The 72,089-nt window shown below is 41.1% G+C and overlaps 1 protein-coding gene, 2 long non-coding RNA genes and 4 other non-coding genes across 8 annotated transcripts in view; 1 reads left to right on the top strand and 6 right to left on the bottom strand.

Moving 5' to 3' along the window:
• The window catches only part of radil (Ras association and DIL domains), a 62,545-nt gene extending 58,467 nt beyond the window's left edge, over positions 1-4,078 (bottom strand). Inside the window, exons 1-2 of the mRNA XM_042103539.1 lie at positions 3,850-4,078; positions 3,146-3,325 (exon numbers count right to left, since the gene is read on the bottom strand). The gene's annotated coding sequence lies outside the window, so the exon portion shown is untranslated. The remainder of the gene's footprint in view (positions 1-3,145; positions 3,326-3,849) is intronic.
• A 34,029-nt stretch (positions 4,079-38,107) lies between these two features.
• LOC121719817 lies at positions 38,108-44,517 on the bottom strand. Its single transcript, XR_006034381.1, has 6 exons — positions 44,370-44,517; positions 42,854-42,888; positions 41,063-41,126; positions 40,603-40,716; positions 38,565-38,679; positions 38,108-38,300 (listed from the first exon to the last, which is right to left on the bottom strand). It is a non-coding gene; the product is annotated as an uncharacterized LOC121719817 (long non-coding RNA).
• On the bottom strand, positions 38,431-38,511 carry LOC121719875. Its single transcript, XR_006034397.1, has one exon. It is a non-coding gene; the product is annotated as a small nucleolar RNA SNORD60 (small nucleolar RNA).
• LOC121719878 lies at positions 40,481-40,556 on the bottom strand. Its single transcript, XR_006034400.1, has one exon. It is a non-coding gene; the product is annotated as a small nucleolar RNA SNORD60 (small nucleolar RNA).
• LOC121719876 lies at positions 40,848-40,928 on the bottom strand. The gene has a single exon (XR_006034398.1). It is a non-coding gene; the product is annotated as a small nucleolar RNA SNORD60 (small nucleolar RNA).
• Positions 41,963-42,045, bottom strand: LOC121719873. The gene has a single exon (XR_006034395.1). It is a non-coding gene; the product is annotated as a small nucleolar RNA SNORD60 (small nucleolar RNA).
• Positions 44,518-48,388: 3,871 nt separating the features above from the next.
• LOC121719291 lies at positions 48,389-60,810 on the top strand. 2 transcript variants are annotated; one of them, XR_006034225.1, is made up of 3 exons: positions 48,389-48,490; positions 60,172-60,259; positions 60,347-60,810. It is a non-coding gene; the product is annotated as an uncharacterized LOC121719291 (long non-coding RNA). The 2 variants fall into 2 exon arrangements; XR_006034224.1 differs by lacking the exon at positions 48,389-48,490 and adding an exon at positions 59,648-59,723.
• Positions 60,811-72,089: the final 11,279 nt, after the last annotated feature.

Raw genomic sequence — 72,089 nt, 5'->3', positions numbered from 1 at the left:
AGCAGGACACCAAAAACACTGCTGTGCAAACTATCTGTTTAAAAGACGTAGCCTATGAACAGCATGCTAGCTGAAAACACAGTTGTGCAAACTTCCTGTTTAAAAGACGTAGCCTATGAACAGCGGGACACCAAAAACACTGCTGTGCAAACTATCTGTTTAAAAGACGTAGCCTATGAACAGCAGGACACCAAAAACACTGTTGTGCAAACTATCTGTTTAAAAGACGAACAGCGGGACACCAAAAACACTGTTGTGCAAACTATCTGTTTAAAAGACGAACAGCAGGACACCAAAAACACAGCTGTGCAAACTATCTGTTTAAAAGATGAACAGCAGGACACCAAAAACACTGCTGTGCAAACTATCTGTTTAAAAGACGTAGCCTATGAACAGCGGGACACCAAAAACACTGTTGTGCAAACTATCTGTTTAAAAGACGAACAGCAGGACACCAAAAACACAGCTGTGCAAACTATCTGTTTAAAAGACGTAGCCTATGAACAGCAGGACACCAAAAACACAGTTGTGCAAACTATCTGTTTAAAAGATGTAGCCTATGAACAGCATGCTAGCTGAAAACACAGTTGTGCAAACTGTCTGTTCAAAAGACGTAGCCTATGAACAGCAGGACACCAAAAACACAGTTGTGCAAACTATCTGTTGAAAAGACGCAGCCTATGAACAGCAGGACACCAAAAACACAGCTGTGAAAACTATCTGTTTAAAAGACGCAGCCTATGAACAGCAGGACACCAAAAACACAGCTGTGTAAACTATCTGTTTAAAAGACGTAGCCTATGAACAGTGGGATTATATGCATCCATACGTAGCCTATCTTTGTAATTTCTGAGAAGCTAACTTCACACATAATTATAATTAAGAGAAGCTAACTTTAAACGTTGCATAATTATTAGCGTTTGTTTGTCGTTCGTCGACAAAGCTAGCTGGCATTATAATGTGAATTCCTATAAAGTAGCATGCAAGCTGTCTAGGCAGTAAACTTGACAAACATTGCCCATTTCCCCCTAGTTTGCAAACACACATACACACACACACACACACACCCCTACACACACACACACACACACACACCTACACACACACACACACACACACACCCAGGCAGTAAACTTGGCAGACATTGTCCATTTCCCCCCAGTTTGCAGATTTTATCTGATGCTTATTTCTTCACTTGTACCCATACTTGTTGAGTGTGCCTTTGTCATGATTTTCAAGAATCAGAATTACACATTTTAATGCAGGTTTTAGAGGCTTCCCAAACGGATACAGTGTTTGTGGACGCCGATCCGAAAACCCATGTTGAAATGATTGGGTGTAGCGTAGTTGGGGCCTAAAATAGACCATGTGGATCTGAAATAGTCTAACTGGACTGGACTGTGTGGATCTGAAAGAGTCTAACTGGACTGGACTGTGTGGATCTGAAATAGTCTAACTGGACTGGACTGGACTGGACTGTGTGGATCTGAAATAGTCTGACTGGACTGGACTGTGTGGATCTGAAATAGTCTAACTGGACTGGACTGGACTGTGTGGATCTGAAATAGTCTGACTGGACTGGACTGTGTGGATCTGAAATAATCTAACTGTACTGGACTGTGTGGATCTGAAATAGTCTAACTGGACTGGACTGGACTGTGTGGATCTGAAATAGTTTAACTGGACTGGACTGTGTGGATCTGAAATAGTCTGACTGGACTGGACTGTGTGGATCTTAAATACGGATGATGTGTGTGTGTGTGTGTGTGTGTGTGTGTGTGTGAGTGTGTGTATATATGTATGGGGGGGTATTAATTTGCCCCCAGAGTGAACTTGTTCTGCCCCTACAGGCCTGTGTGTGTGTGTGTGTGTGTGTGTGAGTGTGTGTGTGTGTATGAGTGTGTGTGTGAGAGAGAGGGTGTGTGTGTGTGTGTGAGGGAGTGTGTGTGCGTGTGTGTGTGTGTGAGTGTGTGTGTGTGTGTGTGTGTGTGTGTGAGTGAGAGAGAGATATATGGGGAGTGTGTGTGAGAGTGAGGGAGTGTGTGGGATGATGTGTGTGTGTGTGTGTGTGTGTGTGTGTGTGTGTGTGAGGGAGTGTGTGTGTGTGAGGGAGTGTGTGTGTGTGTGTGTGTGAGGGAATGTGTGTGTGTGAGGGAGTGTGTGTGTGTGTGTGTGTGTGAGGGAATGTGTGTGTGTGAGGGAATGTGTGTGTGTGTGTGTGTGTGTGTGTGAGAGAGAGAGGGGGGGGGGTGTCTCTTCAGTTCTCCAGCTCAACAAAGAAAGGAAACATGGAAACAATTACTAATTACAGCAACTAGCAACTGAAATGATTGGACAGGTCCTGTTTTGGACTAATTACAGCAACTAGCAACTGAAATGGTTGGACAGGTCCTGTTTTGGACTTAATACAGCAACTAGCAACTGCAATGGTTGGACAGGTCCTGTTTTAGACTAAATACAGCAACTAGCAACTGAAATAGTTGGACAGGTCCTGTTTTGGACAAAGTGGAAATAGTGACTAATTACAGCAACTGAAATGGTTGGACAGGTCCTGTTTTAGACAAAGTGGAAATAGTGACTAATTACAGCAACTGAAATGGTTGGACATGTCCTGTTTTAGACAAAGTGGAAATAGTGACTAATTACAGCAACTGAAATGGTTGGACAGGTCCTGTTTTGGACAAAGTGGAAATAGTGACTAATTACAGCAACTGAAATGGTTGGACATGTCCTGTTTTAGACAAAGTGGAAATAGTGACTAATTACAGCAACTGAAATGGTTGGACAGGTCCTGTTTTAAAAAAAAAGGTTTAAAGTTATATATTCAATGTTGTTATAAACATACAACTACACTGACTGCACAATACATGAAAAGTTGAACATATTTGTGTATGTTTAAATAGTTTAGAATGGTTGTAATTGTGTAGCCTACTTTGGTATTGATTACAATGTTAGAATGACATACTATCTATCTACCTATACTATCTATCTATCTATCTATCTATCTATCCATCCCAATGCCAATCCAGGCCACACACACTCATATACACACCTCCACTACACACACACTCAACCAGACTTACACACACACACACACACACAGAGAGAGATAGAGATAGATAGATAGATAGATAGAGACACAAACCTTGACTGCGGAGCGTTTCCTGCTAGTTCCTCCTAGCTACCGCAGGAGACGGCGGGCGGGGGGTGAAGTGTGTGTGTGTGTGTGTGTGTGTGTGTCTGTTGAAGATGCACCATCAGCTAAATCCGCTCCTTCTTGGATCGCGGGACCACGCCGTTGAAGCTCGTGCCATCTGTTCCTGCCCTAGTAAACAGAGTCAGACGAAGTCAGACAGTCCTGCCGTGCTGCACGCGCACGGATCCGGATGATAGCTGCTCTTTTTTCAGTGCTCTGACGAAACAAGCCGCTCGCGGTATGTGCTCGCGGTATGCCGGTACGACGTAGTATCAGCCTGCATCAATTTTACACGAGCGCAAGCTATCTCGCTTACTGCGGGTAGCCAGTGGCAACGGCGCAAGCCAACAAAAGCACCTGCTCACGAGTCCCGTTAATCCGCTTCTGGGCTCAAGGCAAGCCCGCGTGTCTTATCCCTCTTACAACCGCTCGTGAGTGTGTGTGTGTATGTGTATTTGGAAGAGAAGGGGGCGAGAGAGAGAGCGAGAGAGAGAGAGAGACTAGGCTACGGTCTTTGAATGTTGATTCATCCCGATCTACATGCCAATTAAAATGCCTGTCGCGGTCAACAGCGGAAAGAACGCCTCACCTGTGTGTGTGTGTGTAACCTAGCCTACTGTGCGTGTGTTTATGTGTGTGAGAGAGACACTCACGTTGTCTGCAGAGCTGTATGTCTCCGGTGAGGCAGGACGGGGAGATGCGCGTGTTTTACTGTTCTCTCCGAGTCTCGCGCTCCTGTCCTCTCATACTCCGGTCCGTTGTCATATCCGACACCGTTACGTTACTCAGCCCGTCTCCGGTTTCTCGCGTGTTTCCACGTATCCCAGACTACGGTCTGTTGCCCGTGAGAGCTGCATTACTGACCAACCTGCGCGTGCTTAGCCTACTGCGCGCGCCCGCTCTGTCTGCAACATTCTCGTGCAGGTTGTCATGTGTGCGCGTCACACCGCGCACCGGTCCAGAGATCCACCTATGACCATAGGCTACGCTACTTTTATAACCTAGCGTGTTTCTAAAAGGGTTCGTGATCTGCACCGCGTTTATAACCTAGCGTGTTTCTAAAAGGGTTCGTGATCTGCACCGCGTTTATAACCTAGTGTATTCATTTCTAAAAGGATCGTGATCTGCTCCACTCTCATCTAGCGTTGTCATTTCTAAATGGATTCATGATATCCGCTACTTTTATAACAGTAGGCTATAGAGCCGATCCGAAGCTCCACTACTTTATAACGTCACGTAGGCCTAGTATTTCTAAAAGGATTTAACCTGGCTGTTGTGTTATGGTTGGGTTTTGTATATAATGATGAAATATTATAGATTTATATACTTATAATATATTAAATATTATTCACATTCAATTCAATTTCAATTTAATTGTACTTATAGAGCGCCAAAACATTACGCATGTCTCATGGCGCTTTACAGAGTATAAGACAATCAGAGAAAAGAAAAGAAAAGAAGGTCCATGGGTAACAGGGGAACAGGGTAACAGGGTAACAGGGGAACAGGGTAACAGGGTAACAGAGGAAAATCTCCCCTAGAATTGGAGATACATATAGCAAGAAACCTCGAGCAGATCCACGACTCAAGGGCCTGACCCATCTGCCTAGGGTCAGTTACAGGACAGTAAGGTCTGTATACATGATAAATGCATAAGTTAGTCAGGTGTAGAGAATAGAACATGGTGTTTAAAGCCACCTGAGGTGAATGTTACAAGAGGTGGGATGGTTACATACTTAAAAACGTTGAACGTGAATTCCTGTTGTCTGTTGTCTGTAGGTCATTTCAAATATACACAGGAGAGATGTTAAATTACTTTCAAATATACACAGGAGAGATGTTCATTTCAAATATACAGTGCACTGTAAACCCCAACAGGTTCAATGAACTCAAAATATTTGATGAAACTGATTACCTCAAAATATTTAGCTATGTTAAAAAATATATTAAGTCATTTCTACTTAAAATGAGACTTTTTTTAATGCTCAAAATCTTTAAGGACAAGGATAAAATTAAAAAGAATAATGTGAGAAATAGATGTTTTAAGTTATTGTTACATTAGTCAGACAAGCTGTTAAGACTCCAAATCTTTGAGAAAATGAACAACATTAAAACAAATAATTTCAACAAACAAACATTTTAAGTAATTACTACTCTAAACTAGAAGTTATTCACACTCATTTTTTTAGGAAGTTGATGAACTGAAACATAATCATTTGGCAAACAAACATTTTAAGTAATCACTACTTAAATCATTGATAAGTTCAATGAACCTGATCATTTTGAAACCATTGTTAAAACCAACAAAATTGACACTGGAAATGGAGTTGATGTTTTTAAGTTATCACTCCTAATAATATATTCATGTTATCACCAAGACTCATTCAGTTTCTCAGACCTAAACATTGTGTCACATCCTTGACTCATTCACTAATCCTAATATCCTAATAATATATTTAAGTTATAACTAATCCTAATAATATATTCATGTTATCACCAAGACTCATTCAGTTTCTCAAACCTAAACATTGTCACTTCAGTCTCTTATATTTTTAAGTTGACTTCACTCTATTGAAACACATTTTTTGACTGTTTAGGTTTACTATTTACCTCAAAATCAAAAATATTTGATTTGTATGATTCAAATAAAAAAAACTACTCAAAAGACAATTTCAATGCAGATTCCATTTATTTAAGAATTCCATTAGAATTCTAACATAACAACATCCCCAGCAATGCGGTTAATACAGAAAATCAAAGAAATAACAACCTTCAACAAAGGTAATAATACTCAAATAACAAAATAATAGGCCAACATAAATAAAAGCGAAAAGCTCCATTGCTTGCTTGAGCATTAACATGCTGGCAGTACCAACCATGAGATTTGGAAAACAGACTGCTTACTCATCCATCATCAGCAATTTATTTTTAAGGCTAAGCAGCAGTCTAGGAGGTAACCGCTTCAGGTCTTCCAAACCCATTATAATTTTTTGAATGAACTTGTAGGACAATTGCTTTGGACAATCGAGATGAAGTGCACAAATTAAGCCAAATAGCAAAATAACGTCTCTGTCAACTATAGAATGGATAGCAGGACCAAACTTCACAAGGGAGTCTGTATCACCCGAGACAGTGAGAATAGCTACAGCTGCATCCGAGAAGTCTGGCAGGTCAATTTCTTCTGCCTGAAGAACATGACAGTAATTAGTTAATGAGTAGAGTAGTCAATGAAAAACACTACATGTGTATTTAATATAATATGAAATACCAGTGAATGAAAAGTTCAGGTAAAATTCCCATATATGTCATTTTTGGTGAATTACTGTAGTATGATTTAATTGCTATTCTGGTGGCTAGAAGATGGTTGTGGTTGTTGTCTTTTGGCTGCAAGGTAGTATCAGAGAGGGCTGAATAGAAATAGAGATATATAGAGAAGACAAAGTAAAAAAAGAAGAAAGAGTGAAAGAGGACACAATTTAATCAAAAACTTACATTCCAAAATCCATCTTCCCACAGGAAGATTGGGAGGGCCTGCAGAGTAATTTTACTTCTGCTGTTGACATTGACATCTTCCTAGAAAGACAGAGGGATTGTGGGGTAATGGGAAGACAAATCAGCAGAATATTAATCCTATGCATATATTAAATAAGACTATAGTACAGGTGACATGAAAATAAGATTCACTCCTTCATGCTCCTGATATGCAACCTCCTGCTCTGTCCTTCTATGAAATCGTGAGAGATGAATGTTCAGTGCATTAATAGACTAATAATGGCAAAGTAACTGAGCCTGTGTCTCGGAAGAGGTGTCACATGACCTGCATAGCCAACACATTTTGAAAATGCCACATAAAATAAGTCTAAGGTGTCATCCCTTCTTTGATACAAAAACATCACTCAACCCTAGCCTTTGTATCCCTGTGGAGAGATGTAAAGGGATAACATTAGGCTAGGCTATTCTCATTGGTAAATAAATGCTTACAAAATATCACTATAACTTATAATAATATAGGCTACACGTTGGCTACATTGTGACACTAGTAAATGGAGGACAAGTAAGTTATCACTTACCATGGTGTGATGGTGGTTCCTTGCACAGAACTGAAAACATGTCACACAGCCATCTGGTCCTGAGGGGACAAATATTATTAACAGTATTATTTCACTTTTTTGCACAAAAGTCAGTCAGACAGTCTCTTCTTCTCTATCTGTATAGGCAGACCTATCGTCAGACGTTGCCATTGATCATGCTTAGGCTATTGTCAGTAAGTTGGGAGATACAACTTGGCTTCCTATCCGTGTTAACAAAACTGGAATTGACGTCAATATAAGACATGCTATTGCTGCAGGGTTATTCTTAAACTACTCTTTGACCTGGTAATTTTCAGAAAATGTAACATCTTTCAGTAAAAAATCTTTTTGCATGGTTTACTCTTTTTACTCTTTCTAATAGTGGCTGTAAAGATTTCACTTGAATAATATATATTTTTGACATTTTATTCCAAAAGTCTAACTGTCATTTCCAGTATAAGTATATACTCTTTTGATCCTGTGAGGGAAATTTGGTCTCTGCATTTTAACCCAATCCGTGAATTAGTGAAACACACTCAGCACACAGTGAGGTGAAGCACACACTAATCCCGATACAGTGAGCTGCCTGCTACAGCGGCGCTCGGGGAGCAGTGAGGGGTTAGGTGCCTTGCTCAAGGGCACATCAGCCGTTCCTACTGGTCGGGGTTCGAACCAGCAATCTTCCGGTTACAAGTCCGAAGCCCTAACCAGTAGGCCACGACTGCCCAATGACACGTTTCCAAAACACAACAAAACATGTGTTTTCAAGCAAAAATAACATCTACTGTTCCAAATGTATTTTATTAAATATTACACATATCAGCCAAAATATTAAATGTATTAATTTTCCAGAAATGCATGTTGTATTATTTTTACATGTTTAACTTAAAATATGTGTTGTGATGGAAATGACAAAGTGTGGTGGAGATGACATGACATACATAGACAAATTTAAGATTTAAAAGCATTAAGATTTAAAACAAAAAAAAAAGCGTCCCTGCCATATGTTATGTAATTATGATGGGGTTTTTTTCTACTAGATTCTTTAGTAGGCCTACTAGAAGCAAATAAACTGTGTTTTAAGGGCAATGTCATTTCCACCATCAAAAAAAAAAAAGTAGTAAATATTTTTTAGTTTTTCTTATTTCTTCCAAGGACAAGGAAAGGATCGTAGTTGAAGAATTACCCTGCAGTGTTACTTTGCATTACATCTAGCAGATAATGCGAACCATATAGCTTATGGCAGCTAGGTAGGCTACTAATAAAATGTTTAAAAGTGCGATGCCTGTTTGTGCGTGTCATGTGTTTGATTTCCAACTTATGAAACGTTGCTTTGGTGTCTAACCTGCGCGGCCAAAGTAGGCCACACCAGAAACGGTTAATAAAGGATCTTTGGTAGGGGAGACCGGGTATGGTTGTAACATGGGGGGAGTTGTAACATCACCAATTCCACCAATCAGGGATAAGATATGAGCCATGTGACAGTTTCTGACTGCTCAGACTTCCTTAACGATCACACATGGACATTTTCAAGTTGTTAGTGCCATTTATCCCGGAGTAAGGAGAAAAATTCAACATCTGAGGTAAGAAAGTAACTTTTTTTTTTTAGATTTATTTTTTTCTAGTGCTTTTACCATTGTAGATACAGTTGTATGAGTTACATCAGGTCAAACTATAGTTTCTCTAGTAAAGAATGGTGTAGCTCTCTCTTGCTAATGTCAAAGCACCATGCTAATACAGCTAGCTAAACAATGGATGACAGTGGTGGGGTAGGTTGTAACACAATTTTTGAATATGCTAAAACCTGTGGAATGGGGCTAGTAGACCCATTTAATGTCTATTTAATTTCATCTTTGTGTGTGTGACTGTTCAGCCCTCTCTCTCTTTCCATGAGAGACACAAATACATACACACACAAAAGTATAAACGCTGTGGTTTTTATATTTAGTTTAAAACGTTAATATGATCTTCATTCTCTATGTGAAGAACGGATTGTATGGTATACAATATGTTGGTGAATCTATTTTCACACCCTGTGTACCCTGTTTATGCAATAAATCAGTATATCAAATGGAATTCCATTGTTTTTCTGCATTTTTTTTTACCTGTTACAATCTACCCCAATAGGTGTTACAATCTACCCCAGTAGTGGGGTAGGTTGTAACAAAGGTACACACTGTATTTGTCATAATCTCACAAATTCTGTAATATAGTTGAAGAGATTTAAATGGTTGCCACTTGTAGTAGACAAATGTGGGTACTTTGCCAAAAAGTTCCAGAACTGTAGCTTTAAAAGAAATGGTAGTTTTAGGTGCTGAAGAAAAATGTGTTACAACCATACCCGGTCTCCCCTAATGCTAAACTATACTGTCTGTCCAGTTTCCAGCTGTGACGGCTCAGACAATAAACTTTAGTTATCTCGCTAAAACATGCAGCTAGCCCGCAAAAGGTCTCTCTTACATAGCCTACACTTTAGCTGAGGTCTACCCGCTGGAAGACGTACACAAATAAATAAACAAAGTAGGCTACACCTTCATTAAGGCGCGTTCTTACCTTTGTGTAGTAGAGGCTATAAGGCTTGCAGTCTGATGATGATTCATGGATCATCTCACTGATTGCTTGCAGCTTGCCTGCCTACATCCGGGGTGCGCAGCAGTCCTTGCAAACAATTAGTCTTAGGCCTACGATGTCAAAGTGTATCAATTTACAACTGCCACAATCGATCGTAGACTAGTTAATTCACCATTCACTGGGATTTCTGATTTTTTTTATTGGTTCATGTTGGTTTGTGTAGGTTATTAGGTTATTTGCCATGTTGATATGAACCTAACCAATGAAGTTGCATGTCTTTATTACGTCAGACGTAATTTCAATCCACTCTTGAAAGAAATGAGTTTGGGGGTCAGTTCTACCAGAGACTTTCTAATGTGGAGACAGCACTCAAAAAATACTCCATAGAAATGCATGGGGCTAGTTTGTCACGCCAATATGGCCGTTGTCTACACATATCCCACCCCTTCCTCGGCAAAACGTTGACATGTGAATACATTGAGCCAATCATGTGGTGTGATGTGAATACATTGAGCCGATCATATGGTGTGTTGTGAAGACATCGTGCCAATCATCTGTTGTGATCTCGCCGCTGGAGCAAGATTGGTGTCGTGAAGACTTGCGCACGCGCATTTCTGCCGAAATGGATGCCCGACGAGTGCCCAAAAAGCGTTGTCAAATGGCCGCCGAGTGGAGGGACTTGCCTAAAAGGACATTGGTTCTACTCATATACTAAGAGCTAATCTGAAGGGGAAATTCAAGAAAAAAACACGGAGCTACCTTGGCATGCTGCCACTGTTGTCGGCGCCGGAACCGCTTGCAATAAAGTTGGTTAAGCTTAATTAATATATTAGTAGTATATAGCTATAAGCGTGGGGCCCCTTATAATAAAGTTGGTTAAGCTTAATTAATATATTAGTAATATATAACTATCAGTATGGGGGACCCTTATAATAAAGTTGGTTAAGCTTTATTAATATATTAGTAATATATAACTAGTCAGACGGTGAAGGGACTGAGACCAAAACTGGCTTATCACATTTATTCCTTTAGGAAAAGTTCAAACAAAACAACAAGTAGTTGAATGGGCTATATTACATGCATCATTCCTACACCATCACTGGCAGCCCTACTAGCAATTGGGGAGACATGCGACATGGAATGTTCAGGTGCACAGAACGACAGTTTATTAATATTCTGGGACTCACTAAACACTCTCAGACGTAGACCATACGGAGGTAATGCATAAACATAATGCTAAACTAAATGTACATTCATTTCCTGCTAGACTGAATTGCACTTTCCATGCACACTAAGCTAAACTACACTGAATGCATGGAAAGTTGCTAGCAGAGTTTACAGCTAGTCACGTTAGACTCAGTGTGTATGAACTCGTGGTCATAATGAAAACATTAATAAACGTTCTCTAAGTTGCTAGAATTGCACCCAAATCTTAACAATACATGTGCCAGGTGGTATGTATCAACTTAATCAACATTTTACAGTTACAAAATTAAAACAAAGTGGGGAGAGCTTTATAGAGTCAACCTACGCAATGCAAAGAATACCGCTTCTGATCGGCTATGGCAACAATACAAGGACAAAACGCAGCAGAGCTGCAGTATAGCGTTTCTCCAAAGGGGGCTCCAAAACACCAATCTCAATAAAGCTGCTTAATTACGGCGAAAATCACATACAAACACTAAACTACATTTCTAACTCTGTTACACCCCCCTCCCCTGAATTTCACCAAATTCAAGCAGCAACCAAATAGTACTTCCAAAGGCAAAGAGTACACTACTTTCAAACACTAGACAGAGAGTCACCAATTACAGGACAGCCAACCACAGAGGTATCCAATAAGGATGAAGTGGAAGAAGAGGAGCGCAAACTCTCACACAACCAACCACTGGCAGTAGGGTGCCTTATACACAAGACAACAACAAGACCATAAGACCATAAAGCCATACACCAATAATTCCATAAATTCCCCACAAAGCTAATCAGAAAAGCTAGATAAATAATAATATGTCATTAACTTTTATATTAGTATATAGTTTGTAAATAAACATTTAACATTTAAATGATGTAAGAAATAACTGTTAATTAGTGCCAAAAATATATTTAGTTAACTATTAACATATATTAATACAATATTAGTTAATAGATTTGTTAAAACATTAACATACAGATTTTATGCAAACAACTAATATTTAATTAATGATGAAAAAATGAACTTGTGCCAAATAGATATTTTAGTAACAATTAACAAATATTAACAAAGGGTTAGGTAATTACTAGTTTGCTATTTATTATGGCACCTTATTATGGAGTGTTACTAATAATTTAATAGCCAGAAATATGCCTGCCCTGCCCTAATAAAGAAATATTTGGTTAACTGTGAGTGAATCCCGTTTGCAGCCGTACAAGAAACGCGGACAAATTAAACATTCTGTTTTTCTCCGAGTGCAACGATGATAGACAGACATCATTTGGACAAAATATAGAGCATATTAACCTCCGTTGCTCAGCCAAATGCCTTCCTGTTACGTCCTGTTATCACGGAGTTACAGGCGATAAACGATTTTTGATGGTCACAAGTTTACTTCATTAGCGGTTTATTTTTTTGATTATTAAAGAGTGTTTTTTCATTTAAAGGTTTGACTTCGTGCTTATTCAGTAGAGCATTTAGTGCTCTTCCCAATCCCAGACGGTCACATTGCATGTTTGTTTGTAATGGGTGCAACCGTGAGATAGGCTACGCGTTTGACGGCAATGCGTTGTTAACAGAACCAAGACATATAGCCCAGCAGCAATCTAGGGACTGTTCGTTATTTATTGAAGGGGCCACCGGAGGAATTTTGAGTGCTTCAGTCAAAAGTTGCATGACCCTCCCTTGCCTGCTAGAAATTGTTCAATGACCCTCCGACAGAATTGTTAAAAAAGACATGACCCTCCCCTGCCAATTGTCGCTGTCTTCCGCCCGCGCTGCTTTACACCACAGCCACACACTGTGATAACGTTCTTAAATTAATCTTTCCCGTGAGCTTGCATGCTACCAGTCCTTCCTTTTCAAATGTGTTGCGCCTGTTTGCACAATTTCACAAATAATCATATGTGATTAATAATATGACAAATAATCCCTGTGCACAGGGACCGAAACAATGCATACCAACTTTTTTGGTGTTTATCACGTATTTTAACTTTCCCCCGCTGTCTTGCCATTTTAATGTTTTCCCGTAGTATATCCCATATTTTAATACTCTCATAACAGCCCTGCATCGGGCCTGTCTCTGTGTTGCCCTGTTGCTACCCCTTGCCCTTCCAACGAAACAGATGTCTTCAAATCATCGTTTTCCTTGCTTGAACTTAGAGTGATGTTAACCTATTTAAGTTTAACGGCGTGATTATCGTGAGAGCACGATTCATTGGCGCTTGCATGTTCGGCCTTATGTCTACGTGCGCACCTGAGGCTACTCAGCTACTAGAGAAAGAATTTCCCCTGTTTGTATGTTCACTCCAAGATGACCTACCATAACTTACCAACTCTGCACTGTAGACCCTAACTGGCTATTTATATTTTTCTGTGAAATAAGCAAATGTATTTGTTCAGCTTTATGAAGCAGAATTACGCACTAGGCTACTTGGAACATAACACATTTGACAAAGGACAGATGTATGTTATAGTGACAAAATATTAACTTTCAGTGTTTTACGATGTCTTTGTCATGGGGAAGTTTTTTTCCCCATGCATTTATTCTAGGCTACTGTCAGTGACTGCCGTGAGAGAAGCGGGTTCTGTGTTTCGTTCATGTCAGGGGGGGGATCCCAAGCAGCTTTCAGCCATAAGGCTACTTTGAGAACATTTCCTAATTCACCCGACACTAATATTCAAAATGTTGAAAACTATTTCGGCATAGTCTATAAAGCAGTTTAATTAAATGGAATGTTAGTTGTAAATAAACGGGCTACTTGGTGAGGCTTGGCCTCACAGACGCGCTCGTGCCTTATATGGCAAGAAAAATCTTCACAATATAGGCCTATTAACTGACCACCCGATTCACGTTAACTGGGGGGCAGGGGGGGCCATCAGACATTTGTGCCCAGTTAATCCGGCCCTGCCCCCAACAAATCACACCTTCCCACCAGCTGTGAAAGCTTAAAAGAAGTCGAGAGGACTCCTAACTTACAGACCTATTCACAAACCGGTTTTGTGGCATTTCGCCTGTTTAAGCATGGGCAGGGTCGGACTGGGAACAAAATTCGGCCCTGGCAATTTTCGCCCCCCCCCCCCTCTCCGGGATTTTTTTAAAATTCTGGTTGCTAATCACACCATTTTAAAGTGATTTGAGAGGGACAGGATTCAGGGATAGGCTACTAAAGACAGACTCATCTTCTGACTGTCTCACGTCATGTTACCCCCATCCATTAAACCACATGTCACTGCTTGACTAAATGAAAAATATAGGCTACTGAACATGGACATCGTCATAGTTGACATAAATTACGTTTTGTGCCAACATGTTGTAAAAAAAACCACAGCCTTTATTTGGTGCAAATCTTCTTCTTTACTTTGGTTATAGTTGATTCACATTAACTGTAGGCTATCACCAAGTGTATAGGCTACTAAACATTTTTGCAGTTTGTGTGCAGTCATCACATCAAAATGACGGCACATTGTGTGCAAAATTAGGCTACCTTCATTACCAGTTGATACTTTTTACTTGCATCGACTCGCGATTGATTGTGCATCTAATGTAACACTCGGTGGAGAGATTTCCACTTTCCGAGTTTCACTTTCACTGTCTTTGTGAGCTAAAAGGCTACTATATGGGAAATACTTTGAAGTTCAAAAAAATGAATGGGTTTTCTTTAACCTGTGCTACACTTTTCCACCAAGTTGTGCGAAAATTGTAGGCTACCCGTTTTTTTTTGTTGACAGAAAAACCGCACTACAGTAGCCTAGCCTACATGGTGCAGTACATGGAAGCTCTTGGTAGCGCGTGCAACTAATGTCTATTGTGTGTGTGTGTGTCAATGGACTCCAGAATAAAGCCTGTGTCCTGTGGCCTCATTTGTTCTGGCCTGACGCTGCTGAGAGCTGGCTGCAGCTGTTCAGATTGCCTTTTCTTTATGCACTACACATAGCCTACACATTGCTGATGCGCATGACACTTTATGTTATCTTTTGTTGCTCTTCACTTACTGACTTATGTACATATTTGTAAATAAATGTATGATTATTATTTAAACGTTATCCGACGGTGTCAGTCTCCCTATGTCCATTCCCTTTTGAGCCAAGGTGTTTGTGACACTATAAAAACAATATATTTATGGAATAAAACTAGACACCTCTGATTGCTGTTTACGGTTAAACTGCGATGATGTGAACACCAGCCAGCGGAGGACACTTATATAGCCTAGGCTACCATGCATGGACTCGTAGGCTATTTCCCATAGACAGTAAAATAAAGATATTTCCCCACAAACCTAGCGGCTGCTTGGACAAATCCACTTGAGGGGTGGGGCAGGGGGACGCGATCGTAACACACACTGAACCTGTCATGAAGAGGCCAAAATGATTGACCTGTCACCCCCCAAGCCAAATGGATACAACTGCATTTATAGGCTAGGCCTAGGCCTACATGACGAGCCGCAAATAGGCTAAATAACTCTTTTTTTTTTAAATCCCGGAGGTCACCGGCCCACCGGTTGTACAGATTACCAGTCCGAGCCTGGGCATGGGAACATGATGAAGTATCCAACTGTCGTGTGTTAAATTATTGTGATTACGAGCCAGTGGTTTTCAAACATTATGCGTGACTCGGACATCTAACGAAATGCAACAGACTCATATCGTCCTCGCATTCGCAAAATGAGGACATACAGACTGCTCAGATAACAGGTGTACCTCCAGTTATGCACGGTTTTAGTCAAGTCATTTAAACATGCTGGTGAAACAGTTGTGTACTCTATTGTTATTTATCCCCTATTCACCCACGCCGTCAATTCCGTGGCGCAGTGCGTTAAGGCCGGCTGATGACAGCCGAGATGTTTGTGTGAATGAAATAAAGCGTATAGGCCATAGTGTGACATGCGTAAACCAATGGTGTAGAGATGACGCCACAGGGTTTTATTTAACAGAGCCTACGTTTGTATGTAGGCAATTTATATTCACAATACTTAAGCCTACTAAAATAAATAGTATTTTATTTGTATTGGTTGTTTAGAGTAAAAAAACGGTCGGTCTTAATGCAAGTTTACAACCGGCAAGTCGGTCGGACTAAAAGGGGGAAAAAAAAATATTTGGGTTAGTTCTAAATTGACAGGGTCGGTCAGGTTACGGCAAACGAAAATATTTTTAAGGATGGCCTGGCAGTGTTTTTTTGCGCGTCTGCAGAAGTCAGCCAAATATGAATGTAATTCTGTGGCATAAAGCAGATGTATTTGTTTATTGTACAGAAAAATAAAAATGACATGTCAAGCAGTCAATTGACTACATTGCAGTCAAGAAGTAGGGCAAATTAATTTACGAAACCAAAAAAGCCTCTATTGCGTAGCCTGTTAAAAACGTCGCCAGATAGTATTAAATCGGCAACAACATTGTTTGCTGCAGAAGCCTACCCAAGGCTACAGATTAATTCTGAACAGTTATTTCTCTACTGGCTCAATTATCACACAAGACACTGTTTTGATTTGCGTAGTTGCGTTACGCCCAACACTGACAATAATGTAGACAGCAAATTTCGATTTCGATTTCCGTTACCACCGTGTAGTCAAGCCTTAAGCCATACCCAAGTAGCCTAAATCGAGGTAATGTTTAATTATGCATGATTTATTTTGTTGTTGAGTTCGTAGGCTGGGATTACTCTCGGTAAAAAGTGTATGCTATGTATGCTAAAGTGTATGCTATGTAAGAGAGACCTTTTGCGGGCTAGCTGCATGTTTTAGCGAGTTAACTAAAGTTTGTTGTCTGAGCTGTCAGCCAACCAGCCAGCCAGCCTGTTGTTGCACTACTAAAGTGGAAACTGGACAGACAAACAGTATGGTTTAGTATTACCAAAGATCCTTTTATCAACTGTTTCTGGTGTGGCCTACTTTGGCCGCGCAGGTTAGACACCAAAGCAACGTTTCTTAAGTTGGAAATCAAATGACACGCACAAACAGGCATCGCACTTTTAAACATTTTATTAGTAGCCTACCTAGCTGCCATAAGCTATATGGTTCGCATTAGCTGCTAGATGTAATGCAAAGTAACACTGCAGGTAATTCTTTAACTATGATACTTTTCTATCTATGATCGTGGTGGAAATGGCATTGCCCTAAAACCACAGTTTATTTGCTTTATAGTAGGCCTACTAAAGAATCTATTTTTCTATTCTATTTTATTTGGATCCCCATTAGCTGATGCAGAAAGCATCAGCTACTCTTCCTGGGGTCCACACACAACATATAACAAACAAGAAACCAACATACAAGACAACAGATATAAAAAAACAGGAGAAGAGTAGATACTTTTCCTGGGGTCCACATACTACATATAACAAACAAAAAATCAACATACAAGACAATGGATATGAAAACAAACAAAAGAAAGACAAGAAAAGAATAAATAACTAAACCATCAACACACAAAAATAGACAACAACAACAACAAAAGAACAAAAATCTAGTAGCTAGTGCTTTTAAATCTTAAATTTGTCTATGTATGTCATGTCATCTCCACCACACTTTGTCCATCACAACACATATTTTAAGTTAAACATGTAAAAATAATACAACATACAACATTTCTGGAAAATTAATAAATTGAATATTTTGGCTGATATGTGTAATATTTAATAAAATACATTTGGAACAGTAGATGTTATTTTTGCTTGAAAATACACGTTTTGTTGTGTTTTGGAAACATGTAATTGGGCAGTCGTGGCCTACTGGTTAGGGCTTCTGACTTGTAACCAGAGGGTTGCTGGTTCGAACCCCGACCAGTAGGAACGGCTGAAGTGCCCTTGAGCAAGGCACCTAACCCCTCACTGCTCCCCGAGCGTGGCTGTAGCAGGCAGCTCACTGCATTGGGATTAGTGTGTGCTTCACCTCACTGTGTACTGAGTATGTGTCACTAATTCAAGAATGACCCTGCAGCAATAGCATATGTCTTATATTAACGTCAATTCCAGTTTTGTTAACACGGATAGGAAGCCAAGTTGTAGCTCCGAACTTACTGACAATAGCCTAAGCATGATCAATGGCAACATCCGACTCTGATAGGCCTGCCTATACAAAGAGATGAAGAGACTGTCTGACTGATTTTTGTTCAAAAAAGTGAAATAATACTGTTCATAATATTTTTCCCCTCAGGACCAGACGGTGTGACATGTTTTCAGTTCTGTGCAAGGAACCACCATCACACCATGGTAAGTGATAAATTACTTGTCCTCCATTTACTAGTGTCACAATGTAGCCAACATGTAACCTATATTATTATAAATTATAGGGATATTTTGTAAGCATTTATTTACCAGTAAGAATAGCCTAGCCTAATGTTATCCCTTTGCATCTCTCCACAGGGATACAAAGGCTAGGGTTGAGTGATGTTTTTGTATCAAAGAAGGGATGACACCTTAGACTTATTTTATGTGGCATTTTCAAAATGTGTTGGCTATGCAGGTCATGTGACACCTCTTCCGAGACACAGGCTCAGTTACTTTGCCATTATTAGTCTATTAATGCACTGAACATTCATCTCTCACGATTTCATAGAAGGACAGAGCAGGAGGTTGCATATCAGGAGCATGAAGGAGTGAATCTTATTTTCATGTCACCTGTACTATAGTCTTATTTAATATATGCATAGGATTAATATTCTGCTGATTTGTCTTCCCATTACCCCACAATCCCTCTGTCTTTCTAGGAAGATGTCAATGTCAACAGCAGAAGTAAAATTACTCTGCAGGCCCTCCCAATCTTCCTGTGGGAAGATGGATTTTGGAATGTAAGTTTTTGATTAAATTGTGTCCTCTTTCACTCTTTCTTCTTTTTTTACTTTGTCTTCTCTATATATCTCTATTTCTATTCAGCCCTCTCTGATACTACCTTGCAGCCAAAAGACAACAACCACAACCATCTTCTAGCCACCAGAATAGCAATTAAATCATACTACAGTAATTCACCAAAAATGACATATATGGGAATTTTACCTGAACTTTTCATTCACTGGTATTTCATATTATATTAAATACACATGTTGTGTTTTTCATTGACTACTCTACTCATTAACTAATTACTGTCATGTTCTTCAGGCAGAAGAAATTGACCTGCCAGACTTCTCGGATGCAGCTGTAGCTATTCTCACTGTCTCGGGTGATACAGACTCCCTTGTGAAGTTTGGTCCTGCTATCCATTCTATAGTTGACAGAGACGTTATTTTGCTATTTGGCTTAATTTGTGCACTTCATCTCGATTGTCCAAAGCAATTGTCCTACAAGTTCATTCAAAAAATTATAATGGGTTTGGAAGACCTGAAGCGGTTACCTCCTAGACTGCTGCTTAGCCTTAAAAATAAATTGCTGGTGATGGATGAGTAAGCAGTCTGTTTTCCAAATCTCATGGTTGGTACTGCCAGCATGTTAATGCTCAAGCAAGCAATGGAGCTTTTCGCTTTTATTTATGTTGGCCTATTATTTTGTTATTTGAGTATTATTACCTTTGTTGAAGTGGTAAAAGGTTGGCTATAGACTAGACGTTTGATGATGTCAAAGCACATCACATATGAAGCTTTGTGCATGAGATGTAATTGCTATAGATTCCAGTTAAATCGTCCAGTTTCATTGGGTGATAGATTTCAATCATTTGCTGGTAGATGAACCAACAAGATAGATAGATAGATAGATAGATACTTTATTGATCCTCAAGGGGAAATTCAAGAACAAGCTGAGGCCAGCACAGGAGTTTGTGTTTGAGGTCGTTTCTTAATAGGATATTTATAAAGGTACGTATACATGTACTTCATTATTCACCACTTTGTGAGTGAGTGAGTAGCCTAAATTGTGAATGGCAAAACATCAGGGACTGAGGGGGACTGATTTCCATTTAGGTTCGTTCTGAGCAAAAAACATTATTTGATATCATTATATTATAATACCTATATAATATTAGGTCTTAAAAATAATAGCCTAACTTAAAGGCACAGAAAATGTCCTTGCTTTAAGCCTTGCATAGCCTAACCTATGTATAGTGCTACCAACTGCATGACAGGCCTATAAATATTTGCCTAGTGTCTCTGGTATCTTATTTCACAAATTGTTACAGTAATTTAGACTACATACTTGGAAAAGGCAGTTAGATAGTGTTGGATATTAATATTCTTTTTTTTATCAACTAGTAGTTCTAGCCAATTATGCAGGGGAGATACCGATTCATAACATCTGACTAAATTCATCTTATAAGGGGTCTGGGGAACACTGTGTGGGCAGGTGACTTTCCAAGCCTATGGAGTTTTGAATAATATTCAAACAAAGGTTAATCGGAATGATAAATACCGTTATTAACCGGTTATCTAAAATTGAAAATGACGTTTTCACTCCGGAACAATTGGTTTTGCTCCCGTTTTCAGTTACGTCCTTCCAAAAACTGTGTTCGTTTCCGGTTTTCATTTTCATTCTTTGAACCGTTTCTAATCCCTGCTAAAGATATTTGGCCTTTAATTGTAGTGGGGGTTGAAGTAAAAACCTTCCAAAGAATTAAATAATTGAATTAGATACCCATATCCAGTACTTAGTTACTGTCCACCAGTGTGTGTGTTTGCATGTTTAGTAGTGAGGTGGTAGATTAATAATTACATTCTTGTTATGTACATTTTAAATTGTTGTATAATAAATCCAAAAAGAATGTTTTGACTAAGAAGGTAAGATAAGATAAGATCCCACAGCTGGGAAATTTACTTGTCACAACAGCCCAGTAGTATTTAAATAGAGAGTAAGAAAGTTGTATTCAGTATGCCCAGCATACAAGCACACCTAAAAAACAAAAAATTACACAGTGATTGCAACACGCCTTAGGGCTTCACCAATACTTTGAGGCAGAAGGAACCAATATATATGGTGAATAAAAAAGCTTCACATCACATGTACAGTGGAAAATGCACATATTAATAATGAAGTTCAGACACTACATTAACATTACAAATTTTCATGACAGTAGTGTTATACATTCTGATGGCAGATGGAATAAAAGACCTGCAAAAGAGCTCCTTCTTACTAGTCAGGGGGCCTATGTGTTTTTTACCTGTTTTAACCCTAGATTTGTGAAATTGTATATTTCACTATAATTAACACCATAAATGTCGCCTAAATCACTGGCTATGTTGAATAAAGTTCACAAAACAGTTATTTTCTTATTTTCAACAGTATAATTGTATGTCAGTATTATGATTGTATGTCAAACAATTAGAGATAAGATCAATAACCAATCAGTTTCACCAAATACACATACTCCATTGCTGAAAGATAGCAAAATCACAGAATCACAGATGAGACCTCAAACAACATTTAATTTATTTACATATACACAACATATTAGATCTCACCTCCACAATTTCCTCATCAAAATCTACAACTAGTCTACTAAACCCTATTTGTACTCACCTTCTTAAGACTGGTCTCCCCTTCCTGGATAATGTTTTGCTCTAGATTATAAATAATTCTATCAGGGCATGTACCACAGTCGTTTACGACATCTGTTATTAAGCCCTCCCTCAAAAAACCTAGCCTTGTATCGATACTGGTCCTCCTGGACCTCAGCGCTGCCTTTGACACCATAGACCATGACATACTACTTAGGCTTGAAAATTTGATCAAGGCATGAGGCATCAAAGACTCAGCACTCACTTGGTTTAGATCATACCTTCCTAACCGTCAACAATTTGTACAGGTCCATAATAAATCATCTACCCAGATTATGGTAAAATATGGAGTGCCTCAAGGCCCAGTACTGGGGCCCCTGTTGTTTAGCAGATGATACGTAACTATATCTCTCCATAAAACCTGATGAATTAACCCCGTTAGCCAAACTTGACACATGTATAAGAGATATAAAGACATGGATGACAAATAATTTCCTGCTTTTGAACTCAGATAAAACAGAAGTCATGGTTTTAGGTTCTAAAAAGATGAGGGATATCCTATCCACATCACAGGCTTCATATAGTAATCTTCCACTGACCTCATCCACAAGTGTTAAAAACCTAGGAGTTATAATTGACCAGGAGCTAGGACTAAGTAATCACATAAAACAGATCACCAAAACTTAATTTTACCATTTAAGGAACATTTCAAAGATAAGGAAGTCCTTATCCTTACCAGATGCCGAGAAATTAATGTTTTGTCATCTCAAGGATAGACTATTGCAATGCTATTGCAATGCTATTATGCTGATTGTAATAATACCTGTCTAAAGAGCTTACAGCTTATTCAAAATGCAGCTGCTCACACACAAAAAAAAATATGAACAAATTTCCCCCATCCTAGCATCTTTACACTGGCTACCTGTTAAAAGTCACTGACTTCAAAATATTACTTATAGTTCTTGGTTGGTTGCCTGCATTGAAAGAGGACACCTCATGAAGGCGCTCTTTTGTCTGCTTCTGACAGAAGAAGCACTTATCTATACTGGCAGCAGCTGCTGCTGAACAAGTGTACAAAGTCCCTTTAGATGGACTTGATGCAGTTGCAGGTGTTGCTGCAGGTTCAGAAGATGGTCTACCACGTCTTTTCTGAAGACACTGAGTCCTGCCTGCTTCACATGATTTCTAGTAGTGAATCTTAGCATGCTGCAGATAGATAGATAGATAGATACTTTATTGATCCCCAGGGGAAATTCAATGCTCACTACGGAGCCCCGGATATGTCATGGGGGAAAAAATAATAAGTTGTGGCCACGAAATAGCAATTCGTTCCCACAAAATACTAATTTGTGGCCACGAAATATTAATTCGTTCCCACGAAATATGTATAGTCTAACGTGCACTGGACAGCTGGGTGAGCAAATCGAGCGCCAGTAGAAGCCTGTCGTGTCATGATGCCCAAGGTGAGTGTCTTTTCTTGTCCTGTTCTTGTCTTCTTGATATGCCCTACAGTTATTTAGGCTAATTAGGTTTGTGTTTAATACTTTATTACAATGGTAACGTTAGCTACTGTCTCACCCGACTTACAAACTACGTTGCCATACTACCGCTTAGCCTACTACACGGCGTTCTGTTGTGCAATGTGCGGTGGTAAACACATCGGAGCTGCAGCCCTCAGGAGGAGGCGAGATAGCCTATGCTGAGCATAAAGCCAGTGTTCTGTGTGGCACGAAGGTGTCTCGTTTAACCTGGCTAGATCCTCTCGCTAACTTATTACTGCAGACCTGATCTGGGCCCAGTTCTGTTCAGATGTTCACCTTAAAACCGACTAAAAAAGTGTCTTTCATTGCCACTGATCATCTTATTTGAAACTAGCATCATGTGTTAGAAGCTCAGCTGAGGGAATACATAAGCTAATATTTAATGATGCTACCTACCGACGCCATTTTTTACAGTCTAGATTCTATTTACAGTAGCTCACTGTATCACGTTGCCAAGGGAACCTTTAGCCTTTATCAAAACCGTTTTGACCAAAGATTCTAGAGCGTAGCGCTCTATAATCTTTGGTTTTGACTAAATCTGATGTTTGTTAAGTCTATAAAACTAATTATTGAACAAACATTACTATTCCTGTGTGCACGTTTTTGTAATTATGGTTATCGTAGTTCTTAGCTTTGCTGCTGCAGACAGCTACAGCAGCAGCAAACCGTCAACTATCAAAACCCTCCCGTCGAACACTACATGAAACTACTGTTAGCTCAATCATGTTGTAACTAGGATATCCGCTGGATTTCTTTTTTTTTCATGGGCCGTTTATTGAGTTATTGACACTGCTAACGGATAACAGCTAACGGTTGGCCCAGCTAATCTAAAATGTTTGTTCAACAATTCGTTTTATAGACTTCAAACATCCGAATAGTCGCAACGGTGATTGACGTGAAAATGTGACATATAGCTAAAACCTTATCCGTATTGTCTTATTAAAATTACGTGATGACCATAAATAAAGTCATCTATGATCACAGCCAATATGCTATCAACAATACAGTAACGGTGGAATGGAGTGTTATGGTGACACTCAGTGCCATGATGACACCCAGTGTCATCCTCCGGAAAGTGGTGGTGAATTACAGCAGATAAATAGTTCACTATATTATTAATCGGTCTCTGCAGTGAGATGTGATACAATTCCTTAAAACTATTTTGTTTCCTGTTATGTTGGTATGGTTGGTCCTGGATAGAACACTGATTAGAAAATTGATCAGTCTATCACAGCCTACTGATAATAAAACCATTTCACTTTGATTTATCAAAGATTAAAGTAATTTCATGGACAGTAGGCCATCAGATGCTGTTCTTCAGTAGCCTAGGATGATGTTTAAATCTGCTGCATCAACCTCAGAGCTCAACAATGTGCAGCTGTCTTTAAAAATAAATGTGAGGCAGTGAGTTGAGTGGTAAATTAAATTTACAAGGATACAAGGAAGTTTATTGTCACATGCATATAGTTACTGGAAGTAAGAAATGCAGTGAAATTATATCTGGTGTCAGCCTATTTACACTGTATCCTCCTTTATTCATAATTCAAATAAGATGATTAATTCAAATTAGCCCAGTAGCTCACACGACAATGACACAAAAAAGAAAGAAAGATGGAGCAGGACCGCCAGTATTTGCAGCAACAGTATTCATAGATTGAGAATCTGGAAAATCTATTCGTTTTTAAGGCTGTTTAACTATTGATTTTACTTTCCTGTGTTTTACAGGTCAACTATGGATACTCCACTGCGAGAATTCTTGAAGGAGCGCAAATTGCAAGATGTGATTCAGAAACTTGAAGATGAAAATGTAAGCCACACCAGCTGCTGTCTTTGCTTGCTCTCTCTCTGTATTTTTATTATAAGATTAATATTGACTATTGACTATGACTATTATATTTTAATGTAGTCATCATTAATACATTAAAAAGTCAAGTGTGTTTACACAGCAATTTAAAATAATTTTCAGTCATCTTAAATTGGAAAAATATCATTTCATATCATTATCATATGTAAATGTATGTCATATGTAAAAAGTACGTCAAATGAAAAACAAACGATGTGAATACCTACACCCTTCATAGGTCTTAATTTCCTTTAAATATCCATTGACATTCTATGTTATGCATGTGGATGTATTGATGCATTTATTTATTGATTGGAGTATCTTCCATTTTTTCCAGATTGATGAAACTGTCATTCCATTAATGACAGAGTGTCCACTGTGGCCTTCTGCAGACAAGCAGCACTGTCAAAAAAAAATCACCATCCAGGAAAGAATCAAGGCTACGACAAAGACTGTCTGGAGGTGAGGGGATGCCTCCAAAAAAGAGATCATCTAAGTTGGAAGGAAATACAAATGCCAAACGTAAAGTGAGACGACTGGAGGTTGGTTGGATGGATTATGATGAGGACGAAGAAAGGTACAAACAGGTGTAAGTCTGCAAATGGTGGAGGAACCAGGCATCTCTCTATTGAAAAAGACGAAACAGTGGCAGATATCAAAGTTATGGCTGAAAATATTTTTTTCCCCAATGGCCGTTCCAAAAAAAAAAAAGTCTTTCAAACTATTCAACTCACATTGAGAGCTCACAGATACATATTAATGTGTCTAATACGATAGATGAGCTGTATAACAAAAGCAAGTTGAAAATGCTAAGACTTTATCTGTGCACCAAAATGAAAACGGGACAGCAGCCACCAGTAGGAGTGGAGGATGATCACACAACAAGCCCTCAGAAGTAGATCTCACTGACCAGAATCAAGCTGTTGAGTATCTGTTGGTGGAGAACAGAAATTCAGAATCAACACACCACCATGTTATTAATGATGGAGCTTCCACGAGTGGATATTTGGAATTGGACGAGACATTACCATGGGATGGTCTGCTAACTCTGGGCGAAGGCGAAGATTCCCATGCAGTTATTTTTGTAGGTGAGGGCAGGCTGGATGTAACTGAAGATGAACCAAACCTTGAAACAGCCATTCCAGAAAAGGAGGATGATGCACCTTCTGAAACAGTGGATCAGTCACTGTCTGCTCCAGTGCTTGCAGGGGAGGCAGACGGTTCAGCCCAAGCACTTTCTGAACCACAATCTTCTTCTGTAACACTGATTGTAAGAAGAGGTCACTGTCTCACTGACATGATCAATGCCTTCAAGGACCCCAAAATTGTGGCATCTGAGGTCTGCATCAAAATGCGTTTACCAAATGGAGAGCTTGAACAGGGGGAAGGAAGTGGTGTCTTGCGAGACTGCCTGACAGAATTTTGGATGGATTTCTATGATAGCTGCACACTGGGAGTTGAAGTGAAAGTCCCCTTCATCAGGCATGACTTTCAGCAGGAAGAATGGCAGGCTGTAGCCAGAGTGTTTGTAGTAGGGTGGAACTCTGGTTACTTCCCAGTGAAACTTGCGGTACCATTTCTGGAAGAGGTGCTGTGTGGCTCGACGACCAGTAGTTTCAAGGATTCTCTTTTGCTGTACGTATCACATGTAGCCTGGCTAGAGCCACCACTTCTCAATGAGACATGGTCTGGGAACCAAACGTTCATTTTCTCGTATTTGAAAAAAATGCCCTGATCCGTTTATTGGGTTCCACGGATGTCTATCAAATGCGTCTGTGCATAGCTCATCATCGTCTTGCTTTCCCCCGTTCTGTGATTGGTTCCCTATCTCAGGCGAAAAATTGCTCCATGTTCTCCAGGCTGCCTTAGCAGCGTGAATCAAATCGCGCGCAAGGCAGCATGGGAACACCCAGGCTATATCACATGAGGAAAGATCTAACCTCGAGAAGGCTTTGGAGGACTTTAATTCTGTGGACACAGATGAATTACTGGATGTACTTGATGCACATGAATGTAAACAAGTCCCTACCAAGGACACTCTGCTTCATGTTTTGTCACAAATAGGACACAAAGTAATTATTCAGGCCCCAATGTATGTCATTAAGTGCTGGCGTCCTGTTATGGTTTCTGTAGCTAGTTTACTGCCACCAGAAGGACTGCATCATTTCATTGCACAACAAAAACAACTGCAAAAACAGTGAAGGCGCTTCTAAACTTTCCAGAGGAGATGACAGCAGCCCAATCAACAGTTTCTCGTTACCTGAAGAGGTACATTGGAGAAATTGATTGCAAGAACCTTCAGCTTTTCCTGCGGTACTGTACGGGATCTGATGTCTTGGATAAGGCCATACTAATTGTGTTCATAGAAACCACAGATTTCCTCCGCAGACCACAGTCCCACACATGCGGATGTGTACTAAAGCTGCCCATTGGTTACTACAGCTATCCAGATTTTCGCAGTGAATTTAACAACATTCTCACAAGCTCAATGTGGGTAATGGATGTGGTGTAGGTGATTGATTACAGTTGGCAACCCCAGAATATGAGCCTTGGTGTTCCATGGTGTTCTCAAGGTGTTTGAAATGCAAGTGAGTTGTTTACACAAATTGTTAAAACTCCAAAGATGTTTACCTCATTGATCTTGTAACTATCAGCTGTTCTTATCCTGCATAATCAAACTGATTGATTTAGATTATTATTACAGTCGCAGTTGTTATAGCAACCCCAGAATGTGATCCTTGAGTGGTGTCCTCAAGGTGTTTAAAATGTATTGAGCTGTTTACACAAGTTGTTAAAACTTTAGAGATGTTTACCACAATTATTTTGTAACTATCAGTAGCCAGTAGTTTGAAAGCTCTTCTTATCCTACGGTGAGCATTCCAAACACCCTGGATGTCATTTAATAGCTCCTGTTGAAGGAACAAGAATGATTTAGACATAGCCTAGCTGAAACACTGTGCATTTTTAAACAGTGACCTTTGCATATAACAATGCAATAAAAGTTGATTAAATTGCGTTGTGGTGTCTTATTTTCACAACAGTTTAAAGAATGAATACACACTGTATATTAAATAAACATAAACTCAGTGACTTAAATATGTATTTGGCCTAACGTTATAAGGTAGTGTACATGTGGCACCCTGATCATTTTAATCAGTTTATTTATTTGTGTAGACAGACACACCTGATTCAGGCTGGACTAAGATAACCACCTTACGCCAGTAGATAGCGGGTGGTTGCTGCGGGCTCCCGTTGTCGTGGCAACAAGTCTCTGCGTAGTCCAGCCACAACAGAGTAGCAAAGTAGTTTCCGTCTGGGCTACAACTAAAAGTGTAGGCTATGTGTCTATCTGTTTGTGTTTTCAGACTGCTGTAAACAACAAATACAGAGTGTGTAACATACAGTTTCTGTGTTTCTTGCTGTGATCATAATATAGGCTATTTACCTGAATAATTGGCATGAAACAGAACTGTGACAGAGCTTTGTCAACGAAATCCCCGGAGAAGAATCCCTCATCCTTCAGTTCTCCTGAAGCCGTGAGGTTCGATTCCTTCTTTTCTCATCATTCCCCACCAGCTCTCAAGTCTCTGGTTTGCAGTACTTGCCCCTGTGACATAGCTTCTATCCGCTGCTCTATCATCCACGTCATCTCTCCGTAGATACCGTTGAATGTCTCTGACAACCACGTTCTCAGTGCCCATATCAGTCCGTACGAGCCTGGGGCAGCCCCCACAGCGCTCCAGTGTCTCCACGAAGTACCCCCCGATGACTTTCGGGTCACTGTTGGTGCGAGCGGCCCGCAGCCACATGACTTTGTGTGAGAACCCATCAATGCAGCCATTAATGCATATCCCGTATGGCTTTAGTTTGTCATACGAGTCTATGTGCCACACAAAGTTAGGTCCCTGAGCAAAATATCCCTGAGCAAAATATTGCCTCCTCGAGAGGTCCCTGAGCAAAATATTGCCTCCTCGAGAGACGTCTGGTCCGTTGAAGTTGTGAACCAACCGGGTCCAGCAGAGAGAGGAGGATCCTGACGTCTTCTTTTCGGATACGAATTCCGTGTTGTATACATTTTGTATACATCCACCGATAACTGTGATCCTTTCCAGAGCCTTGCAGATGGTCAACAATGAAATCTATCCCGGCGTCCAAGTCGTACCTACGCCGGTGCAGCGACCTGGCTCTTAATAGTCTGTGGAGATGCCTCTCGCTAATAATGAATCCCTCCAATGCCAGGCTTTTCAAAATGTCTTTGTATTTCATTCCCAGCCTAAAATAACACTCTACCATACTATCCCTGTCCATTGTGTGACAGCGACTGTTCCTGTTTGAGGAGTTGCGCTGATTTGCTCATCCAGCTGTCCAGTGCACAGCCTAGGCCTACCTATTTCGTGGCCACAAATTACTATTTCGTGGGAACAAATTAATATTTCGTGGCCACAAATTAGTACTTTGTGGGAACGAATTGCTATTTTGTGGCCACAACTTATTATTTTGTGGGAACGAATTGCTATTTCGTGGCCACAACTTATTATTTTTTTCCCCATGACATATCCGGGGCTTCGTAGCTCACTGTTACAGGTGGATTTGTAGCAGTTCCTGTGCCAAACTGCTTTGTTCTGTTGTAAAATAACTGCACTGTAACAATGTACAGTGGGCATCGCTTTCAAATGACCACTTCATTCGCGCATTACGCGGCGTGAAGCTGCGTGAAGCTTTAGTACCACTTTCAGCCACTGTGCGTCGCTCTGCCACTGTACATCGCTCTGCCTGCCGTCCCTTACATAATTGTTGCCGAGAGTAATCCCAGCCTATGAATTCAATAACAAAATAAATCAGGCATAATTAAACATTACCTCGATTTAGGCTACTTGGGTATGGCTTAAGGCTTGACTACACGAAAATCGAAATTTGCTGTCTACATTATTGTCAGTGTTGGGGTTAACGCAACTACGCAAATCAAAACAGTGGTGTGATAATTGAGCCAGTAGAGAAATAACTGTTCAGAATTAATCTGTAGCCTTGGGTAGGCTTCTGCAGAAAACAATGTTGTTGCCGATTTAATACTATCTGGCGACGTTTTTAACAGGCTACGCAATAGAGGCTTAGACAACTATGACCCACGTTTTGGTTTCGTAAATTAATTTGGCCTACTTCTTGACTGCAATGTAGTCAATTGACTGCTTGACATGTCATTTTTATTTTTCTGTACAATAAACAATTACATCTGCTTTATGCCGCAGAATTACATTCATATTTGGCTGACTGCAGACGCGCCACTTCCCTCCCCATATTCCAAGATTAAGATAGTATGAAGTGCTTTTTGTAAAAAAATAGTTAAAACGAATAGCTATTTGCAATTTGACAAAACACTGGTCCTCATTTTGCGAATGCGAGGACGATATGAGCCTGTTGCATTTAGTTAGATGTCCGAGTCACGCATAATGTTTGAAAACCACTGGCACGTAATCACAATAATTTAACACACGACAGTTGGATAACCTACTTCATCATGTCCCCATGCCTACATTTTTGTGAGTAACATAGAGATTGTTAAAAACAATAAAGTATGGCTCTCCGTTTGGGACATCGAAAACTTATATTTTTAATAGACTACCGTCGAAGATGCTGACTTGCAAAAGCCTCGGGATAACACGTTATCTCCACTATCATCAGTCATGCCCCTTGATCAAAGTGGGGAATGAAATAAAAGTTTGAGAACCACTGGCTTAACAAGTTACCTACAGTCCAGAACACAGAATCTGTTGCAATATTCTGATGATCGGCGATGATATCGGCAAATGTTTGTTTTCCAAAGTAAGAATTTCACTTCACCATGCACCTTCGACAATACCTGGCCTACCTGGTATCATTACAAACATTATTCTGTGTCCTAAAACTGGCATATTTTATGGCATTGTGTCATGTAAGTTTGTTGCAAAATCTAGAGAAATGTGTGAGGTGGTCAGCGGGGGACAATTGAGACACACATTGGATTGTGTTATTACTTGAACACTCCACACTATCCACAGCTGTGGTAGGCCTATCAGGGGCAGGAGGATTACTGTCAGCACAGGCTTTATATAAAATTCTTCAACAGAAGGCCTCAAATGTTGTCTTGTTTGTGGAGCGCTTTGTTTCGCTTCTGTAATTTCGGCTTCATTGAAAATGAGGGCTTCCCTCAATGACCCTCCGAGAATAAATAAAGGTTGAATGAATGAATGAATGCAGGCTTGCCCAAAATAAAGGCATGTGGTTTGCGCAGCCTACAGTAAATAACAGACCCGCCAGAATGTGCGTTATGATGCTTTTTTACGAGCAAGATGTTTTGGTACCCTACGCACACTGCATGTTCTTAAATAACAATGATCATCAGTAATATTCGACCATTAATTTGGGTAAATGGGCAAGCGTGACCACCTTGATTGGCTGATTGGCTGATGATTGTAACGCGGGCATGATTCCAAACACCTCCCTTACGATGAGGAGTGGCAGGTCTCAGAATGCGTGCGCTACACAAGGACGGAAGATGATGAATAACTGGGGTCGTAGGCTATTCACAAAGGCTTTTATCTTACTACTAGGAGTAGGCTACTCCTAAATTGCACTTAAAGATTTTAGATTGGAGTTTTCTCTTAAAAGTTATTCACAAAGCCTTTCAGACAACTCCTAAACTAGGAGTGAGTCTTCGTGGCTATGGGTGACGTCATTACTCATGCACGAGCTTGACTGAAGTGACCACCTTGATTGGCTGACGATTGTAACGCGGGAATTCCAAATACCTCTCTTCCGATGATGAATGACAGGTGACAGGTCGGAGAATGCGTGCGCTACACAAGTAGTGCGAAGGACGGAAGATGATTAATAACTGAATAAAAAGGCCTAGCCTAAATGAATAAAGAGTAAGGCAAAACAAATAGCTTAGTAGCCTAATGAAACATAGGCCTATGGATTGATGCAGTAGCCTACCTTTGCAACATTATTAAATGAATCTGTCACCATATCCCTAGGCTAATTTGCAAAGAGGAGAACATTTTAATTTGATTCACAATGAAACGTTACATTTCATTTACATGTTAACAATGAGTAGTTTTGGTTGTTGTTGGTGGCGTTATTGCATCCCTTTTATGAATGCAAAATTGTTCCCTTGCGATTGGAAGCTCCTGTTGCGCATAGGCTATTTCAAAACATCGCAACGTAAAATGCCACAAAAAAGCTGTTTATGAATAGGTCTTAGTGAGTTAGGAGTCCTCTCGACTTGTCCCTGCCCTAATCCCTGTCCCAGACTTAGGTGCTACATTTAGGTCTAAAATGCTTCGTGAATTACTTTTTGTGAAAAATTAGGAGTCCTGAAGTTAGGAGTGACACGCCCATTATTTTTAGGAGTTGCTCCTAAATTCGCCAGTTAGGAGCTACTTTTAGCCTTAAAATTCTTTGTGAATACGGCCCCTGAATAAAAAGGCCTAGCCTAAATGAATCAAGGCAAAACAAATAGCCTAGTAGCCCAATGAAACATACGGATTGATGTAGTATCTTTGTAACATTATTAAATTATTCTGTTACTATGCCTACGTTTGCAAAAGAGAACATTTTAATTTGATTCACACTAATGTTACATTTAATTTACATGTTGACAATGATTAGCCTAGTTTTGGTTGTTGTTGGCGGCGTTATTGCATGTTAGTTATGCCTACAATGCAAAATTGCTTCCTCGCGATTGGAAGCTCCTGTAGCTGCATAGGATTTCAAAACCGCAGGTTTGTGAATAGGTCTGTGAGTAAGGAGTCCTCTTGACTTCTTTTAAGCTGTCAGAGGTGGGAAGGTGTGATTTTTTGGGGGAAGGGCCGGATTAACTGGGCACAATTGTCTGATGGCCCCCCTTCCCCCCAGCCAACGTGAATCGGGTGGTTAGTTAATAGGCCTATCGTGAAGATTTTTCCTGCCATCTAAGGCACGAGCGCATCTGTGAGGCCAAGCCTCACCAAGTAGCTCGTTTGTTTACAACTAACATTCCATTTAATTAAACTGCTTTATAGGCTATGCCGAAATAGTTTTCAACATTTTGAATATTAGTGTCGGGTGAATTGAAATGTTCTCAAAGTAGCCTTATGGCTGAAAGCTGAAAGCTGCTTGGGACCCCCCCGTCAAGCAATATAACCATACATACGCGCTTCCTGCACTCATTGTTTCAAAAGGAGTAATTTTGGCTTTGTCAGAACTGAAGAGCTGTGGACGGCACGGCACGGTATGCCCAATGAAAATAAATTAACGCAACGCAACACAACACAACACAGACCCCGCTTCTCTCGCATCAGTCACTGACATGAACGAAACACAGAACCCGCTTCTCTCACGGCAGTCACTGACAGTAACCTAGAATAAATGCATGGGGAAAAACACTTTCCCATGACAAAGACATCGTAAAACACTGAAAGTTAATATTTTGTCACTAGCAACATTCATCTGTCCTTTGTCAAATGTATTACGTTCCAAGTACCCTATGCGTAATTCTGCTTCATAAAGTTGAACAAATACATTTGCTTATTTCACAGAAAAATATAAATAGTCAGTCTACAGTGCAGAGTTGGTAAGTTATGGTAGGCCAACCTGCAGTGAACATACAAACAGGGGAAATTATTTCTCTTGCAGCTGAGTAGCTTCAGGTGCGCATGTAGACATAAGGCCGAACATGCAAGCGCCAATGAATCGTGCTCTCACGACAATCGCGCCGTTAAACTTAAATAGGTTAACATCACTCTAAGTTCGCCTTCAAGCAAGGAAAACGATGATTTGAAGACATCTGTTTCGTTGGAAGGGCAAGGGGTAGCAACAGGGCAACACAGAGACAGGCCCGATGGCAGGGCTGTTATGAGAGTATTAAAATATGGGATATTCTACGGGAAAACATTAAAACGGCAAGACAGCGGGAAAAGTTAAAATACGTGATAAACACGGAAAAAGTTGGCATGCATTGTTTCGGTCCCCGTGCACAGGGATTTTTTGTCATACTATTAATCACATATGATTATTTGTGAAATTGTGCAAACAGGCGCAACACATTTGAAAAGGAAGGACTGGTAGCATGCAAGCTCACGGGAAAGATTGATTTAAGAACGTTATCACAAAGTGTGTGGCTGTGGCGCGGGCGGAAGACAATTGGCAGGGGAGGGTCATGTCTTTTTTAACAATTCTGTCGGAGGGTCATTGAACAATTTCTAGCAGACAAGAGAGGGTCATGCAACTTCCAACTGAAGCACTCAAAATTCCTGCGGTGGCCCCTTCAATAAATAACGATCAGTCCCTAGATTGCTGCTGGGCTATATGTCTTGGTTCTGTTAACAACTCATTGTCAAACGCATAGCCTATCTCGCGGTTGCATCCATTACAAACAAACATGCACTGTGAACGTCTGGGATTGGGGAGAGCACTAAATGCTCTACTGAATAAGCACGAAGTCAAACCTTTAAATGAAAAACACTCTTTAATAATCCAAAAAAATAAACCGCTAATGAAGTAAACTTGACCATCAAAAATCGTTTATCGCCTGTAACTCCATGATAACAGGACGTAACAGGAAGGCATTTGGCTGAGCAGAGGTTAATACTCTATATTTTGTCCAAATGATGTCTGTCTATCATCGTTGCACTCGGAGAAAACCAGAATGTTTAATTTGTCCTGCGTCTCTACGGCTGCAAACGGGATTCACTCGCAGTTAACCAAATATTTCTTTATTAGGGCAGGGCAGGCATATTTCTGGCTATTACATTATTTCTAAACGAGTCTGCTAAAGTCTGTAGTGAAGTCTGTGTAGGGTTTTCCAGGCTCCATTTCTTTTTACGAGACACCCTGCTCACTTGAGCCATCTACCGGTTGTTTGGGTTGTTGCAGCGTCTCACTGGGAAAATACAAATTAAAGTCGCGTGCCCCCACGCGCGGACCGCGAGTGAAGCTGGCCAAATCGAAGCACTGCCCACTGTAATCGTTGGCTGATCTGTGATCCCCATCTCCATACTCTCTCATGGACAAAAACAAGAAATTTGGCATATGTCTCTAGTGATGGGTCATTCACCAGTCCACACATATCTGCCACTGGATACATAGCCCAAAATCTGTTTCTTTTAGAATATGTGTGCCATCACCTGACTAACAGAAAGACACACCTCAGAATATAACCTAACTAGACTGTGCCACCATGAACTATGAAAATGTGCTGGCTCAAATGTAGAAGGCTAGAAGGTCACTAATATCACCAACCATGAAGAACAGAGCACTATGTGCTTTAGGTTATTCGATATTCTAAATTCTATCACTGCCAGCTATCATCAGTCAACTGTCACTGGTAGTCAGGGATGGATTACTGCACGGGCCTACCGGGCCCAAGCCCAGGGGCCCAAGGAGTCAGGGGGCCCAAGCCATTGCATGGAATCATTGCCTCAATATCAACACATCATTTCAACACATTGGCTATGAATCTGATTGAATTAAAGTATTGGCCATCCCCAAAATGCACCAGAATACAGGAAATCACATTAAAAAATGTTAAAAAATGTCCCCCGCAACAATTAGTGGGGGGCCCTTAATACATCTGGGCCCAGGGGGCTGAAAGTTCATAATCCGTCCATGCTGGTAGTGTCTCTCTTTCTCTTTCTCTCTCTTACACACACACACACACACACCTGTCTGTTTGTCTATCTGATCCTTTACCCTTTCTTTTCTTCACACTTACATAGGCTACGGAAGGCCTTACAGACTTCAGCTGGTACTATGTAAAAGTCTATTAAACTTGATTTAACAGAGATCTCTGCACTTTGTGCTCTGAATGGGTGTAGACAAGAACTGACAGAGCAGGCTAGGCCTACACTCAAGCACACTAATAGGCATGAATTGATAGTATTGATATTATAGTATAAGTATTATTTTTTTTTAAGCAGACAATTTCTAGAATTTTAGGCACAATTTATTGTTAAAGAGATCAATCATCAGCCTAAAAATGTTTTATAATGTTGTATTGTTTATGTGGCCCACTTTTGCACACTACCTTGTAGAATATCTTTGCTTTTTGGCACCAAACCCTATGCTATAATACCAGCAATGTGAGGTTTATGGACAAAACACCAAATTTGATCTTTTCTGAATTTGACCTTTGATTTGGGTCCTTCAAAAAAATGGAGACATGTTTTTTTTTTACTCTTAAGAACCCCTAGAACAAAGATATAATACTCTCCAAAAATTAACATGCGAATCCCACAAGCCCCCAAATTAGACACATAGGCCCCCCTACTATACATGATGGGTGTAGTAGTCTGTTACTAAAAGAACTGCTTTGCGCAGCCACTGTCCCATGGAGCGGATGAGAGGAATTGGCCATGATGGATGCCAATTTGTCCATCATCCTCCTCTCCCCAATCACCTCAACAGGCTCTAGTTGGCAGCCCAGGACAGAGCCGGCCATTTTCACCAGCTTATTTATTCTCTTCCTGTCCCTACTTACTTGACTGAGTCTTTATTGAATCAGATGGAAATGTTTTGACACAATTCCACAGTCATGGTTATCATTGTAACAATCCTGCATTAGAATCTTGTTTTAATTCAGATACCTAAATTTACCGATGGCTTATTTTGTATGACTAAATTTGTCCATATTCCCTCAAAACTAACTAGAAGAAATCATTTGAGGGGTCATTTTTTAAAAGAATTCTCTGGGGGAACATACCTCCAAACCCCCCTAGAATTGCTTTTTGACACTGTATAATTTAAGTACAGACTACACAGACTGTATAGTGTTTACACAGAGAAAGAAATTCACATATTAAGATCCACATCATCCAAAACGCCAGCTACATCTCCGATTTGCCTCCCAACTCGTGTAATGTAATGTAGAGAACAAAACATATTCAATGAAATCCGTAGAATTTTAAGTTTTGAATAATGTCCATGGCCCCCCTCCTTGAAACTCATGCCACTCCTTCGCCACCCCAGGACAAAATCTCTAGATCCGCCCCTGTTAACACTTACCTTTTGCAATATTCACAAACAAATTCCTAAATATTTACCTTAACAAGTAGGCCTACAGGTATATAACTCACCTTATCAAGTAGGCCTACAGGTATATAACTCCTTATCAAGTAGGCCTACAGGTATTTAACTCACCTTATCAAGTAGGCCTACAGGCATTACGCTTGTTTTAGCTAAACTTATCCGTTTGCTTGATCACTAAAAAAAAATACATGGGAAACTCTGGGTCCCAAAGCCAGACCAGTTAAGAAGCTTTTCTTTAAGTAGTTTAAATCTCCTTCCATTTACATTACATAGTTTAAAACCCCTTAATATTAAATGTAGTTTATATCCCTTTTCCTTTACATTAAATATAATTTAAATCTCCTTCCATTTACATATAGTTTAAATCCCCCTTCACATAAATAAATGATGACTAAAATACATTTTGTTGTTTTAATAAACCATTGGCGCATACATTCAAAAGACAGCACTCAAGCACACCAATGCAGCGTTATGTGTCTCACATTTGCATTCATTTCTTTAGCACACACTTTTAATCCGAAGTCACATCCATGTCAATTCACCCTTCGCTAAGCCACACCCAAAAAACATCACAGGCCAATCGTGGCTTACCAACCAGTCACGGGAGGTGTGACAAGCTTTTTGAGTTTTGTCATGTTAACCTGTGGAGACTGAAGACCTGTGGGTCATGAAGGGCACTTATTTGGATGTGTGGTGCCCTAACCCTAACTCTAACTATAAAAAATGGCATATTGCATGATATTTCCATAAGGTCCGCGAGATACACGCTTCACGACAACGGCAAGAAGTTGTTAAGACGTTCACCAAGATGTATAGCCCATCAGCAATCTATTTAAAATAACACCTATTTGAAGTACCATTCATGTCATGTTGTCAAATATTGAAGTTGTGGGAAGTACATAGCTTAAATGGCATGTTTCTTTCGTCCCCCATGCCTGTTTCACTCATTCTGGCCAGGAGAGTCGAATGAAACAAAACGCACATTCGACTTCTGCTTAAATAACTCATTAACGGTTTTGTTCAGAGATGAAATTCCAACTATTTGACAGAGGACAGATGTAGGTTGGTAGTGACAAAATATTAGCTTTCAGTGCGGTACGATGTCTTTGTAAATGACATTTCATTGAAAAGTCCCGGTTCTCCCCCTATGTAGTAGACGTGCAGGGAGACGTACAGGCTTGTCAGGCATAGCAACAGTAACTAAGGAGGGCGGGACTTAGCGAAGAGTGAATTACATTACACCTGTTTAGCACACACTTTTAATACACCTATTTAGCACACACTTTTAATCTAAAGTGACATACATATGTCAACTACATCACAAGGGTCAGAACGCAACTGGCCAATCAGCTTCCTGCATGTAACCACTTCAGTCTCTACCCAATCAGCTGCTCTCCTCTTTGCTGTGGAATGCAGTCGGTAGCCCATGGGGCGTGTTCTGTTGAGAAAAGATATGTCCATTGAGGCCATGTACACCAGAACGAGAGCGTGTGTGTGTGTGTGTGTGTGTGTGTGAGACCAGCCCAATGAAAGTGTGTGTGTGTACATATAAGTGTAAGAGTGTGTGTGAGCCTCAGACAGAAACTCCTAATCAAAGGCTGCCTCAGCAGCTCATACGAGGTGTCAGAAAAGTTAAGTCATCACCGGCTCAGAGGTGTGTGTGTTAACGAGTGTGTGTGTGGTGTTAGTGTGTGATACTCACAGTGGGCATTTCCCCAATCACAGTGATCCTCAGCAAACTCGCAGACATCCTGTTACCGTGGCGATGGGACTCTGGATGGGACCTCTGGGCAAACTATCCACTGTAACTATGGCAACTGTTGGGATACACACACAGTCCACAGCATCCTTAGCACGCATGTTTTAGCGTGTGTGTGTGTGTGTGTGTGTGTAAGTGTGTGTGTGTGTAAGTGTGTGTGTGTGTAAGTGTGTGTGTGTGTAAGTGTGTGTGTGTGTGTAAGTATGTGTGTGTGTAAGTGTGTGTGTGTGTGTGTGTAAGTATGTGTGTGTGTGTGTAAGTATGTGTGTGTGTAAGTGTGTGTGTGTGTAAGTATGTGTGTGTGTGTGTGTAAGTGTGTGTGTGTGTAAGTGTGTGTGTGTGTAAGTGTGTGTGTGTGTAAGTGTGTGTGTGTGTAAGTGTGTGTGTGTGTAAGTGTGTGTAAGTATGTGTAAGTAAGTGTGTGTAAGTGTATGTAAGTGTGTGTGTGTGTAAGTGTGTAAGTGTGTGTGTGTGTGTGTGTGTAAGTATGTGTGTGTGTGTGTGTGTGTGTAAGTATGTGTGTGTGTAAGTGTGTGTGTGTGTGTGTAAGTGTGTGTAAGTATGTGTATGTAAGTGTGTGTAAGTGTATGTAAGTGTGTGTGTGTGTAAGTGTGTAAGTGTGTGTGTGTGTGTAAGTGTGTGTGTGTGTGTGTGTGTGTGTGTGTGTAAGTGTGTGTGCGCGCGTGTGTGTAAGTGTGCGTGTAAGTGTGTGTGTGCGTAAGTGTGCGTGTGTGTGTGTGTAAGTGTGTGTGTGCGTGTGTGTGTAAGTGTGCGTGTAAGTGTGTGTTTAAAGCAGGGCTTGAAAACGAAATTATTTTTCAAACGTTCCGTTCCGAACGGTTCAGGTAGGCCTATGTTTAACGTTTTCGTTCTTGCATGCGTTCCGCCACCAACATATCGGTCCTGAACCGGTTCGGAACGCAAAATATCGTTCGTTCTTAAAGTTCCAGCAGTGTTTGGCGGGCCTATCAAGTCTAAGAAGACTAGCCTATGCCCAAAAATAATAAATCACAGGTGGCATCCAAAAACATTCAGATGGGCTATCCATCCCATAGCCTAGACTTACTGTAGGCCTAACCTATGCCTATAAATAATTTCTTATCAAAAATATTTCTGGATACGTGCTAAACTCCTTACCTGGTTGTAGCCTAAGTTTTATCCATATGGAGATCTTCAAAAGCTTGCGCTATAATTCCAACCCTGTTTATAAACGAACCTGTCTGTTGCTGACAAGGCCTATCTCAAATTTCCCGTTTAACTCTTCTACATAGAATAGGCTATAATTGCGCAAACATTTCAAATCCCGACTTCAAAACGACAAGGCGTGGACAGGCAAAACAGGCTATTACGCATAGGCTACAAACAATTTCCAAATCAGTTTCAGTAGCCTATGCTACGAGATGGCCTAAGATCGGAAGTGGCAGACGGATAGGTTACATTACAACAGCAAGACAAAATATACACATTTGGACCAAAGGTCCATTTATTCGTTTTTTTTTTTTTTTTCAAACTGCAGAAATCAAATTATTAGGCTGTTCGCCTACAGTAGTTGGCTACATAGCGGCTTGTTAGCTCACATTAACAGTGTAGATGCGGGCTTGTTTTTCGCACAACCGGAAATAGTCTCCCCGACATAGGATATGCTTTTGTGAAATTTTATAAAATATATAGAGAACGAAAAAAAAAAACATTAACCGGTTTTGTGGATTTCAGAATAACCTTTCTGTTCCGGAACAGTTGAAGACCATTTTGTTTTCGTTTCCGTTCCTCGTAAAATTCTGTTCGTTTTCGGTTTTCGTTCCTTGAACCGGTTCGGAGCCCTGGTTTAAAGGTGTGTTTTAAAGTGTGTGTAAGAGTGTGAGCCTCAGACAGAAACTCCTAATCAAAGGCTGCCTCAGCAGCTCATACGAGGTGTCAGAAAAGTCATCACCGGCTCAGAGGTGTGTGTGTTAATGAGTGAGTGTGTGTGTGTGATACTCACAGTGGGCATTTCCCCAAATCACGGTGATCCTCAGCAAACACATCCATCCCGTTACCAGGGCGACGGGACTCTGGATGGGACCTCTGGGCAAACTATCGACAATAACTACGGCAACTGTTGGGATACACACAGTCCACAGCATCCTTAGCGCGCATGTTTTAGCGTGTGTGTAAGTGTGTGTATATAAGTGTGTGTGTAAGTACGCGTTTTAAAGTGCGTTTAAGAGTGTGTGTAAATGGTTGTGTGAGCCTCAGACAGAAACTCCTAATCACTAGCTGCTTCAGCAGCTCATACGAGGTGTCAGAAAAGTTAAGTCATCACCGGCTCAGAGGTGTGTGTGTGGTCTAGAGTTTCTAGAGAGAAACTTGCAGCACCTCACAATGGGCACCTGTCTGGCTACCAATGAGGCTAATCAGGCTGGCTAACACAGAGGCTAATGGTGCATTCCATTTGTACTCACAAGTCGTTTGTCCAAGTTATGAACAGGAAGTTGGGGGGGTCAAAGCGGCTGATTTCAGGCAGTTCTGCAAAACATTCAATTTGGCACGACACATTACTAGGGTCTAACACACACACCACATAATTAATGACAATCAGCAGCGTCTCAAACACAGAGAAGATGAAGGTTCCTACTAGTGGCCTCTATATAGGAATTAAACAGACGCATATTAACACTTCTACAAAGGACTTTGAGATTCTACAGACGCATATAGATAGATAGATACTTTATTGATCCCCAGGGGAAATTCAAGGTCTCAGCAGCATAAAGACAACACATACACATTCTTTAACAGCAGAAAAAGTAATTGAAGTATATAATATAAAAACACTAAGCAATAAGGACAGTAGAAGATAAAGAATATACTAAATATACTAAAATACAAATTATACTAACTAACACTTAATCTAAATAAATTCTAAAAACAGTATCCACATAGTGGTGATTAATCAATCAGATGTGCTTGCAATGACTGAGGCAGGGACTGAGCCTGTGATTCTCTGTGCATAGTAAGGTATGGTAAGGTATGGTAAGGTGCTCTAAGGTGCTCTGTGTGAATGAGTGTCATGGTGGTAGTGGTCATGGTGATAGTGCAAATGAGTAAGTCCAACAGTGCAACAATGCAGAAATAAAGTCTATATATTTAACTATTCGCATATTACCACTTCTACAAAGGACTTTGAGATTCTACAGACAGCATTAGAGATTCTAGTCATAAGTGTGTGTTAGCATGTGTGTAAGTGTGTACAAGTGTGGTGTTAATGTGTGTGTGTTTTAAAGTGTGTGTTTAAGAATGTTTGTAAATGTGTATATATAAGGGTGTGTTTTAAAGTGTGTTTAAGAGTGTGTGTAAATGGGTGTGAGCCTCAGACAGAAATTCCTAATCAAAGGCTGCCTCAGCAGCTCATACGAGGTGTCAGAAAAGTTAAGAGTCATCATCGGCTCAGGTGTGTGTGTGTGTGTGTCTAAGGGGGTGTGTGTAATTTAGAGTTAGACAAGACACGAGTCAGTTCAGTGTCAAGGCTAATACCCATGAGGGGGCCAGCGTGTGTCGAGGCTAATGAGGAGGCTTGGGTGTCGAGGCTAATGAGGGGGCTAGCGTGTGTCGAGGCTAATAAGGGGGCTAGCGTGTGTGTCGAGGCTAACTAATGAGGGGGCTAGCGTGTGTCGAGGCTAACTAATGAGGGGGCTAGTGTGTGTCGAGGCTAATGAGGGGGCTAGCGTGTGTCAAGAGGGCTAGCGTGTGTCGAGGCTAATGAGGGGGCTAGCGTGTGTCAAGGGGGCTAGCGTGTGTCGAGGCTAATGAGGGGGATAGCATGTGTCAAGGCTAATGAGGGGGCTAGCATGTCAGTGGGCTAGCGTGTCTCGAGGCTAATGAGGGGGCTAGCGTGTGTCAAGGCTAATACCCATGAGGGGGCTAGGGCTAACCCGAGGCAAATAGCCAGGAAGGGGCTAGCACGTGTCGAGGCTAATGAGGGGGCTAGCGTGTGTCAAACCCGAACCAGTAGGCCATGGCTGAAGTGCCCTTGAGCAAGGCACCTAACCCCTCACTGCTCCCCGAGCGCCGCTGTTGTTGCAGGCAGCTCACTGCGCTGGGATTAGTGTGTGCTTCACCTCACTGTGTGCTGAGTGTTTCACTAATTCACAGATTGGGACCAAATTTCCCCTCACGGGATCAAAAGAGTATACTACACCATCCCATCCCAGCATTACCTGTGTGTGTGTGTGCGTGTGTTACATATGCACTCTTACCATCCCTCAGGCAGACTCAACAGAATCCAGTCCACCTGGAAAACACACACACAGCATTTTAGACACACAGGGGCTTCACACCATTTAAAGGCACACTATGCAAGATTCACCTTTATGAAGCCAATTTGGTGGTAAACAAACTTATAATAGGCGAATTGTTCACCTAACATAGCTATACAGCATAGACTTAGTGAGTCCCTACCAAGAAAACCAGCCATGCAACTTCCAAGAGCGGCGCCCCACCAATCCTCACGAGAACCGTGAAACATTACCTTGTCAGTAGATATAACTGGAGATAGTTTTTCTCTGTTAATCCTTCACCTCCATAACAAAAGCATTTGCATTGCATACAGGAGATATAAGTCGCGAGAAGTTTGCCATTTACAATAGTAGAGTAATATAATACATCCCGACTCTAGAGGGAGCTCTACTCACCAAAAATACCTAAACCTGCATAGTACACCTTTAACCACACACCTACACCTGCATAGTACACCTTTAACCACACACCTACACCTGCATAGTACACCTTTAACCACACAGGGGCTCCACAACATTTTACCATTCCACAACACTGACACTTTCAAGGGTTTTTACACAACCAGGGCATGGACACAGACACAACAAAAATCTGCCTTTCCTATGGATGATTCACCAGCACCGCTGATGCCTTATTTAAAATCTCAGCACCACACAAGTAGGCTAACGCCTATTCAGTATTCACATACACATCACCACTGACGCCTTATTTAAAATCTCAGCCCCACACAAGTAACGCCTTATTCAACCACACAGCACGCCTTATTTAAAATCGTTTTGAATGTCGCCTACAGATACCGATGCTATGGACTTTGGGCTGTGCTACAAAAAACAGTGCTATGAGCAAAACAGCTCAACAGCCTACATCGTATCCAAGTCATTCATGCGTGTTTCCCTTTTCTTATCCAACGTAAACATAGCAGGCCTAAAAATATTTAGCACACGAAAAGGTAGAAGTTGAAATCCCGAGAAGATTGGCTCCACCACGACCACATACTGTGGAGATGAACGGCGACCACTATTCTCCAGCGGCCACAAGTCACGGCTGAACGTTATGGCGGAAACATACTAAACATAGTGTTTGGTGAAGTTACGTTACCATGGTGTGGCATAACGTCAGTTAACGTTACGGGCTACTAATGTCACGATGTAAGGTGATTGTTCTCCCATGAAACGCTGCAATTACGTTACATTCGAAGTTTTAACAGGACTCAAAACGGAGAACGTTAAACCACGCGGTCTAGATAGAGATACTTTATTGATCCCCAAGGGGAAATTCAAGATCAATGTCTATGGGCTACTGGTCCAAGTTTGTAACTGTTCACACACTCCCTAACTTTAGCTCCCTGATGACATTGAATGTGAGCCAGTGACTTAAACATTACCACATTAGGCATCTCGAGATTCTCGACAGCGACGCTCATCATCGCATTAATAACAGGGCAGAAGGAAATAGTTTATAGAATGCGTGAATTACCTGGAGCGCGAGGTCCGGAAACTGGGCATGGCGAAGAAAGCACATCGTCCTGCCTGCTAAATGCACGCACGTGTCCACTCCGGTTCAACAGCGAGGCAGAAAGAGACAGGACAAAGCTGCGCTGCTATTTTAAAGTTGATCTATGAACAACTCAACTGCGCAACGCCTTATGGGATTTGTAGTTCATTGCTTCGTCTTCATTTCCTATCAGTGTTTCCATCAAACTACTAACCCCAGAATGCAAAGCTGGGTGACGCTACATGTTTTTAATTTATCAATACTGCGCAGACAATGTGCAGCTAAAAAGAGATATTGAACCAAAGATTGTTAAGGCGTCAAAATCCCCCTTTATGCAGAGCAGAGGCAGCGACTGCTCCATTGAAGTCTATGGGCTATAGCTAATCTATAGCTCAGAATTTCACCACATATGCTCTTGGTTCTATAGAGTTAGGAATGTGAATTTCGGGCACATTTTCATGATCCTCAAACCCTTCTGAACATTTCAGGTACATTTTTAGCATTTTTGAGCAATCCAGTCTGGAGAAAATCAACCTTATATCAGGTGTGCGCCGGTTATTTCTGCCGCTGCTGTTGGCCGGTTGCAACTTACGCTCGTCAATACGTCATCGACACGCCTCTTTATGCAGACAGGATTCGATCCCCATTTCGCGCCCATAGACATGAACTATGACGAAGTATCTTGCTCCGCCTTAACAATCTTTGATTGAACTGTAGAGCTGGTAAGTCCCGCCCTTTCCGCTATCCCCGCTGGACCTCCAAGGGGGTAGGCGAATTCCCGGAAGTAGAAGAATCGACGTAGGCTGGAGGGACCACCTCTCTGCTAACTCCCATAGAAGCCCATTCATTCTAGGATTTTTTTGAAATACCATAACTTCATATAACATATATCCCGTGCCGATATTGTAGCTTCTGTGTAATCCACATAAACACTACAAAGGCAAAACAGACTCCACTACCTCGTCCGTAACGTTGGTTACCCGTAAGAAGAATGGTTAGCTTGTTCGGTTGGAGGGAAGCTAGCTTTGATGTAATCTCTCTTTCGCGCTGTAGGGAGATAACCGTATTGTTTGGATAAGAAGCTCAGTCCACCTTACTGTCTATGACGATAACTCAAGCAAAACCTAGCATACACGACCGTATGTTAAGGTAAAGCATTACACAGAGGCAACCTAATAATAATAAAAAAGTAAACCTATTTTTTTTTTTTAAAACGGCACTAATCATTTCAGAGGTTTTCGATGGATTGACCGTAGGTCGGAAAAGTGGAAAGAAGATTAGCTTCAAGGCTATAACTTTTTTGTTTTGTTTTACCATGACTGTTTTTGAAGATGATCATGTATGGTAGCTTCAACATTAACACGACTTGGTGAGGATGATATTAATAATAATACATAAATAAATGTTTACTTTGATGACTTTGAAGGCGAAGGAAGTGTGAGAAGAATTTCTGTGTATCTATCATATGAGTTACAAGATTCAGTTCGATGGCTAACGTCACGAAGTTAAGTGTGAGTCTGCGCAGTACTGGGGGGGACCAACTGAAAAATCGTTCTATTTGACTCAGTGCCCTCCCATTGAAAACGACGGAGTCTGTTCGTCCATTTCTTTTACTGTCTATGTGGACCTCCAGATTGAAAAATCGTTAATGCAAGTGAATGTGAGAAAATAATTATTTTCTGGTCCCGTTTGAATTTTGCCATGAATGTGAACATATGTTGTCTGTGAATTTTTAATATAAATTTTCGTGTAAAGATTGCTACAATTGAGCGGGTAGAAGTTTGATGCGGTTAATTCTCTGTAGTCTTTCTCGTTATGTCTTTTCCACAACTGATAGCCGAAGAATCATATAATATACTGTCAAACTCGTAACATGAAAATTTATATAAAAAATTCACAGACAACATATGTTCACATTCATGGCACAATTTAAACGGGACCAGAAAATAATTATTTTCTCACATTCACTTGCATTGACGATTTTTCAATCTAGAGGTCCACTGGGGGTTTAGCGGATGGGCGGGACTCTGTAAGGGAACATAGCAAATACAGTTTTTTTCAACTGCTTACACACTATACACGAATCCGACGAGCGTTCTGTGGAGGCTGCCATCTTGTGGCGACGCCATTACTGAGCTGTTACTGGTATGTAAACGAACCTCCATGATAACGCACCCTCAATGACAGCTACAGCCAGGCAGTATGGCTTGTTGGATTGATGATGTTAGACAGTGGCCTCCGGTCATAGATGAAGGTCAACAGACAAGCGATCTTACAGATTATTTATGAAAATAGCTTAGAGTAGAGAATGAGGAAATAAAGACATAATTGGGACTAGGTTAATATTATATCTACTTAACTATTCCCAGCTAACACACAACTAAACAACCACGTTGCCTATAAGTTGCCAGTTGGTCACGGCCAACTAACCTTCTGGCAACCTTCCTGCAACATGGCCACAACGTTGCCACTATGAAGTGGCCATTTGGTGACTTGAGCAACGTGGCCATAACGTGGCCCTACGGTCATTTGGTAACGTTGCCATTTGGTGGTGTAAATAACGTGGCCGCAACGTGGCGCTTTGGTCATTTGGTAACGTTGCCATTTGGTGGTGTAAATAACGTGGCCATAACGTGGCGCTATGGTCATTTGGTAACGTTGCCATTTGGTGGTGTAAATAACGTGGCCGCAACGTGGCGCTATGGTCATTTGGTAACGTTGCCATTTGGTGGTGTAAATAACGTGGCCGCAACGTTGCCATTTGGTGACTTGAGCAACGTGGCCATAACGTGGCCCTATGGTCATTTGGCAACGTTGCCATTTAGTGGTCTAAATAACGTGGCCGCAACGTGGCGCTATGGTCATGTTGCCGTTCCCCAACACCAATTGTTAGCTGAGGTTATATCAAATGCAATAATAATCAGAGATATTATTTCTTTTCTTTTTTTTAAGTCAAACTATCTTCCAGCCAGAAAAATGGACCACTGGTTTGTACTGTTTATTTACTACCTGATGACTCATCCCCACAAAAATAATGCTAAACTGAGATTAATGTTGACCATCCAGAACTACAATTTTCTAATTTCCACAAACTCTGACCCAGTTAAAAAAAATTGCAATCAAATATATTCAGATACTGAATTGATGAATTATTTATTTTAAATGCATGTAGGGAACACATTAATAAATCACACTGACAATTCTTTCTATTAACATTTGAAGTAAAATTCATTTGTTTCATGAATTTAAGTGATGTGTACAAACAAACCACGTTGCAGGGTAGGCTTTGGTTAACCAGGAGAGAGCACAAAGACCTTGGAGAGGCTGAGGTGGAGAGTAGCTAAACCACTGACTGCTAATCAGAATCCAATCCAAACTATGCTTTATAGTCCAAATTTAAGTTATAAGAAAATAACAGCAGTGCACATGACCCACAGGATAAGACTGATAACTGACAATCAACCAGAGTTTAATTTTAGTATTCAGTTACCAAGGCTGAAATGAGGTTAAGCAATTTGAAATTGTGTGAGTAGGAGTGTTGGGTAATGATATAATCACAGGTGTTTTGTTTGGCTGTAACCTCGAGGTTCTGAGGCCGAGTGGCGAAGGTAACAACCCCGAGATCACAAATGCTGTGTTGATTCAATACATTAATTCTGCCGCCGACTAATTAACCTTAAAACACCAGATTATTCTATTGACCTGGGATATTCCCACTTTTGGGAATAGCTGTCTCCTGTCCAATAAGAAAACAAATAATTCCATAGAACCCAAATGTTGTATGAAATCATAGCATGAGAAAATAATTCTACATTACAACACCAGCTTAATTATAATTCAATTATTATTGTATTCACCAAATTATTCGATCAGCAAGTAGGCTAAGTGGTGCCAATCCAACATCAGTTCATATGTCAATTAAGTGTTGCAAGTTTTCTATCAAGCTAAAGTTGTCCTTAGTAAACAAATTCTGATTCAAAATGTGCCGTAGAGATGCTGGTTCTGCTGTCGCAACTGAGTCAGGGTTATCAATTTTGCCTCCGGTTGTCTCCAAAATTGTGGATCGATCCCTCTTCAGTTCGGTCCCTGGAAAAGAAAAAAAGGTAAGAATGTCTTAATACTTTCTGTTCACACACTCACAGTTTAATAAAATATCAAGCAAAATGGTAAAGTGTGCAAAGACAGCTATACAAGAACAATTTTGTCTAGCTAGCTGCCCGACAAACACGGGACGTCCCCCGGACCTTATGCCGACATTCACGACGTCCCCGATTGGTCCCGAACGTCATGTTCTCTAGCGGACGTTCCGGTGACCTTATTGACATCCGGTGCAGGACTTTCTGGGGACGTCACCGTCAGGTCCCTCGGATGACGTTTGCATTTGGTCATTTCAAATACCTTCTAAGGACCCGACAATAACGTTATACCGGGGACATGGGGGGGGGGGGGGGGGCGTTGGTTTATTCACACATGGCAGCGGAGTTGAGAGCACTCTGGCTACCGCCTGCAGGACGGAGACATCACATCCATGCACGACTTCACGTTACACGTCTGGGGATGACTAAAGTATCTATCTATCTAGTCTGTTAGTCTCTCTAGCAGTAGCTGCATTAAGGCAACATATCATACAGTTTATGAAGTTGTGCGTCTATGAGCAAATTTGCTCATAGACGCACAACTTCATAAACTGGGAAAAGGGTTGTTAACGTTAAACTCAAAATGTAGGCCTATGTGCTACATACATTTTGAGTTTAACGTTAATGTATAACGTTACAAACTAGGAAAGGGATTTTATCAAATTCATGTTAGCTGATGTGATGCTTGGTGTAACGTTAGCAAAGTCGCTGTTCTTAGCTTCTAGCTTAGCCTATAATGTGCATTTCTTCAGATAACTGTCATTACTTGATGCATGTAACATGCTCTAAATAGGCAGTGGTTTATTTAACGTAGTCACGTACTTATTATCTGTTTTATTTTCAGAAATACACACACGGCCGAATTGGGACTGAACCGACTTTTGGAGCTGAATACAATGCAATAAAACTAGAGGAATGTTAAAAACAGACCACGTAGCATTTGTTTAGGATTGTCTAGCAACAGAAGTGACTACTTAATTTGCAAAGCAAAACGATCTAGCTCTACATTGCAGAAGAATTAAGGATATTATTTCATGTTGAGTTTTGCTTCCCAGCATGCATTGCGATTCATTTAGTATTTTTGGCTATTATTAGTTTTTAATATTTTGAAACAATATGGTTTGAACAATTTATCTTAGGCTAGCCTAGGCCTACTCTGATGATGTTTTGAACAATATGCTACGGGATATGCCCATTAAAACGTCGTATTAGTTTATTAAGAAAATGACACCGTAGATGTGAAAGCAGTACATCCTAGCCCGGTATAAATGTCCATGTCTACGCATCATTAACTCTGATGGGCACAGAAAAACGCTTTGTCATCTCTGGGCCTCTCCCTACCTACAGAAAAGGTGCTGAGAGATGGTCCAGACTGTTCGATCTCCACACCTGGCTCAAACGCTACTGCGCTTCCCTAAGCATCCCCTATGTCAACAACTGGGGCTTGTTCTGGGAGAGGCCCAGTATGCTGAAGCGTGATGGTCTCCACCCAAACCAACATGGAGCCAGGCTACTCTCTGACAACATAGCGTCCACACTGAGACATTGACATTCTGTAGAAAATATTACAGATTCACGCCCCCCAGGTATTGATTCGAATGGCATTATACATGTGGATGAGTCTGAGAATGTTTTCTGCAGGGTAACATACAATACTACTACCATAGATCAAGCTGTGTCATGCAATAGCATGACTTATGCTTATAGTTCTATTCCAACGTTGATTTCTACCCAACGTATAGTAAAAAGAAAAGACAAATTTAAAACCAGAAACCTAACAAATATTCTTTCCATACCTCAGCATATTCCTCAAAAGCCAGAGGCATTTTCAGCTAACATGGGTTTACTAAATATAGGTGCACTTACTACCAAAACCTTTGCAATCAATGATTTTATTAGTGAAAAAAATTTGGATTTTCTGTTTCTTGTTGAAACCTGGCTGACTTCAGACAGCGAAGCTGTTCTTGTTGAGACTTGTCCCCCAAATTATAATTTCTTCCACTCAATTAGACAAGGCAAACGAGGTGGTGGAATTGCCTCCATTCTCTCAAACAAATATAGTTGCACACGAGTCAACTTTGGCGAATTCGCTTCCTTTGAGTATATTGCCCTCACTCTGAAGGCTGACCCAGCTGTACTTCTATTAACCTTATACCGCCCTCCTAAACTATGGACTGGCTTTCTCGACCAGTTTTCTGAACTTATGTCGCTCATCATCACTAGCTATGATCGGATAATTGTAAATGGCGACTTCAATATTCATGTCAATAAGACAACTGATGCTAAAGCCAGTAAGTTCCTTAATGTGTTGGACAGTTTAGAGCTAAAGCAGCATGTTACAGGACCCACCCACAACCTTGGCAACACCCTCGATCTAGTCATTTCCAGAGGGATAGAAGTCACAGACTTATCAGTAAATGATATAAATATGTCTGATCATCATTGTGTATCTTTTAATATTGTACTACATACTCCAAAAATTCATCCCGAAATTGCAATCAAATCGCGACTCTTGGACATTAGAGCAGAACAGCAGTTCATAGCTCTTATAGACTCCATAAATTTAGATATTTTACATCATCCCATTGATCAAATGGTAGAGGCTCTTAATCGTGAATTAGGCGCTCTGCTTGACAGAGTGGCACCCTTAAAGACTAAAAAAAGGCCCTGTAGCAAACTGACACCTTGGATGAACGAAAATATCCATGATCTAAAAAGATCATGTAGGAAAGCTGAGAGAACATGGAGAAAAACTAAGTTACAGGTTCACCGTGCCATTCTAAAAGAAAAAATTGCAAATTATAATAGAGCTATTCGGAATGAGAGGAGGAACCACTTCTCTAAGGTAATTGCTGAAAACAGTGGAAACTCTAGAGTGTTGTTCTCTACCATTGATAGGCTATTGCATCAAACACCTTTTGATACACTCAGTCAGGCATCCTCTCTAAGATGTGAAGAATTTGCAGACTTCTTCAAAAACAAAGTCATTTCTATAAGGGAGGCTATTGGTAACACAAGTAATATGTTTGATAGTACACCCAAAAACAGCCCCCCAAAATTAAGGTCCTTTAGCACTATTACTCAATCTGAGCTTGGTAAAATTATAACTCAAACCGGCTCCTCAACATGTGTTTTAGATCCAATCCCTACTACATTCCTCAAAAAAGTATATGATGGCTTAGCTCCCTTTTTTCTCAAGGTAATAAATACCTCATTAGAAACAGGTATATTTCCAACTGCTTTTAAAACCGCTGTTGTGAAACCTTTACTTAAAAAGTCAAATCTTGACCATACCAATCTGAGCAACTACAGGCCTATATCAAATCTATCGTTTTTGAGCAAAGTACTTGAAAAAGTTGTTTGTAATCAGTTAAATACCTTCCTCAACGAAAACAGTATCCTTGAAAAATTCCAATCAGGTTTTAGATCAAATCACAGCACAGAAACGGCTCTAGTAAAGATAGTCAATGATCTCAGACTAGCTACCGACTCAAACAAAGTCTCAATCCTTATTCTTCTGGATTTGAGTGCGGCATTTGACACCATTGATCATAGTATCCTAATTCACCGCCTTGCGAAGTGGGTGGGTCTCTCTGATAATGCTCTAAACTGGTTTCAAACCTACATTACTGGCAGAGATTTTTATATCAGTCTAGGAGATCATGTATCTGAAAAACATGACTTGCCTTTTGGTGTGGCCCAGGGGAGCTGCCTTGGTCCCCTGCTATTTTCTCTATATATGCTTCCATTGGGAAACGTCATAAGTCAGCATAATGTAAACTTCCACAGCTACGCAGATGATACCCAATTGTATCTTTCTGTGGAGCCAACTAACCCAGATGGCCTTTGCTCCCTCACTGCATGCCTAACCTCCATTAATCAGTGGATGAGCAAAAACTTTTTGAAACTAAATGATGACAAAACAGAGGTACTTCTGGTTGGACCAAAACTAAAGCGAAATATTATTCTTAGTAATCTGGGGAACTTGGCACACCAGGTCAAACCAAAAGTAACAAGCCTCGGTGTCATCTTAGATGCAGAGTTAAGTTTTAAGCCCCATATCAGTAAAGTTACTCAGACAGCCTATTTCCACTTGAGAAACATTGCCAAAGTGCGGCCCTTTTTAACTCAACAAGATGCAGAAAAACTAATTCACGCCTTTATCACTAGCAGGTTAGACTACTGCAATGCACTTTTCACTGGTCTTCCCAAAAAACATCTAAAGAAATTGGCACTCATACAGAACTCTGCGGCTAGACTTTTAACTAAGACTAAGAAGAGAGAACACATCACCCCTGTGTTGGCTGAACTGCACTGGCTCCCTATTTCCTATAGAATTGATTTTAAGGTTATGTTAATTACTTACAAAGCTCTGAATGGCATAGCACCTTCATATATCTCTGAGCTTTTAATATCTTATCAACCACAAAGGAAACTTAGATCATCCAATTCTAATCTTTTAATCGTACCCAAAGTGCTCCACAAACAAAGTGGAGAAGCTGCGTTTATCTATTATGCCCCCAAACTATGGAACACCCTGCCTCTGTACATCAAGCAGGCGAGTTCAGTAAATATTTTTAAAAAAGATCTGAAAACATACCTGTACAGGAAAGCTTTTAGTTAACTCATCTTATCCTGTAGACTACATTTTCAGATTATTCTACATCTGCTACTATTGGAGGGCGCAGCCAGCCAGAAGCAGATGGGCTCCCCCTATTAAGTCAGGTTCTGCTCAAGGTTTCTTCCTGGAATATGGGAGTTTTTCCTTGCCACAGTTGCCATATGGCGTGCTTGTGGGGGGTAAGAGGGTTAAGGCTGCCAGTCTTATGACGTCATTTTCTATATTTTTGATATGTTGCTGAGTATAACATAAACAGCAAAGAAAAGTGATTGATAATGACTGACTGACTATTATTGTGTTACATGCTTCAAATATAAAGCACTTTGAGCTGCATTCTGTGTATGAAAGGTGCTATACAAATAAAGCTTTATTATTATTATTATTATTATTATTAATGCATTCGGAGGATGTTATTTGTGAAAATATGAGGTGAGTGAAGTTGATTGTGTAGTTGTAGAACAAGTCGTTAATGCATGTTAAAGATGAACTGAACTGAAATAATCAACGTTGATAACGTGTTAGTTATCACAATTACATATAAATTACACTAAAAAATTGAATAAAAAAAATCAATACATAGCTTTTTTAAGCAACACAAAAAAATGCGTTTGTTAGTATTAGAACGCTGTCAATTTCGATGACGTCACTGGCATGGTAGGCTCTGAGAAGGTCCATAGACAACAGCTGCAGCACATTACACACTCAGGAAAATGAGTAATTTTAATGGCATGGGATATGCATTTGAGCCTGTGAGGGACAGGCCTGTGGTGTCTGAATATCACCAGATGGGTGACAATCAGTTTCAGGCTCCAGTTTCACCTTCAGTAGGCCTGCAGGAGGGTCGTTTGGGTCGCAGTGACTGGTGTGTGTGTGGGCGCTGCCGGAGCATGGACACCACTCTGGAATCCATCTGTTGCAGAGAAGTCAACCTGGACCATTTATTGATGGGTGTACAATGCATCACCATGCATAGATCATTTCGGATGCTGTGCGGTGAAAGAGAGGTGTTGGAGGTGGCAATGCTTTCTCTGAGGGATGTCCGAGCTGAGACGCTGGAGCGCCCCATAAGTAGCAGGTATGTATGTACGATTATTTTACGAATTGGTGACTGGGCTAGGCTAGGCTAGGCTAAGCTAGGCTAAACTGTTAAATGCTTTTTTTTTCTTAGACTGTTTAGGTTGACAGCTTACCGGCAGTTCACTCTTTGGGCGAGGGGGCATGTGGGAAGGAGGAATAGGATTCCGATCCCGTCCTGTGCAGTCAACTATATTAGGGATCTTTTCCCCTCAGCCGAATATCAAGGATTCGAGTATGCGTTGGACTTGTAAATAAAATGTAATTCTGACAGCAATGTGTGAGACGCGTCATCATTGCCGTTTTCAACACATCTGCCTTGTAATGTCACCATGCTCCGATAAGCTTACTTAACATACCTTGACATATCTAGGATTAAACACTAGAAATCACGATTAGAATACTTTTTGTGGACAAGGCAGAGAAAATAAAGTACAGATTATCAATTTGGTCATCATATAGCAATACGTTTCATAAAGGACTAGGTCCTAGCCTACATTCTTGAAGCTAGCAGCTAATGGTTCTCAAACTTTTCATCCTGAATACCTCAGAAAATATTTGGTTTTCCAAGTACCACCATTGGTATTAACATTTAACCAGATTAGCATGGTGTGCGATAGGGCCATACTGTAATGCCCAGAAGAAGGTCGATTTGATGTTTTTAGATTTCATGATTATGTGATTGTTTGATGTGTCATTATTTTCTGCACAAAGGTAGCCTAATCTACTTTCTGCTGGTTCAGAAGTCATAATCAATAATGCCAAGAGTAACGTAAGTTTACTGGAAGACGCCACCCTTTTATTTGATGATAGACACATTCAGTTATTGAAAGAGGAGGCATACCATATCAGCAATGACACAGTAAGACAAGGGGGTTTTGGTGTTTAAAAAGTTGCCATGTAGCCACCATTTTATTGGATAACATCAAATAATTGAAAGGTAACTTTGGTAAGCATAGAAAAAAATCATTTGAACTGATATTGCTTCAAGGAATATGTTATGCAGTAGGTGTATTATGGATGAACAGAAATATTGTATGTAGGAATAAGATTAGTATATATACAAAAAATATATGTTGTAGGGATTATACAGTATAGGTTAAATGTGATTTTGATTAGATTTTGATTTTACTGTTTTATTTTTCCTACTAGGTGAACCGGCTAAGGTGTTTTGCCACAGAATGCTCTTTGTCTGGTTTGGTAAGTCCTCTGTGTTGGCCCAAGGTAGGGTGAGCTTCCTGTTTCTGTTCCTGTAAGGTAGCCTGTATGGTGCTAGACTCCCTGCGTCTTATGATGGCTCCATTGACAATATCCTTTCGGAAACTGTAAGCTTTCTGTTCTTTTATTGGTGCCACCACATACTGACCGGCAGCCTTTGAAAATTGTTGCCTGAATCTCTGTCCACCTGCCTTCGTTTTGGCCCTCTCTCTCTCAATGTTGTAGTTGTTGTCCAGTGCAGCCAGGCGAAGACGGGCTTCAAAGCTCTCATAGCTGAAGGCCTTTCTCTTCGTAGCATACTTATTGTATAGAGCATGAACACTCTCTAATTCACCTGTGTGGATGCCCTCGGTCACCCTGTCAAGATTTTGGAGGAGCTGCCTGTTCAGGACAACCTTTTGGAGGCTACTAAAGGCTGCAGAGTCAGGGCGGAGCCATGGGCGCCTGCTCTCCTCATCTGGGGTGTAGGGATGGTGGTCACATTTCGTTATTGTCTCCCCGCTCACCCACTCATGAACATTTGTGATGTGGTGTAGCAGAGATATCCACCTTTCCCTGAGTCTTACTCTATCTCCCCCACAGGAAGAGACAGAAAACCACAAGTGGTTAGTGATCATCCTGGTCCACTCACTCAGGTCAGGATTTTTGCATTTTAAAATTTTCTTTTTTACATTCTTGACAATGTGCCATAGATCATACTCATGTTTGATTTCCTGGTGTTTCTCTCTTAGTACCTTTTGGACAGATGGGTGGCAGTCGGTGGCCAACACAGAGATGGAGACTCCGTGGTCCGCAACTTTGGCCAGGCATCTCTCCATACCCTCTACCTCGAGCCAGTAGCTATTTTTCACATCAGTCACCCGCACAGTTTCCTGAGCCACGATCATTTTTGATTCTGTGTCAAGCAGTGAGTAGGTGCCGAAGGTTGCATTATACCCAGGGCTGTCATACCGTGCATCCCCAGAGACAGTGATCGGCTTCTCACTCACAGCACTCATGACCCCCTCATTGTGAATAGCCCAGGCATAGTTAACCTCCGGTATGACGTAGGCTTTCTGGATATTATACCACTGCCTCTCTGACATGGCCTCCAAGCCAATAGTTTCGCATACCTCCAGGAAAGGACTGCATTCATTCCCTGTCACAAACACCGCAGCCGGAACAGTTATGTTGCACTCCATGACTCCCCTGACTTGATTTTGCGAATGCCAAATGTAATTATGGCCATCAACACAGTGTGTTTTTACAGTCACCCCAAAACCACTGTTGGACAACACTGGTGGTTCCTCTAGGCATTTGCCACAACCCTCCCAATGACACATGGAAAACAACATTAACAACTGCTGATGAGCAACTATGCTCTTTCTCTGATCAATGCAGTTTGTGTCTTCCTCCTCTCCCTCCTCTTCCTCCTCTACATCACTGCAACTGGCACTATCGCTTGTCCAACCAAAGTCCTCATCATAATCCTCTAAGGACACCTCATTATCTTCCTCTTCACTGATGCTTTGCTCGAATGACACTTCCAGAGTATGCTGTGGTGTTGAGGTTCTGGGGACAGATTTGTTATCAGGGTGGCCAAAGTTTTCCACAGCAGGGCAGTAAAGATGGTCATTGACTAATGTTGAAAGGTTGACCAGGTCATCAGTTAGTGTACCTATGCTCCTGCCCTCATGAATGTTTTCCTCAACTAGGTCTGTCTGGGTACCAACAGATACACTGACTACGGGTTCACAGAGTATGTCCTGATCTTCCTCATCCCTGTCATTTACGGTTGTTTCACTGCCCACTGTAGACATGCAGGCCTGCTTGAACTGAGGAAAAGGGGAAGAGAGAGGAGGAGGGCTGTTACATAATTCTGTGCACTATAAACTAATAAACATTGTGCTGATGAAGTAATTGTTTTCTTGTGGTTTGTTATGTTTCCTAATGTATTATTATTATTTTTCACATTTGTGTTTGGGTTTATTACAAATTATTAATGGCCCAATTGTGGTTTATGGTGTTATAAGAGTGAAATATGGCGGGAGGTTGGAGGACTGTAGCCTACTATGTACATTATTGTATCCAAGCACTGTGCACTCTCATTTATTGTATCCCAGCACAATATGCATTTTAAAAAATAGAGACTGATTAAACTTAGTGTGCATTTAGAGAAAATAGACAAAACATGGTTGAGGTCCTGTGCGTTTCAGAAAAAAACGAGGCAGATAAATGGAAAACGTGATTGGAGAATTCAGCCAATGGGATCGCTTGTTAAGCTATCTGCGCTTATGAGTTACCCCAGGTTGAACACAGATGCACGAAGGAGTCACGAGTTGTGCCGTTTACTTGAGGCTAGCGCTGAGTTTGGCAGATTTTTCGTTGTGGATGTTGGTGGATATTGCACGGATAAGTATATTGCTCGGATACCTCTTACTATGGAACTAGCAGCTATTTCTGCGAGTTGAACTCTGCATCAACAAGACGGTGAACATCAGCTAGCTTCAGGGTAAGTAGAAAGGGACATTGAATTCTGTTTACAGACCCGCTGTGGTTTAGTTAGCAGCTAGTAACTGCATTATTATCGATCTGTGATATCATCGGAGTCATGGTTTATACAGTCTATGGTCGGAATGCTAGCTTGTGGAGTTTGACATAATGCGTTCAGCGTGTTTAGAGGCTAAGTTAGCCGTCTCCCTAGGTTTGATCGTATGGTATCTAGCTTCGTTTTGTGACTCCATGCCCAGTGTGTCAGTTTTGTTGAACGCTATAAATCCTAGTAAGGCTTTATTTATGTGTGTATGTGAATATGTATGTGTTTTGTGTATTTGACAACTTCATTACATCCAGCCCTTTGCCTAGTAGACCTGCTGGATAACAGTTAAACATACCTCTCTCTCCTCTGCCTGACGTGAGCGTTTCAGCGCCCTGTCTCTCCGACAGATAGCATTGGTGGTGTTAACGATACTTTCTGTTGGTCTGTCGGTCAGCCCTGTACTGTAGTCTGAAAAATTAAAAACTGATGGAATGGCCTCAGGTTTCAGTCTGTCGGACTTGATCCTCACCAGTGACCCTGTTGTATTGAAATTATAGCTCTCTACATAGTCTGTTGTTAAAAAATGGTCACTACAGACTCTAAATCCAGGAGCTGTCGGAGGGCTAGCCAGCTTTAAGGCAGCTAGCCATGAGTTTAAGACTGTTTTTCTCTTCAAAGGTAGCCTGTGAAAATGTGTCTTAACCCCAGCTGCCCTAGCCCTATACATTTCATTACTGCAGCCAGGGGCAATACAGTATGAACCCCCCCTAGACCTGTAGGTTTCTGTTTCCTCAGCCATGTCAGCTTGCCTCAGACCACTGGCTACACTGCTGGTGTTAGTTAGCCACAGAGTAGCTTACCATGCCAGTGACGTAACCGATTGTTGAAATCCAACATGGCGGCGCCCATGTAGCAATAATAACACTTTTACCATACCATTTTATCCCTTTTAACTAATTCATCCATTTTATTAATTGTACCAATGAGAAGAAATAAAATGCATCTGTTATATCACCTTTACTTCAAATTCCAGTTCAGTTCATCTTTAATGTTCCGTCTCTCCTAGCAACGCTGAGACTTACAAGAAAGTAATAGCCTACCATACTAAATCACGCTTCATGTTTTTTTTTTGTTTTTTTTTACCATCGCGGAAATATAAACGTCGCGCGGACCATTACAGGACGTCCTCTCAAAGTCTCGTGGATGTCTTTTAGACCTCCCGAACAGAGGTCCGCGGGACTTAAAGGGAACTCTACACAATGTCGAGGAGGTGACGTTCGCCAGGGGACCTTTAGGGGACGTCGCCAGGACTTTATTTTGTTTACTGGGTGAGTTTGACTGATCCAAAGTCCTTTTAGGCAAGTCCCTCCACTCGGCAGTCATATTGCAACGCTTTTTGGATGGAGAGGGGTTAAGGTGTGACCCACCTAAGCATTGGTTACTAAACCCAAAATTAGTTGCCAATGTTAAATAAATAGGTACATAAATTGAATAAATAACAAAATAATTAAAAATCCAGAAGGACATACGATTTTCTAGTCAACGGGAAATGCTTTTATTTTGACAAGCGTGATGCTTGGATACCAGAATTTGTTTATTTTACGTTCAATGGACTCGATAACGTTACACTTCAATCAAATCCTTTTACTCCTTGACACCTTTCTATCTTGAATCATTTTTAATACCTCTTAAGTCGTTTTACTATTTCTACTTTGTCCTTAATCTTTCCTCATTGTTTTCACGTCTTTATCCACTTCTTTTGAACGCCGGTGAGTAATTTATCTGCTAGCAAAAATTGTTAAGGCTAGCGAGTGATTAGCATCGCGTAGCAGCAATTGCATTAGAATGGGGCTAGCATGTAGCATGCTAGGATAACTTTGAGCTAATTGAATGATATAAAAAAACAATCGGAGATTTACGTTTATTGTACTGCTTTGTTACTGTACTTTACTGTACTGTAATGTTAGTGTTTTAATATTAATATGATATGTGAATGTTATTGAATATGACAAGTGTAATTAGTAGATGGTGTGCTATGATTTTATGAGATATATGCAGTAACGGACTCCCCAGAGAAGACGTTAGTTTGGCATATTCTAAGACACGAGCAAGTAGCCTGTGTGTGTGAGATGAAAGTGGAACCCTTTCTCTCATGGTTGGTGACAGAAAACGTTGCCTATGTTGTGCCTCTCTTAATTGAAATGTTGTTTTCTGTAGCCCACACTACTAAATTTGGAGGCAGCAACCTGAAGGGGAAGGAAAAGCTGCCACTGCTCGGAACCCGGAGTATGCAGCACAATAAAACGTAAGTAAAACTTCGGGACAGTCTGCACAAATTCAATAAAAGTGCAGCTCTTACCTGAAAGCTAAAGGTTTTCTTCTTTGCTTGCAGGCCCGGCAGCAGCAGTAGGAGGAGGAGGAGGGGGAGGAGGAGTAGCAGCAGCAGGACGTCAAGTCATCGGCAGGAACTCCCAAATTAAATGAATTTAAATAAATGGTGTAATCAAATGTTAAATGTCGCTCTGTTCTTCTTAAACCAAGTGAGTGGGCAAATGAGGACTGTATCTGCAGATCCGCCCAGAGCTGTTTTTTTTTTTAACATCCTGACAACATTCTGGCGACCTCCAACATGGGTTTCAATGTTGCTATAACGTTGCGGTTACGTGGACATTAAGTTGCAGGAAGGTTGCCTGCATGTCTCCGATATGTCGCGGTAATGTTGCTAAATAACGTGGCGGCAACATCACGGCGTCTTTCACTTTTCCGGTTGCCGCCACGTTGGAAATTAACGCGGTGGCAACGTAAACATTGGTTGGAAAATCACGTTGCGGCCACGTGATGGCCACGTTAGTGTGTTTGCTGAAATAGGTTGATATTATATCTACTTAACTACTGTATAGCTAACGTTAGCAATAACTATGCTAGCTAGGCTAGCTAACGAGGAAACTATACAAATATCTGTCCATTTGGCATGTTTTCCCACTCGACATTATAAAAGAAGTGAGACAGTCGTAAATCGCGGGCTGTTATTCCAGTGGACACAACCAATTCAATATGATATGTAAACAAACCTCCGTGATAATGCACCCTCAATGACAGCTACAGCCAGGCAGTATGGCTTGTTGGGTTGATGATGTTAGACAGTGGCCTCCGGTCACAGATGAAGGTACAAGCGATCTTACAGATTATTTATGAAATTAGCTTAGAATAGAGAATGAGGAAATACATAATTGGGACTAGGTTGATATTATATCTACTTAACTACTGTAGCTCTAGTCAGCAATAACTATGCTAGCTAGGCTAGCTAACGAGGAAACTATAAAAATATCTGTCCATTTGGCAACAATAAATAAAGGAATGGCTATTAAATAAACTAATTCATGTTTTTCATTTGTGACCATTGTTTATCGAATTTTCACATTTCAAAAGGAAAGGGTAAGGTACAGCTAACTGCTATCTGTGCAAACCGTATGGTAACGTTAGGCTACCAGACAGGGGCAGTCGACCCGGGGTATTTTGTGTATCTCACATTTTTCTTTTGTTCCAACTGGTATAGTACAGCGGCTAAGCACCGGAATCGTTCAGTTTTTGCAGAAAGCATGAAACTTGGCACAGTTATACTACTACCCCCAGTGATCAAAAATTGAAATGGACCCCAACACATAGCGCCCCCTAGTGGCCGCCATCTTAAATTCAAATATGGCCACCATTCTTAATAGAATTGTTGATACAACTTCAAAATTAAAACAAGATAAAAAAGTATTTTAAGTTCTAACACTTAATTTTTAGGGTCAAGGAGGCTATTGACATGAATTCCAAGCAAACCTGATGTTGGCCATTTTGAAATCCAATATGGTGGATACCAAATGTGAAAATATAGACCATTTCTATTGTTATTCATGACTGAAATTGTTTGAAAAGTAATTTTATCACATGACAACATCTATAATACACGAGGCATCAAGTATAATCTGGTAAGATTCCAATATGGCCACCATGTGCAAGAAAATAAGCCAATTATTCTATATTTTGGTCAATGGAAGTAACTACCTACATCATCAATAAATTCTTTATTCTACCTTCTTCTCTTTCGGAGCAAACCTTAACTCTTACTATACACTGCTTTAAAAAAAACGATACACTTCAGATCTCAATAGGGGAAAACACATTATGCTGGATATCTACATTACATTACATTTGGCTGACACATTTTTAGCCAAAGCGACTTACAACCTGGTAAACAGTTTAAAGTTTTTAAAACAATTCTCTCAACAATTCTAGAACAATTTAAAACAATTCAAAAATGTACAATAGGAAAAAGTGCATCAGTGAGTGCTGTTTTTATACAGTCAAGTGTCAGTTCTAGTCAGGTGGTAAGTGCTAGAATTAGCTAGTTGTAAGTAGTGCTACGAGAGGAGATATTCTCTGAAGAGCTGGGTCTTTAGGAGTGTTGTTAAGATGGATGCCCCTGCTCTAGTAGGAACTGGTAGCACCTTCCATCAAGTTTGGATTGACCTGAGCGTACCAGCGTACCGTGCCAGAGCTAGACGTCATTCATCTGAGGAGTGCAGCGGTCAGGAGGTAGCAAATATGCCGTATGAGGGCATTTGAGTAGGTGGGAGCAGAACTGGAGACTACTTTGTAGGCAAGCATTAGAGACATGAATTTGATACGGACAGCCATAGGTAGCCAGTGTAGCTGGATGAGCAGCGGGGTAACGTGCCCTTTTATGTTGGTTGTAGACCAGGTGCGCCACCACATTCTTGATCATCTGAAGGGGGTTTCACTGTGAGTTGGGTAGCATCTTGAGACAAGTCGTGATTTTCCATATGTTGTGAGTGTGAAACGACATGACTAGGCGACTGAGGCAACATGATCGGAGAAGGTTAGTTGGTTGTCGAGAACGACTCCTACATTTCTTGCAGCCCTGGTAGGTGCAACAGACAGGGTGTCAATTTTGATGTTGATGTCATGATGTATGGTAGGTTTAGCTGGGAGGAGCAGCAGTTCGGTTTTTGAGAGGTTTAGCTGGAGGTGGTGTGCCTTCATCCATGTAGATATGCCTGAGAGGCAATCAGAGATTTGTGCCGAGACCAATGGGTCATCAGGTGGAAAGAACAGATAGAGCTGTGTGTCATCTGCATAGCAGTGGTATGAGAAGCTGTGCGAACGGATAATCTGTCCCAAAGAATTGGTGTGGATAGCAAAGAGAAGGGCACCCAGTACTGAGCCCTGGGAGACCCCTGTGGTGAGATGGTGTGGTGCAGACAGCTGTCCAAGCCATGATAACGTTAAAAGAGCGTCCTGTGAGGTAGGATACAAACTGATATGGACTGGGTAATATGTTAGGAATGAAAGGATGCCACTTCGTTATTTGGGAATGAAAATTATCAGAGGACTGAATTCAAAGACCCCCCCCCCCCCCGGAAATCTAAGTGAAAAAATGATATGGCAAGCTAGTCCATTTTGCTTGAATGTCATTGCAGCAACTCATGATTGTACTCAGTAGTTCGTACGGCACTGACATGGTAGATGGCGTCGGGGCATGCTCCTAATGAAACGGAAGATGGTGTCCTGCTCCCAGATGTGGACATGGCCATCACTGAGCTCCTTGACAGTCTGTGGTGCAACCTGGCGGTGTTGGATGGACCAAAACATAATGTCCCAGAGGTGTTCAATAGGATTTAAGTCAGGGGAGTGTGGGGGAACAGTCAATTGTATCAATGCCTTCATCTTCCAGGAACTGCCTGCACACTCTCGCTACATGTGTCCAGCCATTGTTGTGCACCAGGAGGAACCCAGGGCCCACTGCACCAATAGAGTCAGACAATGGGTCTGAAGTTTTCATCCTGATGCCTAAGAGCAGTGAGGGTGCCGAGGTCTGTGCGTCCTTCCAAGGATATCCCTCCCAAGACCATCACTGGCCCACACCAAACCTGAATGATGTTGCAGGCAGCATTACATTCTCCAAGAAATCTTCAGACGTCAGATGTGCTCAGGGTGAACCTGGTCTCAGTAATTACCCAGCAACAGCTCAGTAATGGCGCAACGCTACCCAGCACCAGCTCAGTAATGGCGCAACGCTACCCAATGGCGCAATGCTACCCAGCAACAGCTCAGTAATTACCCAGCAACAGCTCAGTAATGGCGCAATGCTACCCAGCAGCAGCTCAGTAATGGCGCAACGCTACCCAGCAACAGCTCAGTAATGGCGCAACGCTACCCAGCAACAGCTCAGTAATGGCGCAATGCTACCCAGCAACAGCTCAGTAATTACCCAGCAACAGCTCAGTAATGGCGCAACGCTACCCAATGGCGCAATGCTACCCAGCAACAGCTCAGTAATGGCGCAAAGCTACCCAGCAACAGCTCAGTAATGGCGCAACGTTACCCAGCAACGGTGCAATGCTACCCAGCAACAGCTCAGTAATGGCGCAACGCTACCCAGCAACAGCTCAGTAATGGCGCAACGCTACCCAGCAACAGCTCAGTAATTACCCAGCAACAGCTCAGTAATGGTGCAACGCTACCCAGCAACAGCTCAGTAATGGCGCAATGCTACCCAGCAACAGCTCAGTAATTACCCAGCAACAGCTCAGTAATGGCGCAACGCTACCCAGCAACAGCTCAGTAATGGCGCAATGCTACCCAGCAACGGCGCAACGCTACCCAGCAACAGCTCAGTAATGGCGCAACGCTACCCAGCAGCAGCTCAGTAATGGCGCAACGCTACCCAGCAACAGCTCAGTAATTACCCAGCAACAGCTCAGTAATGGTGCAACGCTACCCAGCAACAGCTCAGTAATGGCGCAATGCTACCCAGCAACAGCTCAGTAATGGCGCAACGCTACCCAGCAACGGCGCAACGCTACCCAGCAACAGCTCAGTAATGGCGCAACGCTACCCAATGGCGCAATGCTACCCAGCAACAGCTCAGTAATGGCGCAACGCTACCCAGCAACAGCTCAGTAATGGCGCAACGCTACCCAGCAACGGCGCAATGCTACCCAGCAACAGCTCAGTAATTACCCAGCAACAGCTCAGTAATGGCGCAATGCTACCCAGCAACAGCTCAGTAATTACCCAGCAACAGCTCAGTAATGGCGCCCGCGTACTTCCAGTAGTTTCTCCAGGTTCGTGTATATCTTTGCTCGTTACACAATTTTCTAAACATGTCTTCCAAACATCATAACCCCACACCAAATCTGCAAAACCATACACTAATTCTCAATGTTTGACTCAGTTTTCAATTTACTAAAACACATTTTGCAAAACACCACACACAATTTTCTACCTAACACACAACAATCTAACAGGAAGTAACTTGATTTCACTTTTCAAACACAACCCATGAAAAAGCGAACACTAAAAACAAACGAACACGAAATCACCAGTGAACACTAAATCACTAGTGCTTCACTCTCTCTCTTCACATGTGTAAAACAGCATTCATTGCCTTAGTATAGGCCTATAAATAGAGAATTTCAGAACCAATGCAGATACTTTGAAAGGAATGTTCTACAAAAAGTTGACTTTATGTACAGTAAAACTTGTCTTTTTTTACTATATTTTTGTGTCTCCCCAAGTTACCATTAGCTCAATACACACACAGACAAACAGACACACACACACACACACTTTTCTTTGAAAAAGCAAAGTAATTTGATAGTAGTCAGTCATTTCCATAGGCAGAATCAGCTTTTTCAGAACTCCATGTACATCTGGTGGTCATTGTATTTTGCTTTGCTTTGTTCTTGTTGGCTGTAAAATACTGTATTCGCAACAGCAAATTATTTGGGAAAAATCACTATTTTTTTGGTTTCAATATTGCTTGCATTTTTACTGTGTATTTCAACTTCTCTCTGTAGATACCGTAACTTTCACTCTTGTATAGAAATACATAAAGCCTATGAAAGACAGAAGAGCGTTAGGTTTTGAGCAACAGTGTGTACATGATATCCAAAATGTCATGTTATGACAAAAGTGTTTGTAATGTGAGGTGAGGCATTTTGCATTTTGTGTGAGCAATTGTTGGTTTTGTATGTGGAGTTTTGAAAAATAGACACAGAGTTTTTTTTTTGAAAACGTGTGTGAACGTGTGAAAACGTGTGTAAACAACTGTAAGCAAATAAATAAATAAATGAATTTACTACATGTAGCGAATTTACATTTTTCATCCTAAATCCTGTAAATGTTGAAAACATGTGAATTAAGATATCTCTCATCCCAGATAGCAAGAGGCTGGCGGACCACTGTTGGTCCATTGGGGGCATAGCTGGCGGTGAGCTGGCATTTTGCTCGGTTCTCTGGCGGTCTGCTGGCGGGTCGCAGACAAACTGCCCAATGATATTATGCCACTATTGGTCCAAAATCTTTTTCATTAGTTCAGTTATACTCCATATATCTCTTATCATGACCTCTGAGGTCAACCTCCCTTAGCGAGTCTGAAGTGATAACAGTTTATCTCTTATCATGACCTCTGACCCTGATAACAGATTAACAAGCTCTTTTTTCTTTCATTAAATGTAATCCATCAAGAACACCTGTTTTAGTCCTATACATTAGCAGCCCCCAACCACCGGGCCGCAGGACATTCCTAACCGGGCCGTAGCCTACGACATGAGTTTTAAAAAAAAATGCATGCAAACTAAATTAAATTTAATTCGCAATAATGTCACGTTTTTACATGGTATAGGTCTATATGCAGTTGTTTGATTGCACGCATGTTTGCATTTTGCAAGGTCTATTTTCTTACGTCTGTCTGTCCCGCCTTCAACACTTTTACATATTGCCTTCAGCGCTGCGCAGCCTCAGGTCAGCTCACTTCACCTTCTTAGCGAACGGTAGTGTCACACGAAGTTAGCTAAACTGCTAGAATGAGCAACAAAAAACAAGCATCTTTAGCAGGTCACTGGCCAGAGTGTTTGAGTTGCGAGAGCCGCTGCAGAGATAAGTCACCGTTAGCTGCACATTTTAGTGATGAGGACTGGGTGTCAAAACTTGTTTACCTGTGTGACATATTTGGGTTGCTTAATGACCTCAACCTGTCACTCCAGGGGAGAATGACGACTGTCTTTAAACTGGCAGATAAAGTCGCTGCATTTAAAGCCAAGCTTGATTTGTGGGGACGACGAGTGGACCGGGGTGTATTTGATATGTTCCAAACAGTAGTGGGGGTTTTGGGAGAGACTGAGGCAGGGCCCTTTCTCTCGCAGCTGGTGCGCGATCACCTTGTTGCGCTCTCAAATGAGTTTGAGCGTTACTTCCCATCCTCCAAAGATCCACGGCAAACCAATGAGTGGGTCCGCAACCCATTTGTCAATATCCCGAATAGTCCTAACTTGTCAGCGCAGGAGGAAGAGCAGTTGATCAAAATTGCAAATGACGGTGGTCTTAAGAGTGTGTATAAGGAAACCTCTCTGGCGGGTTTTTCGGATCAAAACCAAAGCAGAATATCCCGAGATAGCCGTAAAAGCGCTGAAAACGTTGCTACCATTTCCCACCACGTATCTATGCGAGGCTGGGTTTTCTGCAATGACTGCAACTAAGACCAAATTGCGCAATCGACTGGACATTTCAAACACACTGACGGTGTCACTGTCTTCCATCACCCCCAGATGGAACCTTGTTGCAGGGAAACAAGCACAGGGCTCCCACTGATTCGTAATGCACGTTTAGTTCCCATGTTTTGTTCCCATATTTTGTTAAGCATGTTCACACTTATAGATGTAGCTTCAAGTTGTTCAATTTTCATAGTTCATATTGTTCAATTTTCACTTCTTCAAGTTCACGTTTTTCACATGTTTTTCACAAGAGATCGTTACCTTCACTGTTCATACATAACTGTAGCAAGTTCTTTTCAAGTAATGTATGCACAACACATATGGAACATGGAACATGGAACCCCCGAAATCAAACTCCACTGGTTTGTCGTTAAGTGTCCTGTATTTGGTTGTAAGATGTTGTTTGAGATGCGATGGTTTCATGGATTCAAAACGTCGCCACATACCACACACTGTGGCCTCGGCTCTTCCTCTCTCCCGCTCCAAATAAATCACATAGAACTTTTTATTTATTATTTTTGATTTCTCCTCCATCTACCCATGTCCTTGACTGCCTAGCCTTTCTGCCCCCCCCCCCCCCCCCACCCCACCCCCATCCCCATCCCCATCCCCATCCCCAACACACACACAAAAAAAACACACACATTAACATCATCACTGTCATCACCTCACATACATACAGCACACTGCTTGCTACAGTAAGCCTCCTCTACTTGCTGCACAAATAAATCCAAATTTGATATCATTTTCATTTTCCTCATATTTCCTCACTGTTTTGTGCCGGTTGTTGCTAGCAGCTGTTCTGGCCCACATTTGTCCTCTTCAGCTTCCCTTCGCAGACTGAAGCCACGACAGAGTTTTGACGTCTTCATTATTAAAAAAACTCCACCTCTTGCCTGTAACAGCTACCGTCAGCTAGCAGTTTCAAATGCTACATGGCCTACTGCTACCTACTGCAGAAGTTGCAAACTTGTTAAAAGTTAATTTGTATCTCTTTTCATTTTCTTGACATCGGTTGATAAAATATTTTCATCCATTCTAATATGTTTGATAGTATTTTATGTTTTAAATGTATTTTATTTTATTTATATTTATTTCAGTGATTCATACCACACTTATCACTGAGTTAGCATATTGATGTAACTCAATGATACTTCCGTAAACTCATTGATGTCAGCAGAGTTCGTCTTGAACATCTCCGAGTCAACGTTGCTGAGGGCGTCCTGTAGCCTGGCTTCCGATTGGTCAGTCCAGCGCTTGACCTCCTTCGTCACTGGGGGGTCCGTCTGACTTCTCTGTAGATAGGCAGTAGGAAAACAGCGGCATGCTCTGATTTTCCGAAAGCTGGTAGAGACTTCGCTTTGTAACTGTTCTTGAACTGTGTGTAGCAGTGATCCAGTGTGTTGTCACCACGTGTAGGGAAGTGAATGTGTTGAATAAATTCAGGCATGGACCGGTTTAGATGTACTTGATTGAAATCACCGGCCACAATAAGCGCAGCTTCAGGGTGCGTGTGTTGTTGTCTATTTAACACTTCTTGCAATTCTGAAACTGCAGCATCTGTGTTGGCTTGTGGAGGAATGTAGACAGCGTTGAATATTACCAAAGTAAACTCACGGGGCAGGTAGAAGGGTCGACAGACGATCGCTAGATGTTCTAGATGAGGCAAAACGAACTGCAACAGACTCATATCGTCCTCGCATTCGCAAAATGAGGACATACAGACTGCTGAGATAACAGGTGTACCTCCAGTTATGCACGGTTTTAGTCAAGTAATTTAAATATGCTGGTGAAACAGGTGTGTACTCTATTGTTATTTATCCCTATTCACCCACGCCGTCAATTCTGTGGCGCAGTGCGTTAAGGCCGGCTGATGACAGCCGCCGTTATGCAGCAGTTATCAGTCCCCTGTCCAAGAGTTTGAATCTGGGTTAAGCATATTTTGAGACTTGCTGAATAGACCACAAACAATTTCAATTCTTGAAACACGGTCACCGTTAGACTAGAGGGGAGAAAGAATGGGAAAAGATCTGGGCACAGTTCTTCCAGAGCTTCGTGCCAAGTAATAAGCGTTGAGTCGAGATGTTTGTGTGAATGAAACGAAGTGTATAGGCCATAGTGTGACATGCGTAAACCAATGGTGTAGAGATGACGCCACAGGGTTTTATTTAAGAGAGCCTACGTTTGTATGTAGGCAATGTATATTCACAATACTTAGTCCTACTAAAATAAATAGTATTTTATTTGTATTGGTTGTTTAGAGTAAAACAAAAACGGTCGGTCTTAACGCAAGTTTACAACCGGCAAGTCGGTCGGACTAAAAGGGGAAAAAAATAAATATTTGGGTCGGTTCTAAATTGACATGGGGCCGGTTCCCCAAAACGTTCTTATCGCTAAGTAGTTCTTAACCTATTCCTTAACCCAGTAGTCCCCAAACTACGGCCCGCCACCTCATTTTGGGTGGCCCCCCAAAACATGTCCGTGGTATATAGCATCTGACCCGCACGGGAGTATGACATCATCAAACTATAACCTCCGTAATTTCCCTCATTCATTCTCTATGGCGAGTCTTAACAGTACACATGTAATACTCTTTTTGTCCACTGGTGGTTGTTTTGGCGCTGTTTCGCGTTTGCCATTGAAAACGGAATGAAATGTAGGCCTACATGCAAACAATGTAAGAGGCCTATGCTGACTGCATCAGTGCTCAAACTATTCTAAAAGTTTATCAGTTATCTGTTAATAACTAACTAACTTCTATTCAAGTCATATTTCTGGGACTTTCTGGGATAATTATTTCTATTTTTTATTCACACGTTCAAATGTTCATACAGAGTTCAAAGTTCTCATCAGGTGAGTGAAAGTTAGAATGGTGGTCATTTCAGATGTGTTTGCCAGCACTTCATAAAACTCTCATAGTTTGATAACTTTAAATTATTTGTAGGATATTGCTTGTTCACAACTTGAGCTATGTATGCAAAGAAACAGAGTCTTTTTATTAGTATTATTTCATTTGAGCTACATGTTATACTGATATGGCATGGTGGCAACATAAACACAGCTAGCAATGGTATTAAATTGCAGTGATGATTAAATGTAATGGAATATTCAACTAAGGTAGACTGCTGTTGTTCACAGCACTAAGCTATTTATGGTTGATATACTCCGAGTCTCTGGCCCTCTCTTAGAGCCAGGCATAGTGAGCTGGGCCTTGGAAGAAAAAGTTTAGGGACCACTGCCTTAAACTCTCTCTTAACGTCATGGCACGATTCCCGACACGTTCGTACGCTAAGTATATCTTGTGTAAGTCACACTTTCGTAAGGTTGGTCTGGACCATTCGTAAGCTCCCTCGTAGCGTTGTCGCCGGCACTGTGCAGCAGTCTTTAGAAATCAGAGTAGCGCAGTACAAGTCAAACTATGGTAGGCCACAGTATGTTGATGATGTTGTGGCTCAACGATGATTTTATGTTATGGACATTTTAAGACTAATAATAAAATATGTTCGCAATGGGTGCAGGCCTATTTATGAAGTTTACTTTATTTGGTATCAGAACTAATATGGTGGTAATTAGCCTAGGCTATTTCGTAATGTCATTAAAGCGTTCAAATTGGCTATCACTTTTGATAATTAAAAGCTGGCAAAGAATTTGCCTCTAAATGGCTAAGATCTATAAATGGGTAAGCAACTAGGCCTATGGCAGCGATTCAACGTGTCCTTGTATTGAATCAAAAACGGCACCGGCCGTGGAGCCGTGTAGTCCATGTCACTCCATACAGTAGCTCTTTTTTGTTGCTGTTGCACATTAACCAATGGCAATCAATACCGCATTAAACAGAAGTAACTGCAGCTGCTTGCCAATCAATTCTAATTGTAAGGTACCTTACCATTAATATAAAAGTGTATTACATAATGTTTAGAAGTCGTTAAACCCATGTCAAGAAGCGGCACAAGTGGCACAACGGGATAAGGAGGGTGGATGATTAGCGAGGAATAGGCCTACCCGGTTAGTCTACCCGTCACAACATATCGTGTGAACATATTACTGACAATTTGATAATTTAGTTAATAGTTTATATTTTACTGATAACTTAAACTATGTTAAAATAAATGTTACTGGAATAATTTGAGGAATGTTTCATTTGCATAGAACATGTTGTCTTTCTTAACGCCGTCATGCACCTTCGCGTGAAGTGGTAAATCGATTCCTGAGCAATCGATGCCAACTAATTCAGCCCCTTCACTTGGGACAGCGCCTTTCTAACGTCGAACGTAAGAGGCAGCGTGTTAAGAAGCTTCCTAAGGGACACTTCGGGGAACACACTTAGGAACATAAACAACTTTGGAAAGATATATCTTTTGAGTCTTCTTAGCGCGCTAAGAGTGAGCATTATCGGGGAACCGACCCATGGTCGGTCGGGTTACGGCAAACAAAAATATTTTTAAGAATGGCCTGGCAGTGTTTTTTTGCGCATCTGCAGAAGTCAGCCAAATATGAATGTAATTTTGCGGCATAAAGCAGATGTATTTGTTTATTGTACAGAAAAATAAAAATGACATGTCATTTGACTAC

The sequence above is a fragment of the Alosa sapidissima genome, chromosome 9 (assembly GCF_018492685.1).
Source record: "Alosa sapidissima isolate fAloSap1 chromosome 9, fAloSap1.pri, whole genome shotgun sequence".
Lineage (NCBI taxonomy): Eukaryota > Metazoa > Chordata > Actinopteri > Clupeiformes > Clupeidae > Alosa > Alosa sapidissima.
Note: the sequence above shows the minus strand (reverse complement) of the source record. Positions and strands in the feature narration are given on the sequence as shown.